Source organism: Cricetulus griseus, chromosome 7 (assembly GCF_003668045.3).
Source record: "Cricetulus griseus strain 17A/GY chromosome 7, alternate assembly CriGri-PICRH-1.0, whole genome shotgun sequence".
In the NCBI taxonomy this organism is placed as follows: domain Eukaryota; kingdom Metazoa; phylum Chordata; class Mammalia; order Rodentia; family Cricetidae; genus Cricetulus; species Cricetulus griseus.
The window spans coordinates 17,227,280-17,299,368 of NC_048600.1; positions in this window are offsets into that span (position 1 = coordinate 17,227,280).

The window sequence follows — 72,089 nt, forward strand, 5'->3', positions numbered from 1 at the left end:
CTAAGTTAAAAGTTAAAGCACAAATTTTAAGAAAATATTTCAAAATATATATCTAACAAAGGTTTACACCCAGGAAACCAAAACATTTCAGGCTTCAGTAGGCAGAAAACAAAATACACAATAAAATTTTGAAAAAAAACCCCACAATTCACTGAAGATGCATGATGGCAAATAAGCCTAAGCTGTGACATTAAAGAGCATGACCTTTAAAGAAAGGGCAAATAAAAACCACAATGAGGTATTTTCTGCATATCCACGGGTGTAATTAATGTAAAGAAATGGTCCAACTAACCCAACTGGCAAGACTGAGTGTGAGAAGGACTTAGCAAATTGGTTCTAATTCAGTTTGATGGGATGCAAGCTCATGAAACCTCTTCACATTTGCCAAAGGCATGTAGTTTATGTTCACAGAAAACCCATAAGTGAATGTCTCTTTTCATCTTCATTTCTAGTGTTCTTGCTCAGGTGTCCTTCAACTGGTGAATAGATAAGTATCCCAGGCTGTAACTGTACAATTGAAGACAGTGAATATGGAGAGCTCCTGACTACAAAACAGTGGAGATGACTGAAGCAGTGGTAAATATTGATGAGGACACCTTTAAGACAGTCTAAAAAACAAAACAAAACAAGATAAAACCAAGAAGACCAAAAAGAATGAGAACCACAGTGATTTGAAAATATAGAAGTCTGAAAAGGAGACTTCTTTTTATGCAAAAGGATGAATTATTCCTTACTTCCCTGGTTTTCCATGTATACTCAGTGCATTCAGTAAAGAAAATTCTCACTACGGTAGGTGAGGGCTCTAAAGTACAGGAAGATTGTACCTGAAGAACAGCCAAAGAAAAAGGATAAAGCAAAAGGGAAAGTAATGAATGTAAATTCCCTTTAGAAAAAAGTCTTCCTGTTAAAAGAGGAATGTTGTCTTATGAGACAACAAAGATGATAGAGAAGTTGGGAAACAGGTGATTTCTATTAAATATATAAATGTATTTTAGGTTTGTGAAGAGAATAAAGAAAGGGAGTCTTGGGGTCTCAATTGCTGTGAAGAAAGGCACCATGGCTATACCAATTTTTATAAAGGAAAATATTTTTAATTTGGGTGGTTTATACTTTCAGAGGTTTAATCCATGTTTATCATGGCAGGAAACATGGTGACATGCTGGCAGGCATGGTACTGGGAAGGAGCTGAAAGTTCTAGATCTTGATCCATAGGCAAAAGAAAGTGAATTGTATTGCTGGGTATAGCTTGAACATAGGAGACCTCAAAGCCCAGCCCTATAGTGACACACTTCCTCCATGAGGCCATACCTACTCCAACAAACCCATACATCCTAATAATGCCGCTCCCTATGGGGATGCATTTTTTTCAAACCACTACAGATAATTTAATATTTGTATTCATAAATTCAGAATGAAATCCCTTATTAGGTAAAGCTTAAAATAAACTTGTAACTTTTAACTTTAGAAGAAAATGGAATGAGGAAGAAAAAGTCAGCAAAAAATAAGAGAAACACTGCACAAAAGTAAATAAGACATACAACTGTGATAAATATAATGTCTATCTGTCTATCTATCTATTTAGAAATAACTTTGAAAATAAAACTAATCATTTGAAATTATGCAAACAAAGTCAATCAGATTTAAAGGAAAACTAAAAATGATATATCAATGATGAAAAATATGACTAAATTATCTCAAGGTTCAAATAATTAAGATATGTGAAAAACATAAGGCCTATTCACAAAATATTAAAAAGTAATATTTAACAATATTAAATTTGTATGATATAATACTTATCCAAGTTATATAATTAGTCATACTGAGTTAAATATATTCCATTTACCATATTAATTTAAAAGCAAAATAAATAAATTTATATGGAAGAATTGAACAGCAAATTTCATTACATTGATCCAATAATAAAATGAACTATATTGAAGCTAGTTTAGTACATGAAATGTGTCTTAGTTGCTGTCTTATTGCTATAAAGAGACACCATGACCAAGGCAACTCTTACAAAGAAACCACTTAATTTTGGGCTCATGGTTGCAGACGATAGTAGAGTCCATGAACTTTGGGTGGAGGAGTTGGGAATAAGGAGACAAGCATGGTGATGGAGCAGTAGCCAAGACCTTAACTTCATGATCATTAGGCAGCAGGCAGATAGACAACAACTGGGCCTGATATGGCTTTTTGAAACCTTAAAGCCACCACCAGTAACACACCTCTTCCAACAAGGCTATATTCTCTCATCCTTCCAAAACATTTCCACTAGCTGGTAACTAGTTGCTCAAATATATGAGCCTATGGCAACAATTTTCATTCAAACTTTCACTCATTGTGTAATAATTCTAACAAATATAAGTTAGGTGATTAATAATATTATTGGACAACTTACATGACCAAGTGAGAGCACATGGACACCAGTCACAAAGTTCAGAAACCAACACTGGACATAGATAACCAAGCCTTCTGAATGAGGGTGTCAGTTGGAGTCCTGGGCAGTCTATGGGACCTCTGACAGTGGAACCAGTATTTACCCCTAGTGCACAAAAGGATTTTTGGGGACCATCCCCGATGGAGGGATACTCTCTTGGCACAGATACAAGGAGGAGAGACTAGGCCCTCCCCCAAATGATGTGACAGACATTGATGATCCCCCATGGACGGCCTCATCCTCACTGGTGAGGGGATAGAGGGTTGGTGGGGAGGGATGGGAGGAGAGGGACTGGGATTGATATGTAAAATAAGATTGTTTCTAAACTAAATAAAAAAGAAATACTCTTATATTCAGAAACTAAAATTTTTATTTTAAGTAGTATATAATTAAAAGTATAACAGCAATTAGACTAAGCTTAAAACTAAAATAATTCATAGGATATATACTGCAATTATAGAAGGTATTGCAAGGATAATATCACTCAATATAACATACCATAATTCTAACAAATATAAGTTAGGTTATTAATAAAAACATTATTAGAAATATTCTTATTTCAAGAAACTGAAACTTTCATTTTATGTAGTATATAATTAAAAGTATCATAGCAGCAATTAGACTAGGCTTAAAACTAAAATAATTCATAGGATACATACTGCAATTACAGAAGGCATTGCAAGAATACTTCAGTATATGTTGGCCTATTTCGATATTAAAGAACAAAGGAAAATCTGAATGTGAATCACCTAAACAATAAATTTAAGATTACTTTATAATCTTAAATGTAAAAGAAGTCATTAAAAATACATCTAAAAGGGGGGGGAATATATAAGTGCATTCTAAGATAGCTACACTTATGTGTTGTTATAAGGACAAATATTTCTAATATCTTTAGTGTTTTATTTCTTTCCTCTGTCTTGCTCACAAGTCCCACACAATGCTTTTCCTTTATTCCTTTCATAGTAGCTATGTCTTACAATTCCATCTCTCTAGAGCATCTTTCACCTACCTCATACCAGGATCCCTTCTACATTCCTGGCTTCTGAGGTTATTCCTAGTTCTATATTTAATCCTAAAGTTTGAGAAGACACTACAAAGATCCACATGGGGTTAAAATGCATAGACTAAATGACAGTGGGGAGCCCATCCCCAACTTATACACCTACAGAAAACACCTACACGTCTGCCTCAAGGATGTCACAGAAGATAGGAAAGAAATATTGAAAGAGCCAGAGGACCAAGATGCCAGACAAAGCTCATACAGCCATGATGCTTCAAAATTATGTTTGTGCAAGGAGACCTTTATCATGACCAAACCAGTTCAAATACTGATATAGATGGGAATTTTTTTAAAAGGTCCCAGCTCCAGAAAAGAGTTACAGACAGCCAACAGCTGCCGAGAGAAGGAGAGCCATTTTTTTTCTGAGTTCAACCCTCAGACAGGATATCTAATCTCAAGTGGTCAGCCTTAAAAAAAATTACATAGCAACACCAATTAACACTAATATTATGGCATATAATATATATGGTGATGAATTTTAGAAGGAATGTGGGCCTAGGAGAGAGGGATAATGGTGAAGAGGGAAGTGTCATGATTTAAATGCAGTTTCCATACGTGATTTTCTTTAAAAATTAAAAAAATATTCTAGGTGATATTATCGATTTGGTGTCATTATTGATCACCACCTGTGTGTCACTATGCATAATGATAAGGATAGTTTCAGTAAAAACTTCAACTGTCTTAATTGGTAAATTTGCAGGTTGATATTGTTCTTTTGGCACTGTTTGGACAAAACTGTCTAGGCCAATAGGTCTAAATAGTATATGTGCCTCCAGAGTCCCCAGAAACCAATTGGCAAGTTGGACAGGTCAAATTATTTCAACGATGTCACTCAACTGTTGAGTAATTTATCCAGCCTCGTTGTTTTCTCACCAGCATGCAGTGGGTGGTATTGTCCTGGAACTACATTGTTTGGGGAATGATGATGAGTAACAACTGGTGCAGAAAAAAATAATAAAAAGACTTGGATGTTCTCACTTAAAAAGATACCTATAAAGATTCAAAATTCAATATTAATAATGAGTAAGAAGACATAACTGCAGGGAGTTGAGAGATTAAAAGGGTAGCAAATACATGTGATCAATTATGCCATATGAGTAAATTTGTAATATTTAGCAATTTTGAACACATTTCTAAGAAGCTCATATTTTATCAAATCTGTCTCAATATAGAATAGAAAGCTGAACAACTCTAAAATTATTTAAAAATATGATCAGTGTTTGTTGAAAATAGGGAAAACATCAGACAGAATGTTTTATGGCAGATTCCATCAAACCCTGAAGGAAAAGTAAATCAAATGCTACAAAATGAATGCAGATATGAAAAGGTGGAAACTCTTTATAACACGGACTTTAAAGTTCACACACCACTGATTCCAAAACCAAATAAAATGAGGTTCAAAACTCTGTTAACCAGTGATACTCATGAAAACTAATGTGAACACACTAAACAAAGTCTGCATAAGAAGGATCTGTAATGAAGAAAGCAGTGCCATATGTGATGACCACATTAGAATTTTCTTGTTAACACAATATCAGAACTTTCCATTTAGACAATGGGATTTTGATTTTTAAAAGATTTATTTCGTTTTTATTTTTGTGTGTTCGAGTACTTGCTTGCATGTATGCCTGTGCACCGTGGGTATATTTGGTGTCTGTAGAGACCAAAAGAGGTTGTTGAGTCCCCTGGAACTGGAAATGCAAATGGATATAAATGGTTCTGTGGGTGCTAGGAACCAAATCCCAATCTTCTTCAAGAACAGAAAATCCTCTTAACAGCTGAACCCTCTCTCCAACACCAATTCTGACTGGGTGTTTGGCCAGTTTTTCTTTTGTTCTATTTTTAAATGTTTTAATTATCCTACATGAATATCAAATGATATTTGGTTCAAATCTATCCACCATTCTATCCCCTTCAATTCTTTCCCTATACCCCTAATTTTCCCTTCTGTTACATCCTCCCTCCCTCCCTGCCCCTCTCCTTCCCTCCCTCTCTCAATTTCTCTCTCTCCTTCCCCCTCCCTCCACCTCCCTCCCTCTCTTTTTCTTCTCCCTCTCTTTTTCTCTCTCCCTGCCACTGAGTTCTTTAAGTGCTGCAACTCTGCTCATGGGTGTGGGGCCATCTATTAATTAGATCATGAATAATCTCTTTATGCCCAGTTGCCTCCCTTTTATATGAAGTCTGTTGAAATAATTCATGATATTAATGTTCACAAACATTGGAATTAACAATGTGGGAAACAGCATTAGATAAAATTAATATCTATTAACGATGAGAAAATATTGGTAAAATTAAAGAGAATTTTAAAAAATCTCCCTCAACATTGTGAATGGTACATTTAAATCCATGCGAAAATAACTCTTAATGGAAAATATTTAAAGCAATTTCACTTGAGAATGCACAAACAGAGCACATATTTGCCACATTTCTAGTTAATGTTGACAAGACTATTCAGGCTTGTAAAAAAATACATCTACATATTAATTCATTAATTGTTAAATTAATGAATTTGAAAAGGCATGCAATGAAATTATCAAATTTGTCTATATTTAACCTAGGTAGCAAAACAAAACCAAGATATAGATACCTAACAGAATGCATAAAATAATTTTAAGCTAGAACACAGAGGGGGTGGGCAAGAGATATGCTTGGAAGCCAACACAATCATGGTTAGTTGTAATTTATCTATAGGAGGACTTATTGTAAATGTATTAAAGAACTCTGAACTAGCCAATGTTAATGAATAAAAAACAAAATATAAAAAATGCATCAGTTCTGTCTCTCAAGTAATTAATAATCTAGTGCAATAACAAACAAAATGCCCAGGAATTATTGCTGAATTGTTAAATTTAAACTAACATTTATGGAAGATCACAGATGAAAATTAGCAGACATTTCTAAAGAAAATAATGAGAGGCCTTGCCATATCACACTTCAAAATTATTATGCCCATGGTAATTGAGATTGCTCTAATAATGAACAGTTTAATACATATGAAACATGAAAATATATTTGAAATAGCAGAAGTGATGAGCTAGTTTTAACTCTAACCAACATCCTTGGCTTCTTGTTTCTTAGAAAGCCTTTTATAACTTATGTAAAAGATTACATGTAAATTCATATGTAGAGAAAATAAGTGCTATCTTTGAAAATACGTAGCTCAATTATTCATCTGAAAACATTAATTAGCAGAATTGTAAGAAATCGAAGAGATTTCCTAAAACTTAAATTTTAATAAATTCATCTTCAGTTTATTAATTTAGGTTTTAATTTAATTCTATGTGACATGTTAGATAACATGTCATGTAATTTTTAGCTGATAATTTACAATTTTCTGATGAGAACATTTTAGGGATTCCTTTTCTGGAAAAAGGAAAGCCACTTTTATTATAAAGTGAGTTTTTATATCTATAGTCCATTAAATGTCTATTTTTGACATAAAAAATGTGGCTAGAGATTAAAAAAGTCATATATTCAAAGTAATCGATGCCTCTCATTTTATTTCCAGTTTTCAGAATTATTTTAGTTATTGGGATTTCTTTTCCCTGTAGATTATATATGTAACTATACAAAGTTTACTGATAAATAATGAGATGTCTCAGTGGGCAAGGACTCCTCCTGCCAACCCTGATGCCATGAGTTCCATCCTGGGACCCTCATAAAAGGAGAGGATTGATTATTCCACAAGTTGCCCTCTGACCTCCACTTTTATGTATTGTCATGTGGTCCCCCTACACACACATAATGCACATTCTCTCTCTCTCTCTCTCTCTCTCTCTCTCTCTCTCTCTCTCTCTCTCTCTCTCTTCCTCTCTCCCTCTTCCTCTCTCCCTCTCTCCCTCTCTCCCTCTCTCTCCTTCTCTCTCTCTCTGTGTTTCTCTCTCTCACACACAATAGATATCTTACTGACAATCATGTACAAATTATATTTAATCTTATCAACTTAGGTTTGCTTATTGCATTCATCTTTCTAATGTGCAAACAAGGCAACACATTTACATTTACTTATTTAAGCATGTTGTTGAAATGATACATGGGATTGTATTTTATTGTTAAAACCCAATGTTTAAAGGAACTCGATATCTTTTTATATTATATATCTGGTGTCCTGAGATTTTGGTAAATGTCTTTACTTTTTTATATTAATTTTTAATTTATTTTATATACTAACCACATTTTCCTCTCCCTCTCCTCCTCCTATTCCCTCCCCCTGCCTTCTTTCTATCAGCCCTTCTATCCACTCCTCAGAAAGGGCAAGTCAACAAAGTCTGCCATGTCAAGTTGAGGCAGGACCAAGCTGAGCAAGGCATCCCATCATAGGGAATGGGCTCTAAAAAGCCAGCTCATGAGCTAGGTCCTACTTCTAGGGGTCCTACAAACAGACCAAGCTACACAACTGTCTCCCATATGCAGAGGGTCTAGGTTGGTCCCATGCAGACTCCCTAGCTGTCAATCTAGAGTCTGTGAGCTCCCATGAGCTCCAGTCAACTGTCTCTGTGGGTTTCCCTGCCATGATCTTGACCCATCTTGTTCATATAATCTTCTTTCCTCTCTTCAATTGAACTCCCATAGCTCAGCCTGGTACTTGGCTATGTATTTCTGCATCTACTTCCATCAGTTACTGGATGAAGGTTCTTTGATGACAATTAGGGTAGTCACCAATATGATTACAGGAGAAGGCCAGTTCAGGCACCCTCTCTACTATTGCTAGGAATCTTAGCTGAGGTCATTTTTGTGAATTCCTGGGAGTTTCTCTGGCACCAGGTTTCCCATAGCCCCATAATGGCCCCCCCTTTCAAGATATTGCTTTCATTACTCTCCCTCTCCTTTCCTACAACTAGACCATCCCAATCAATCGAGTTCCTACCTCCCATCCCCTCCCCTCTACCTCTAATCAACTCTCAATTTACCCAGAGATCTCATCTATTTCCCCTTCCCAGGGAGATCCAGCATCCCTCTTAGAGTTTTGCTTGTTACCTAGCTTCTCTGAAGCTGAGGATTTTATCTTGGTTATTCTTTGCTGCACATCTAATGTCTACTTATGAGTGAATACATATCATGCTTGTCTCAATGGGTCTGGGTTACTTCACTCAGGAAGATTTTTTTTCTAGTTCCATCTATTTGTCTGCAAATTTCATGATGTCATTGTTTTTTCCTGCTGAGTAACACTCCATTATGAAAATGTACCACATTTTCTTTATCCATTCTTCTGTTGAAAGGCATTTAAGTTGTTTCCAGGTTCTAGCTACTATAAATAATGTTGCTACGAACTTAGTTGAGCAAGTATCCTTGTGTTATGATTGAACATCGTGTGGGTACATGCCTAAGAATGGTATTTCTGGTTCTTAAGGTAGATTGAGTCCTAATTTTCTGAAAAACATCCATATTGATTTCCAAAGTGGCTGTATAAAGCTTGCACTCCCACCATCAGTGGAGGAATGTTCTTACTCCACATCCTCTCCACCATAAGCTATCATCAGGTTTTTTTTTTTTTTTTTTTTTTTTTTCCTTAACCATTCTGACAGGGATAAGATGGTATCTTGTACCAAATTAAAAAGTCCCCTCCTTACTTTTTATATCTATCTGGGCTGTTGCACATAGAGAAGTTTATCATTTGAAAATAGAAAACAGTTTTTCTTTCAACCTCCCCCACACCCCCACCGCTTTCCCTGTGTTTCCTAGTCTCATTGCACTGACTAGAGTTAACATTAAGTGGAAGAAAACTTGTGGTAGGATTACCAGCTTTCTTCTTCCTCATTTTGCATACAGACATTTCATTCTTTCACCACCAACTATAACAATAGCTCTAAGGATGATTTTATATAGCTTATGAAACTGAGGAAGTTACTGAGAGATTCCTAAGTCCATAAAATTTCTTTATTATTTTCTCAGCATTTATTAATATCTTAGCTACCTTTCTGTTGTTTTGATAAAAAAAGAACAGCAACAACAAAAAAACACCATGACCTAGAGCAGTTCTGTTTTGGCTTACATTTCCAGAAGGATAGGATGTCATCATGGTGGCATAGCATCAAGAAATAGGCATGATGCTAACAGCAAACAGGAGAGAGATCACAAATTGAACAGTAAGCTAAGCAGGCAGGATGGTTGGATGGGGGATAAGGTTTTAAATTCTCAGGTCTACCCCAAGCATGTACTTCCTCCAGCAATACTTTACCTCCACTCAAGCTCTCTAAACAGTGACACCAATTGTTGATCAAGTATTCAAGTACCTGAGTCTGTGTGGGGATGGGGACATTGTTTATTGAAACCACCACTGTTGTGTCTGTAATGATGTTCCATGTCCATGATTTTTGGCAATTTGCCTTAACTGTATTCCAAAATTTATGGTAAATGTCTACTTGAATTTAATTCAATATACTTTGAGCTGTTCTCAAAACCCTACACCATGGGATTTTAAAGTTACATTATCATTTTGCTTCTTATTTCTTGGTTGATTCCAGTGTTACCAGGGGAGGCACTGAATGATTCTTAATTATTTTCTATTATTGATATTTGATTTGTGGACACAGGTATATTTTCTGTGCATACTTGGAAATAACTTTTGTTATTCTTTGTTGACTGGGACACTGTCCAAATGCAGATTAAATCTTTTGATTGGTAGTGCTGAATATTTCTAGTTATCTTGTCAGTCACTGACAAAAAAGTGTTTTTTTTTAAATTTGTTTATTTGAATTAGAAACAAGATTGTTTTGCATGTCAATCCCAGTTCCCTCTCCCTCCTCTCCTCCCCTACCCCGCCAACTAACAAGCTACCTATCCATACCCTTTCTGCTCCCCAGGGAGGCTGAGATCTTGCATGGGGGGGGGTCCTCAGAGTATGTCATATCATTTGGGATAGGGCCTAGGCCCATCCCGTGTCTAGGTTCAGGGAGTATCCATCTATGTGGGATGGGCTCCCAAAGGGATAAGTACTGATCCACTACAAGGGGCCCCATAGGTTTCCGAGGTCTCCTCACTGACACCCACATTCATGGGGTCTGAATCAGTCCCATACTGGTTTCCCAGCTATCAGTCTAGGGACTAAGAACTCCCTCTTGTTCATGTCAGCTGTTCTGTCTGTAATTTACTAGTTTCAGAAGTCTATTGTATCTGATAGTGATATAGTCAATTAACTGCATTGTGTGTGTGTGTGTGTGTGTGTGTGTGTGTGTGTGTGTGTGTGTGTGTGTCTGTGCACGTTGTTATATTTAGTCTCAGTGTATTTTTGTACTTGTAACAATTTTGCTTGTAGATAGGGTAAAGTTGCATCAGCCACATTGAAAATGTACTTTGCTAACTTTTGTTTTCATTAGTGGATACATAGATAAAACTAGTAATGTGTTAGTGCTCAATCTTGCCTTTCTGTTGTTTGTCTCCCTCTCCTGTCTTCACGTGGGCTACTTGAATTTTTTGAGTATTGAATCCAGGGCTTTATCAATGCCAAATAAATCCTCTATGAAGTGAACTATGTACACAGTGTTTGAACATTATTTTTCAATTACTTTTGCCTTTTCATTTGTCTGTACCATATTTCAGTGTATCTCTAACTGGAGAAGTTTTCAGTAGCCTCTATGATAACATTGTATATACATCACATGCCATTGTCTAATTTTAATTTGTTTCTATTCATGTTTCCAGGCTTTCAGTTTCTTTACTTTCATGCCTAGACTAAGAAAGAAGAGAGCGGGAGGGAGGGAGGGAGGGAAGGAGGGAGGGAGGGAGGGGAAAAAGAGAGAAGTAGAAGAGAAAGATGAAAACTTACTAGTTCCTTCCATCTGATGTTTTCTTTTCTCACTTTTTAGTTAATTTACTTATCTTTTGTTGGTTTTCATTTTTTGTTTGTTGAAACCTAGTTTCCTCGAGTAGCCCTGACCTGTCTCTGCTGCCACCATCCCACTCTCTTGTCATTTTTTTAGACTGCATTTTGTTTGTTGCACCCACAATGCCCAAAGTTCCCAGCAGTACTGAATAGAGGAACAGGGAGAAGGTGGATGTACTCCTCAGCAGTTGAAGTCCAGTGCACTGATCTTAATTTAAGAATACTATCATCAGGAGAAATGCAATGTCCCGAAAAGGGTGCATATATGAAAGTGTCACTCACCTGCAGTATCGGTTTCCGTTGCTGCTGTAGTACATCTGCACAGACTAAGCGGCTTGAAACAATGTGATTTACTATTGCATAGTATTGAAAGAAATGGGGGACACTGGCCCTAAATAAAAGGGCTAACAAGGTTGTCTTCTTTGTGAAGACTCTCAGAAACAAGTTTTTATTTATTTATGTATTTTTAGTTTCTGGAGTCTGTCCACATATTTTGGTGTTGGGACTCTGTCTCTATTTTTAATACCTTCTCTGCTTTAGCATCACTCTGCCTTCTACTGTAAAGTGTTGTAGTGATCATGGAAACCAGAGATTGGGGCATATACTTTCTGGGAAGGTAACAGAAACAAACCTGCTAAATGAGCGCACATCATTTTTATATATAAATATATTATAGTTCAAATTAGGAACAAGCTGGCTTCACATGTCAATCCCTTCTCCCTCCCCTCCCCCAACACCCACCTGTCCCCCACCTCATCATCCCTCCACAGGGAGGGTAGGGCCCTCCACAGGAGGTCCCCAAAGTCCACTACATCATCCTGGGCCAGGCCTAGGCCCTCCCCCATGCCACACATCATCTTTTAGTACCACTGAATGCATGCCATGCCATGGTGCATGTTACACACTGTGATGAGATGCAAGAATCTGAAAAGCACTTCTTCAGAAGGAGAGTTTGATAGAACCAAGGAGCAAAGACAAGACATTGGACTGGCTAAGCTTGATTAGGGAAGAGGGTGGGCAGAGGTACATAGGCTTCTGCAAATTAACCTCAGTTAGCTAAAGGAGAAGTTATGGCCAGGTGTGGTGGTGCATATCTTTAATCTCAACACTTGGGAGGCTGAGACATGCAGATCTCTGTGAGTTCAAGAGTAGCCTAGTCTACAGAGCTAGTTCCAGGACAGCCAAGGCTGTTTATTACACAATGAAACCTGCTAAAAACAAACAAAACCAACCATCCCACCAAACCAAACCAACAAAATACGACAGAGAGAGAGAGAGAGAAATAGAGAGAGAGAGAGAGAGAGAGAGAGAGAGAGAGAGAGAGAGAGAGACAGAGACAGAGACAGAGACAGTGAGACAGAGAGGGAGGGAGCAATTATGAAGAGGGATAAGGGGGGTGCTGGATAAGCTGTGGTTTAGCTAATTCAAGATGAAAAGGAAGAACTTTGCAAAGGAAAATGGTTTAAGCAAAACCAAGTTCTTTCAAAGAGTTAACTTCAGAAATGATATTGGGAAATTTAATTATTTTGGAGTAGAAAATATGAAGTACAAGACTATGTAAATGTTTACCTCTGAATTACTTTTTGGTAATTTTAATTACTTGACCTGTTGTATACAGCACACAGGTTCACTGAAGCTTTTGATTTTTCAAAGTGAAGATGAACAACTTCTTCTCCCTGCATTGCCCCTGCTTCTGCCTCTGTGTTACTCTAGGTTATATGCTGAAACTGAAGCATTCAGAGCAATGATCCAAAAATGGGACAGATCCTGTGATATTTGTCTTTCAGTTCTGAGTTAACTTAATCAGTACAAGGTTGTTCAGTTCCATCCATTTACCAGTACTTCATGATTCCATTTTTTTATGACCAAATAGATGAACTTCTTAATTAAAAATAAATCAGGTGTACTTTAAAAAACATCAGTCATAAAGGACACTCTCCACTTTCCCAATTTACTCAAGATAGATAATATTTATACATTATCTCAGCATAACCATCAGGAGTGCCCTTCATTTCCTGTTGAATGTGTCCTTATTTGACCCCAAATTATAAATATATTGGACCACTCTACTTTCTTCTGAAAATATAAATCAGAGTATACTCAAGCTCTCTTTTTATAATTTTTGCTGAAACTAAAGATTACTCCCCAAATTAGACATAGCCTTCTAGAAAATGGTTTATATGTAAAATGTTGACATGGCAAGATTTTGGCTTATTTAGAACAAAATATTTAGGACAAAATTTTGATTATAAATGATGAATAATGATGGCTGTGTGTTAGTTTTTCAGAGTTGTTTAGTCTACAGCTTTAAATTTAGCCATGAATAATATTAACACTAACACCATCATTTCCTAGAGATTGGGCAACTTAGTCTACTTTCCAAGGCTACAATTCCCTCATCTGCCAAATATCCATAACAATACTCACAGTATTATGTTAATAATTAAATGGTGAGCATGGTAAGGCAATTATAAATGTACATGTCATAAAACAAGCAATTCATAGGTTTCACTGTCATTACTATCTGGTCTGCCTCATTGAATGGAAGGATCTTGATTTTAGTCAGTATTTAATACCCACATGGCTTTAGACCACCTGGAGAATGTAACAACCTACCATGACAAGACTAATAACAAATCTACTATCAACGTTTTTTACTTAGCTTTTTAAATGAACTCTGTGGGAAGCTGTCTTTGCAGGACTGTAATTAGAGCCAACCAACTTGCCTAAGGTTTGTACCTGGGAGTGTGGAGTGTGAAAAACTAGCTAAAGACATTAAGAGAAAAGACAGACACACAGGACAGTGTCAGGAGTGCAAAATCTGGTTCATACTGAATGCCCTTAGGTTATTCTTCAACATTGGACAATGGCAAAAGACTTCTATTATCATGTATATGGGCAAATAGACTTATTTCCCTTAATCCTCTAGGGATTTGGTAGCCATACCTGCCATCTGGCCTTCAGGGCCAAGAGTAAACACAGCTGATCCCTAATCTGTTGTTATTTAGATAAAGACATGGGCTACCAAGGCCCAAACATCCTACAACAGCCAAGCTATAAACTTATAGGTATAAGGACAGTTTTGAACTCTCTGATCTTAAGGTGAGATGAAAAGGACCCCTCTTTATGGACCCTGACAGAACTCTTCATCTGTCATTTCAAAATTTACATCCTTATGGATTCCAATTACTGTACCTCGATGTTAAACAGATGACGAAGGAAGGAAGGAAGGAAGAAAGGAAGGAAGGAAATGAGAGAGAGAGAGAGAGAGAGAGAGAGAGAGAGAGAGAGAGAGAGAAGTATAGAGTGTGAGGGTAAAGGGGAAGTGGGAAGGTTTAGCCAGGGGGAGGGCAGAGTAATGGAAGAAGAGAAGGGAGAGCTAAACTTACCATTTTTTCTTAGTGACAGGATATTATCTATGACCTGATTTCTCCATGTTTTCTGTGGACTAATAATCAAAAGAATTGTGATGTATCAAATCCACTTAAGTGAAATATTTCATGTTAGTGTTGAACATGAGAAGCATTTTAGACTGCCACGGTGCATTTGACATTATCTAGTGACAGTTTTTGCTGTTACAACTGGCAAAATGGCATTGGTACCTAGTGCAGTGGTTTTCAATTTGTGGGTTGTGAGACCTTAGAGTTAGCATATCAAATATTCTGTATATCAGATATGTATAATATGATTCATAATAGTAGCTAAGTTATAGTGATAAAGTAGTAATGAAATAATTTTATGATTGGGGGTCACCACAACATGAGGAACTGTATTAAAGGGTTGCAGTATTAGGAAGGTTGGAAAACACTGATCTTGTGGTTATAAACTAAGGATATTGTGTAGCATCCTACCACATACAAGAAAGAAACCAACAAGAATAACTTGTCCCAAACATATATCATACTATGCTGAACAATCCTGGAAGGCGTATGTATAGGAGACAGATTCTTAACATTGACCACATCTACTGCTACCCTTTGATTTCAGACTGGAGTCAGGCTCCCTTTTACTATATAACATTTCTGTTCATACAGATGTAGTTTCCCAAGGTCCGTAGCTAGACTAGTTCTGTGTTGTATATTCTGGGCAAAGCAGAAGTATGAAAAAAATCAATGGTGTTAGAGCACAACCTTGAATGACATGGGACAGAAAAATGACTCAGCCTCTAGCATTTCAAAAGACCATTTGTCACATATCTTCTGCATTATCCATCCAATGTTTTTTTGTTAGATCAAGCCACATTTGTCCATAGTGCCAACCTTCCTACATCATTGGATTTTCTCCCTGTTCTCTCTTTCTGTTTTTGTGCCATGGCTCTCACTTGGAAATCAACTACCTGTGCCTAAGCTAATCATGGACTATGAAACCTTAGTCATTCCAAATCTAAATTGGATACATTAGAAATTTTAAGTGAATTCGGTTAGTAAATGGACAGAATTTCATGGGTCACTTCCACTGATCACATTCACCTTTCTGAGAGTGACTTGACAAATGAAGGTCCAGGGCCTGCGTACAGACACAGAACCAGAACTCTTCTTGATTTAGAAGTAGTATCTGCCATTCTTATGTATTCCCTGTCCTCCTTTCCATTGCCCTGCGTAGACTGTGAGGGATGGGATCAAGAAAAAGAGCTAGCTATTATTATAATCGGGAAAGAGGAGAGGAGAAAATCGGTATTCATTTACAGTATTACCTCCTGTTCACATGTCATAGGTGCTTTTAAATCACCACACAGATTTATAGACTCTGCCATTCAGTGGAAAGCATTAATGAAACCCTATTGAAGATATTATATTATGAAAAATAATTCAGAGAAGTGAGGTAGTCATATAAGTCCTCCAGATCGAGACAGATTCTACACTTGAAGTCTCATCCTATAAAATTATGCATAATTTTTCTGAGGCTTGACAAGAGTTGCCTTGGCAGATGGAGTTAGCTGGGGACCTGGCAGTATCGCGATCCTGACATCTGAAAGCTTTCAGAGTTCAGCACAATCAGTCATATGAGTGCCTCCATGCAATATTATTCTGCCTGGATTTCTTCATGCATTATATATAGGTTAAAAGAGGTTGCTGTAAATAGTAGGTTCATAGAAAGGACACACTGAACATTTGAACTCTTTGTGAAGGTTAAAGAAAAGTGAGAGAAAGAAAGACCAATTTTCACTTCTTTCTTGGACTTGCTGTCACTCTCCTTCCCCCAATGCAGGAGATAGAGAAAGCAACATTAGTTCAACATTAAAATTCGATAAGCCTTTTTTCTTGACTCTAGGCTGACAGGTGCCCTGCATGACATCGAAGTCATGAAGCTGAATGAGTGGATTTCTAAACAAATTGGGTCAGATATTGCTTTTGCTTGATTTACTTAGATTGATTGGTGACTAAGTGGTTTAAAATTAGTCCTTTCCTTGAGGAGCAAACTTAGTGCCCAGCTTTTCAGGTTTTAGATCTTTAGAATATTGAACAACAACCACTATAACAGACAATGTTAATGAGCAGCAGATATTTCTGAAGAGACTTAAAAAGAGTGAGATGTGGCTTCCTTCATCAAATACTCTCAAATTAGGAGACAAGTACATTCGATGATGGAAAGCAACTGGATAGTCAGAATTAAAGAGAGAAATAAATGATCTTTCTTCTGAGCCACAGGGGACAGGGGAAACATCTATTTCTCCTTGGGGAAACGTCCATTTTCCTTCTTTTGCAAATCAAAGACGGTGATTTATGGATTAAACAGCATATGCAGAACTGGGTGGGCTTTCTCTGGTGGTCTTGATAATGTTTGATAAGTAGCTGTGGGAATCTGAGTGGGGAAAGAAAGACCTGGGAAGAGTCATAAATGGCACACTAAGCTGTGTTAATCAGTAGAGGATAACTCAACATGGCAGAAATGTCACTTGAATAAGTCATGGTTACCAGGCTCCTGCAGAAATGTGAAAATCTGCACATGACTAAATCATACCAAGCACAAGTGAAATTATAAATATTATGAAATATTTGTTGATCTCCATTCCTAACACACAGGTCAGAAAAGCATGCATGTGAGAGGAGGCAGGGCTGTGAGTGCACACCTTCCAGAAACTTGAAGAAAATGAAAGGCACATAAAGAAAAGTAAAAGTGGGAGAGTCATGTTGGGTAGATAGTGGGAGACTGACTGTAAATGGCAATGCAGATCTACAATTTGACAAATGGTGACTGAAGACCAAACAGAAGTTGATAAAGAAAGATATGTCCCAGGTTAATTTTTTAAAGTGTTCAAGATGGATTTAACTAGTGACTTGAGGTCAAGACCACAAGCTATCATTAAGAGGGATCCAGTAACTGAAATACATTAGGAAAGAGGCATTGTCCCAGTAGTAGGGGGTGACCTATAGGAGAGTGCATCATTTTATTCAAAGTGCTCAAAGGAAGGAGATGACCTCTTGTCCAGAGATGTTAGCTGCTTCCAATTATACCAAAAACTATATGTACAATGGCATTTATGGAAAAATAATAGGATTAAAAAGACAAAAAGCTAAATTTAGATAGGTGACAGAAGTTTGGGCTAGGTGCACTTATGTAATGATTACATACTATACAACTCAAAAATATAGAAGAAAACATTTTAAATATGTTTCCATAAAGAAATAAATAATAAAAATATGGTTATCTGCTTTGAACATTACAGAATATATACATGCATTCAAGGATCAAACAATATCTTGTTAATAGGTATAGTTTTTAAAATTTATATTTAAGTAAATAGGTTTAAATTTAAAATATGGGTTAAATGAAAACATTATGATATCTAATTTTGGCAGGGGTGGGAGGAAGAATCCTCCAAAACAATACAGGCTATTGGAATTGCTTTTTGCTGCCTCTGAACTTGAGGGCAAGATTATTGCTGAAGACCTCAGCCACTTTTTTCATAGGACCTGGCAAAATAGAGCTGTTACTGACCTGGAAACCTCCTTCTAAAAGCCAGAGCTCTTACTCAGTACATTCTATGAAAGCCTTCATGGGAGGAAAGTTATCAAAAGCCCTACCTAACAGTAAACTAAAATAATGACTTGGCAAGAAAGGTATGTCCAATGGTAGAATAGTGACATTAATATCTCAGAGATAACCAATAACTTTCTGTTAAATAGGGGGTAGAATTCATGACTAGTACTGTGGACCATTTATTCTTATGAAGAACATATCACTCCCATTTTGGTAGATTAGTGGAGTGTCCAACTGTCTTCTAAAACTTATTCTTGTACCCATAAACAAGTGAACTCCATACAGAGAAGCAGATCTGGTTAAAATGCAGATAAGTGACTATGAATATTCAATCCCAGATGGGGCATCTTTAAAATGACCCCTTCACAGCCAGGAAACATAGTGGATGTGGACAGTGGCAGAAAGATGGTAATAACCAGAGAATCATGAGCACTACTGTAAAATAGTGAGATCTGTACAAGACAAGGATGCCTCATTCATATGCTCACATATCATTGCCTGCAAAAAGGCTTGCACAAGACCATACCAATCAACATACCAAGATGGATGGGGAAAAGGTTCATATGCCTCTATCCTAGATAAAGAGCTACAGACAATCAAGGGATGCTGAGAGGAGAAAAGAGCTAATTTTCTTCAGGGAAAAATCAACTGGATCAGTCACCCAAGCTTAAATGTGTATGAGCAATAACAGGTAGACCCAAGAGGGCTGGTGGACGTGGTGGTGTGTATGTGTGTGTGTGCGTGTGTGCGTGTGTGTGTGGTGACTTTAAAAGAAAAGGACATGAATTTAGAAGGGAACATAGTGAGGAAAAAAGGATTTGTAGAGGAGAGATGGAGTAGAAATGATGTAACTACAGTATACTTGCATGAAATTCTAGAAAACGGGGGTTCATGGATAAAAATGAATATCATGCACTAAGGAGTTTCTATAGCTGGGCCTTATGTATATATCGTCAAAGGACTCCTTAGGACTAGGTATTCCTGCTCCACTACTCCAAAATCACAGCATAGGTTCATGAACCTGTACTTGTCATGATCCAAGGTATGCTTAACTGTGTCACATAGGCACAGTTGATAAATAATGCTTGCCTTGTAACTTTAGGTTCTTGCATGGAAAGCAACCCTATATTATATGTGGCCTTGGAATTAACAAATTAACCAGAGTGTTAAGATTAATCATTTATGGTCATTTTCAAATCTTAAAATAGTTTATGGCTTTAGTGGGCATAGGAGATGGTCCAGTCAAAGTGTTTTTCATGTAAGTAAAGCATCTGAGGTTAGACTCTCAGCCCCTCATGGAAATCTTGGAGTGTGTGTGCACTTTTAATCCTAGTCTTGGGACAGGAGACACCAGGATTACTGGGGATTTCTAGTCAGTCAATCTAATTGAATTAGTTTGTGTTCACTGAGAAACCTTGCCTTAAGTATGGCATCAAAGACTGATCTCCAACATCTACATAAACATGTACATACACTCACATTCATGTGCATACACACACCACACAAGCTTCATTTGGTTTGTTTGTTTGCTTATAAATATTTACAAACACCATTTTCTAGTTGCTAACCCATGATTACTCTTCATTACTGCATGTTTGTTTTTAATGACTTATTTAAATATTTGGAATTAGAAATTGTTTCTCACTGTCCAACTGAAACCATTTCTTTTAGCTTTCAGTGTGCTTAGTAAGCAATACTTTGAGAAAGGGAAAAAAGATGTTCCTGACAATGACTGTCTTGTGTGTGAAACAGAAAGAATCAATCCTGTATGAAGATGCTTCTTTTAATTTAGAGTTCTAGAAAGCAAAATTATTAAATGTCATATCAATAATCTATGATCAGCCATTTTTTCTATCTCTGTGATTTTTAAGCTATACCATCTTGCCTCTTAGTTCCTAGATATGTTTATGTATTTTTGTATCATTCTAATGTACCTATTCAAAATTGCTTATTAGACTTTGTCATTGAAAATTCTGAATATTTCAAAATGTTTGGCTACACAATAGAATTTTAAATGCATATAATACTGCATTGAGTGGACAAATTATAATTTATGGGTGACTTTCCCATTAACTGACTTTTGGAACATTCAGAATTTAGTTGTATAAACCAGATTGCCATGAACAAATTATCTTCTCTTTTAAATAAATGTCTTCACTAAACAGTGATTTAGAAGGTTTGTTGTTAGTGAGAAGTTCATATAGAACTAAAGTGATACCTATTTTCAGGGACCGAAAATTTCATAAAAATCCTACAGCTATCTATTAGTGTCATAATAGAAAAACGTACAGATACAGAAACATGGTGAGGTAGCTTAACCCTGACATGTGAACTGAATATGCTTGAAAAGTAGAAATGATGCTGCATTGGGCCCTGAGGATGCAGACAGATGGGCAGGAGAACAAGGAACATCTTATTTTGAAGACATTTCATAAGATGTATTTTGGAAACTGAAACTTTTTTAAAGACAGGAAAATAAATGTAGAATGCATGGTTTGTATGCTACTAACTTCAGAGTGTTAATGTGGTAGAAACTGAATTTGGAAAAAAGAGACAAGAATTTAATTTTTGTTATGTTTATATTAACACATAAGTAGTAATACTATGGTTTTCCAAATTAGGAATATTATTATAGCTCATGATATGCATTACAAGGAATTTTGTAAAAGGTCATATAGCATTCTGTAATACTAATAGACAGGTACAAGGGGAATGATACTTATTGGTTCATCACCCATTCTACTCTATGATTAAAACTTAGGCCTCTTATAATCTCACTACTTTTGCATGTCTATGTGTGTGTGGTGAACATGTGCATATGTGTGCAGGTACACAGGTATCACAGGTATATGAAGACTTGACAATGAATGACTTTCCTTGAGAGTTGTCTGGCTATTGGAGTGGTGTCTCTCAAACCAAACCCATAGCTTGAAGCTTGACTCTCAGTTTGACCAGAGGATTCCTATCTTTGTCTTTCTAGTGTCAGGATTATAGGTTATAATCATGCTCAGTTGGCTTTGAAGTGGGCTTAGAGAAATGAAAGATCTGTCCTCATGCTTGTGAGCTCTAAGGAAAACAGTGTACCATCTCCCTAACCCCAGAAACTTAGGCCATTAAAGATCTGGTTACTGTCATCTATTTGATTTTTTTATTAGGACATACCATTAAAGGTATAAATTATATGGAGTAAATAATAGTTGTGTAACTATGTATCCAAAATTGAACTTAATAAATAAAAGCCCTCCAGTGGCATAGCAGCCCTCCTATCTTAACATCTTCCCATGGATAATCATATCCCTAAAAGTCACATTATTCTTCAGAGTTTTAATATGTACATAGACATGTAAATAGGGTTGTGTTCTCTTTCTTTTAAGCTTTACATAAAGGGACTCTTACATAATGTGTTTCTATTAGTCAGTTATTTTCATTTAAGATCCTACTCATGGGAACCATGTTGAAACAGGCTATCTACAGCTCACCAATTTTTCATTGCTTGGGAATTCTGTCCTGCATGAGTGGAAACTGAATCACAACTTATTATTTTACTTATTTTCCTCACCTGGTGTTGATGAATTTTGAGTCACCAGGCATTATATAACTGTTTTTGTGTAGGATTCCCAGCTGCAAAAAGCTTTGTAGGGTGTATACATAGGCATAAAAGATCAGTGATATAAGTTCATGTTTTCAGTTTGATTAGGGGATGCCAAGTTCTTTCTCAGGGTAACTAACCAGCTAAATGCCGACCAGTAAATAGGACTGATTCATTGCTCCATCACAAGATACTTTGAATTTGGGCTGTTCGAGTGCATACGGAATGGGTTTTCATTGTGATTTCATTTTAGAGGTCCTTTTGTGTTGTTCTTCTTATTGGGTTATTTTTTTAATCTATTTTTGAGATCGGGACTCTGTGACCTAGAGTGTCCTAGTGTAGGAACAAAGAATCCTGGTCAAATGTATAGAATCTATGGGCTGGCCTTGGGGAAAACCAGTTGGGCTGGTTCATCTGGTTCAGTCTCTCTAGAGGACCACCTCTGGGAAGGGGGGCTTACCTTAAGCAATGCTAAATATATAGGCAGAATGATGACTTATTTAATAAGTATTTTTCCTTCCCAGAATCCTTGCCCTTAATGTGAAAACTACAGACCCACAGTCCTTACAGGGTCCTAAGAAAGTCTGCATCTCTTAATTATTCAGAAAAGCTTAACTTGTCTTTTCTTCTTTCTGTCCTTTCTAAACACACTCTCCTTAATTCCCCTCCCAATATTCTGAGCTTCCTTAGACTTTCTCTAAAGCCCCCTTCCCTGTGTTATGGGACTACTTGTTAAAATGATGCACACAGCTCAGGGATTACCTGATTTGAGAGCCTTGGTTCTTTTTGTTCTGAAGGTAATTCTGATTGATAGTATTAATTCTCTCCTGCTTTCTTCTCCTCTGGGCAGCTGCTGAAGTTCACAGGTTCCTGCCTTGGGGTTTTTCTATTAAACTCTAAGAAAATTGTCTTTGTGCTTCTATTTGTGTCCATATTAAAATTATCTTTTTAAATGAGATTAAGAACACCAAAGGGGACTCCAAATTTCCCCTGTATCATTGAAACTCACTAAGTATGTGTAGCTGCCTCAATCTTATAGTGATCTTCTTGCCTGATCTTCTCTGTGCCTTCATGTATGAGTCACGAGGTCTTACACAAAGCCCTTGTGTTTTGCCAGTAATAAACAGTATTTATTTTCTGATGTTTATTTTACTTTTTCTTCTTCTGGCTTGCCTTTTATTTTAATTATAGATTCATAGGAATTCTGCCATGATGTGTTTATGTATCATATGTTTGTTGGGATATTCAAATACCTCCTTTCAGTTTGTTTCTTATCTTTAATCCTCTGTAGAGTTTTGATGAGAAAATTTCAAATGCTTTATAGATTCATCTTGTATGAGAGAGGAGAGCCTCAATGAGAGTTGAAGCAATGCTTCCAAAACAGTTTCATAAGAAGGATGAACATGCTATTGCTCTGTTTGAACATCAGGTCACCACATGCGTCACTTTCCTTGGTGACTCTAGGAAATACCACAGTTTATTAGAAAAATTTAGGTTAGGTGTCTTTTCACTGTGCCACACATTATTACTCTTAACAGTGATACCAAGAGAATGTTTGGTGTGACTTTTCTCCCTGGACACATGGGGAAGAGCCCAGGATCAGCATAGGAAGACTTGGTGGACTTTGCAGAGCCCCCGTTGAGGGCCCTACCCTGCCTGGGGAGTGGTGGGTGGATGGGGTGGGGGTAGGCTGGGGGTGGGGGAGGAAGTTTGGGGGTGAGGGGAGGGAGAGGGAGAAGGGACTTGAAATAAGCTTGTTCCCTAACTAGAACAAAAAAAAAAAAAAAAAAAAAAAAAAAAAAAAAAAAAACTCTCAAGATTTTTCATGATTTTCCCAAGCATATTTCTTACTTGTCCTAAATATAGGCAACCTCAAATTTGTAGAGCTTTATAAGCGAGAGCCCATACATACTCTGAAGATGTTGCAAGGAATAAATAGAAACAAACATGTTATGTATTTAAATACTGAAGAACATTTATTTTTTTCTCAGGACAATATTCAGATATTAGATGGCTGGTGTGTGGTGACCTACTTAAACACAGTGGGTCCTCAAAAAGTCATTACCTAACTAAAGACAGCATAGGTGGGCCACTCTCACCCCTTAGATCATGGATGAAAGTATTGCTGATCTTGCTGAAGACTTTGTTTCTTCTATTTTTCTTTCCTCCCATTCCCAACATTCTCTGAACTATGTTTTTTTTTTTATTTCTATGAATAGCAACCTTTAATACCTTTCTGAAGATGTTTACAATCACAGCTCCTTGGGAGGCTGAGTCAGGAGGATTAAAATTTTAAGGCCAGCCTAGAAGGAAAGAAGGAAGTAACAAAGTGAATGAATGAAGGGGGAGAAGAAAAAGGAAGAAAGCAAGGGATCATATTTCCCTCTCTCTGATTCTCTTTAGAGCTATACTATACACACAGTGTTTCCAGTTCCTTGCCTGAAAATCCTGCCTCAGGGGTGCATGCAGCTATGTTACCGAACTGAGAGTATCCTCATCAATGGGCATGTTTCTGTCTCTGACTTTCCAGCTTCTTCAAGCTTCCCTTTCATGACAGGTCTCCCATATTCTCTCCTATTTGATAATGTGTACTTGTTATCACTTACATTTGACTTCTTGCACCCCCCTCTTAACTTATTTCTTCTCCTTTATAACCTGTCAATATCAGCGAGAGCTTCAACAAGCAACAGAGGGCTCTTAGTGTATATCTACTTTTATACCAATATGGTTCATTTATCACTGTGACTTTGTCCCACATCAGCTCAGTAATGATTATGAATATCTTACTCTAGCTGAGATATTTCCATTAGACTAAACACACATCCTTCAGGATTATCTATGACATCTCTCTATGAATGCTTCAAAAATCCCATCAAATTCGCAATATACATTGCTTCTCTCATCATTGTTAGACACTCTTCCTTCTTCTATTTTTATCTCTTTTACAAGTATCATTATCTCTTACTGGTCAAAATGCATCTCCTGTCATTAACTATTTCTTTTCCTGAAAATTCAATTCTTCAGCAACTCATCAGTGTTGCAACAAACCATGTCTTAACTCACCCTTAACTTTTAAAAGTTACTTCCATGACCACATACCTTCAGAATTTTTTTTATAGATTCTCAAGGTATCTTTCTCATTTCCCTTACTGTGGCCCAATTTCTTCTCCACAACCAGATAGATATGCTTTCCTATCTAAATAAAAATTCCATTACTTCACATAGTTCCTTTTTTCAAATACCTTCCCAGTCATTTTGAAAAAATCCAAAGCTTCCTTACTTGGCTTCCCTATTCTTGTATGACTTTGCCTGTTTCTGGTGTTGTGACAGTCTCTCCATCTCCTGTGAGGCCTTTATCGCTATAAAGTTATTTTATTTGATATATTTCTTTCTGGACTCAAGAACCATTACATCATATTTTCAGATCCTTACATGGCTGATCTCTTCTATATCATTTGAACCCATAACCACCTGATGTCATGTGACCCAACCTCAGATTTTCATATTACCTTGCATTCCCATTCTGTCATATTATTTTTCCCTTGCTTGGTATCATTTCTATGACTGTCTCTTAGCTTTTGTCTTCTAGAAAACTATGAATACACAGTAAGTATTTGTGGGGAAATAAAGAATGGTAATGGTGTAAAATAGCTGAATGAAAATGAAGTGCAAATGGATCAAAGATCTCTCCATAAACCCAGCCACACTGAATCTTTTAGAAGAGAAAGCGGGAACAACCCTTGAACAAATTGGCACAGGAGAACGATTCCTGAACATCACGCCAGAAGCACAGACACTGAGGTCTGCAATTAATAAATGGGACCTCTTGAAACTGAGAAGCTTCTGTAAGGCAAAGGACACAGTCAGTAAGACAAAACGACCACCCACAGAATGGGAAAAAATCTTCACCAGCCCCACATCTGACAGAGGACTGATTTCCAAAATATACAAGGAGCTCAAGAAGCTAGCCACCAAAACACCATACAATGAAATTAAAAAGTGGGGTGCAGAACTAAACAGAGATTTTTCAACAGAGGAATCTGAAATGGCTGAAAGACACTTAAGAAAGTGCTCAAAATCCTTGGCCATCAGAGAAATGCAACTCAAAACAACTCTGAGATACCACCTCACACCTGTCAGAATGGCTAAAATCAAAAATACCAATGACAACCTATGCTGGAGAGGTTGTGGAGAAGAAGGAACACTCCTCCATTGCTGGTGGGAGTGTGAACTTGTAAGACCACTTTGGAAATCAGTATGGCGGTTGCTCAGAAAAATGGGAATCAATCTACCTCAAGATCCAGCCATTCCTCTCTTGGGTATATACCCAAATACTGCTTGTCCATACAACAAGGACATATGTTCAACCATGTTCATAGCAGCATTGTTTGTAATAGCCAGAACCTGGAAACAACCTAGATGCCCCTCAACTGAAGAATGGAAAGAGAAAATGTGGTACATTTATACAATGGAGTACTACTCAGCAGAAAAAAGCAATGGAATCTTGAAATTCGCAGGCAAATGGATGGAACTAGAAGAAACCATCCTGAGTGAGGTAACCCAATCACAAAAAGACAAACATGAGTCTTCATCCAGTGGCTGATGAGAGCAGAGACAGACATCCACAGAAATACACTGAGCTGAAATCTGGAACTCAGTTGGAGAGAGGGAGGAATGAAGAATGAAGGGGTCTGTACCTGGTTGGAGAAACCCACAGAAACAGTTGGCCTGAAAAAGGGAAAGCATATCGACCCCAGATGCTCTTTGGGAGGACAGTACAGGACTAATCCAGCCCCCTGATCATGGATGCCAATGGGGAGGCCCCTGCACTCCTGGGAGCCTCTGGAGGTGGACTGGCGCTTTGCCCTGGTGGGTGGGAGGGACTTCGAGAGCCCATCCCACTTGAAGGGATTCGCTCTGTCTCTGAACACATGGGGAGGGGCCTAGGCCCAGCACAGGAAGATTTGGTGGACTTGGTGGAGCCCTGGTTGGGGGCCCTACCCTGCCTGGGGAGTGGCGGGTGGATGGGGTGGGGGGTAGGTTGGAGGTGGGGGAGAAGGAATGGGGGTGGGGGGAGGGAGAGGGAGAGGGAAAGTACATGTGAAAATATTAATAATTTAATAAAAAAAACAAAAAAAAAACAAAAAAAAAATAAAAAATAAAAAAAAAAGAAAATGAAATTGGCCCTCAAGTGATTGATATTTGCATATTATCATGAGTTGATTCCCACAGTTGCAACTTTTTTTTCTTGAAAATGTTCACTTTGTCTACATTTAATAATCTGGCAGGATGATCTGAAGATAGCTCTCATTTATTTTATAGGACAATGGACTATTTTGTTTATAGGGTTAAAGTTTGATGAACTAATATGTTGATAGAATAATTGAGATATTATACAAGATACCTTAGTTCAGTATTGTTCTTACAAGGAACTCAACAGGGGAAGTGGAATCAAGAATTAATTATTTGATTATGATCTTTACAACAGTTGTGATCTTGGTGAACCTAGTGTTGCTCTCTGTCTTAGTTTCCTTCTCCCATTGCTTTGGTTAAATGCTTTTTACAAAAGTAGCTTAAACGAGAAAGGGTTCATTTAGCTCCTAATTCTAGGTTATTACCATTGCCAATAAGTTTAGGTGCCAGAAACATGCAACAGCCAGTCATATTACATCCACAGTCAGGAGCAGAGAGCACTGAATTGATGTGTACATGTCACTGCTTAGCTTGCCTTGACTACTCTTGTTCAGCCCAGAGTTCTCTGACTATGGAATGGTACCACCCATAGTGGTTGTTGTTCCATTTTAATAAATCTAATCAAGATAGTCCAGCCTACCAACAAGCTTAGTCTAGACAATCCCTCACTGAGACTTTCTTACCAGGTGAATCTAGATTGTGTCAGTTTGACAATTAAAACTAACCATCACATATTTGCTAGTATTAATATCCTAGGTAGCATTTATTCTTCATGCAAGAGAGCAATAATACAATAAGAAAAAATGTGTCTTCTTATATAGTTCTTTCTCATCATTATTTTCCCTTAGTCTTTTTTGGGACATCCCTCTAGACTCTCACTCTGCTGGCTGCTATCTTCCTGATATATGGCTTTTATTTCAGCCATTTAAATATGTGTACAGTGTTTCAAAGCTTTCTAAACTGTTCTAATTCCTTAAACAACAAAGTGAGGTTCAAAGTGATAAAGCATGATGATTTGGTAAGAGAAAATTCAAGTATTTATGTGCTCTTAGAATTATTTTAGGACTACATATAAAAGGGAAGTCTCAAAATGCATGTAGTTTTAAACAAGGGTAGTTGAAATATATGAAAAAATGTTGCATGTATGGCCAAATTCCATTTAGCTTTTTATCAAGTGCAGTATTTCTCACCTGAGTAATGGTCCTGTCATCCAGGGAATTGGTCGAGTCTTTAGAAGCAAACATCACCTTGGTAAACCACAGTGCAGTTATCATGGGGACATAATACAATGACCATGTGCACTGTGCACTGGAAGGAAGATGGTGTTGATGTGGTCTATGTAAACAATCTCTAAATGGGGCAAATCAGGTATACAAAATTTGAATACTATGACCCATGATATCATGTCTTTTCTGTTCATATAACCCTACCAGTAGACTTTGAGTACCTTAAGACATATGCTGTATTCTTTATATGATGAGTATGTAGCAAATAGGGGGTTGAGGGACATATAACAACAATTTATGAAAACACTAAATTACTTATATAATCATTTTTGCCAACTAATAAAAAGCTGCTTTTGTGTCTTTGGACATGAGTAAGAATGGTCTCTATTTGGACTCTTTATAACAAAGCTATTTGAAATTTTATAACATTTATATTGAAGATATGTTTGCCTCTTATATAACTTTTAGGAACTAATGAAGAAAATACAATAGATTGTGTTTACAAGCACAGTCTGTCTTTAATAAAGACCTGTAGATTTCAGACTAATAATGTAATATAACATTTTTTTTTTTGAGAAAGCATTGCAGTAGAGTTTAAAGTCCTAACTAATCAATACAAATTGGAAGAGCTTTCACTACTGGAAAACACACAGATCATATCACAGATGAGGAGAAAGTCAAACAGACAATACTCAAAGATCCCTACAATCAATGAGTGTGTACGCATTAGATGGGTAGACACAATGAGCCCCCCAAAAAGAGTAAAGCTGTTTCTAAGACTAACCCCAGGACATAAAAAACAGTATGGCCGGTTCTCAAAATACGAGGGAGGCAAATACATTGAAAAGTTAATCAGCATTTGTTGAAGATGCTTTCTTTATTCCATTGTATAACTTTAGCTTCTTTGTCAAAATTCAGGTGTTCCTAAGTGTGTGGGTTAATATCAGGGTTTTCATTTTGATTCCATTTGTTTTCTTGTCTATTTTTGTGCCAATACCAAGCTGTTTTCAGGACTATAGCTCTATAAGAGAGCTTGAAGTCAGGAATGGTGATGCCTCTGAAAGTTCCTTTATTTAAGTACAGGGTTGTTTTGGCTATCCTGGATCTTTTGTTTCTCCATATAAATTCAAGTATTGTTCTTTCAAGGTCTGCAAAGAATTGTACTGGGATTTTGATTGGGATTGCATTGAATCTGTAGATTGCTTTTGGCAAGATTTCCATTTTTACTATGTTGATTCTACCTATCCAAGAGCATGGGAGATCTTTCCATTTTCTGGTATCTTCTTTAATTTGAAAGAAGAAAGACTCAAAGTTTTTGCTATACATGTCTTTCACTTGTTTGGTTAGTGTAACCCCAAGGTATTTTATGATGTTTGTGGCTATTGTAAAGGATGATGTTTCTCTGATTTCTTTGTCCGCCCATTTATCATTTATATATATTAGGACTACTATTTTTTTCAGTTAGTCTTGTATCCTGCCACTTTGCTGAAGGAGTTTATCAGCTGTAGGAGTTCCCTGGTAGAGTTTTGTGTCAATTATGTAAACTATCATACCATCTGCAAATAGTGAAAGTTTGACTTCTTTCTTTCCAATTTGTATCCCCTTGATCTCCTTTTGTTGTCTTATTGCTCTAGCTAGAACTTCAAGTACAGTATTGAAGAGATATGAAGAGAGTGGATAGCTTTGTCTTGTTCCTGTTTTCAGAGGAATCGCTTTTAGTTTCTCTCCATTTAGTTTGATTTTGGCTGTTGGTTTCTGTACATTGTTTTTATTATGTTAAGGTAATTCCTGCTATCTCTGATCTCTCCAGGACCTTTATCATGAAGGGGTGTTGGATTTTGTCAAAGGCTTTTTCAGCATCTAGTGATATGATCATATGGTTTTTCTTCAACAATTGAGGCTGGCATACCTGGATGCTGGCATGTAGAAGACTGCAGATAGATCCATGTCTATCGCCATGCACAAAACTTAAGTCCAAATGGATCAAAGACCTCAACGTAAATCCAGCCAAACTGAACCTATTAGAAGAGAAATTGGGAAGTACCTTTGAACAAATTGGTACAGGAGACCACTTCCTGAACATAACACTAGTAACACAGAAAATGAGATCCACAATTAGTACACGGTATTTTCTGAAACTGAAAAACTTTTGTAAGGCAAAAGATACAGTCAGCAAGACAAAATGGCAGGCCACAGAATGGGAAAAGATTTTCACCAACCTCACATTGACAGAGGGATAATCTCTAAAATTTACAATGAACTCAAGAAGCTATTTTCCAAAATACCAAATAATCCAATTAAAATTGAGGTACAGAACTAAATAGAGAATTCTCAATAGAAAAATCTAAAATGGCTGAAAGACACATAAGAAAGTGCTCAACATCCTTAGCCATCAGGGAAATGCAAATCAAAACAACTCTGAGATACCATCTTGCTCCTGTCAGAATGGCTAAAATCAAAAACACCAATGATGGCTTATTCTGGAGAGGATGTGAAGAAAGCACTCCACTGCTGGTGGGAGTGCCAAATTGTACAACCACTTTGGAAAATTAGTACAGCAATAGAGTGATTCCTTAGGAAAATGGGAATCAGTTTACCACAAGATCCAGCAATTCCACTCTTAGGCATATACCCAAAAGAAGCACATTCATACAACAAGGACATTTGTTCAAATATGTTCATAGCAGCATTATTTGTTTTAGCCAGAAGATGGAAGCAACCTAGATGCCCCTCAACTGAAGAACTGATAGAGAAAATGTGGTTCATTTATACAATGGAGTACTACTCAGCGGAAACAAAAACCAATGGACTCTTGAAATTCACAGGCAAATGGATAGAACTAGAAGAAACCATTCTGAGTGAGGTAACCCAGTCACAAAAAGACAAACATGATATGTACTCACTCATATATGCATTTTAGGAATAGACCAAAAGATTACCAGCCTGCAATTCATAATGCCAGAGAAGCTAAGAAACAAGGAGGATTCTAAGGGAGAAATACATGGTCCCCAGAGAAGGGGAAAGGGACAAGATCTACTGAGCAAAACAGGAATATAGGGGAGGGGAGAGGGAGATCGGAGAATGAGGAGGGGAGAAGAGGATGGGTGAGGAGGACATGAAGGAGCAGGAAGGTTGAGTCTGGGGAAGAATAGAGGAGAGCAAGATAAGTGACACCATCATTGAAGGAGCCATTATAGGTTTACAGAGAAATCAGGCACTAGGGAAATGTCCAGAGATCTACAAGGATGACACCAAGTAACAATCTATGCAACAGAGGAGAGGCTATCTTAAAAGCCCTCCCCTGGTAATGAGATTGATGACTAACCTGTATGCCCTCCTTGAGCCTTTATCTAGCAGCTGATGGAAGTAGAAGCACGCATCCACAGCTAAACATTGAACTGAACTGGAATCCAGTTGCAGAGAAGGAGTAGTGATGAGCAAAGGGGTCAAGACCAGGCTGGTGAAACCCACAGAAACAGCTGACCTGAACAAGGGGAGAGCTGTTGGTCCCCAGACTGATAGCTGGGAAAACAGCATGGGACTGATCCAGATCCCAAGAACGTGGGTGTCAGTGAGGAGCCTTGGAAATCTATTGGGTCTCTTGTAGTAGATCAGTACTTATCCCTAGGATAGGAATGGAATTTGGTAGCCCATTCCACATAGAGGGATAATCCCTGAGCCTAGACACATGGGGGAGGGCCTAGGTCATATCCCAAAGGATATGACAGACTCTGAAGACCCCCAAGGGAGATCTCACCCTCCCTGGGGAGCAGAAACAGGATGGAATAGGTAGGGTGTTAGTGAGGTCCAGGGAAGGAGGGGAGGGGGAGGGAACTAGGATCGGCATGTAAAACAATCTTTTTTTTTTAATTTAAATTAAAAAATGGGAAAAAAAGAAAAGTTAAGCAGCAATTTAAAGACAGCATCCATCCCATTTATGGCATTTCACTTCTTTATAATGAGGCAACATTGTCTCTGTCCATACTTATCACTGAAATGAAGGCAGATTAGGTTCCTGAACTGAAGAAGGGAGTTGAGATAAAGTTGTTACTTAGATTAGGGGGATATAATTTGATTTAAATTATTGAGTAATAGATAATACTAAAATTTACTGGGAGGTACTGCTAGTTACAGCTAGGTGTTTCCACTTGAATGTTTTTTTCTAGATTTTATCAGATAGGCAAATACTGGCTGGAGTTTATTATTATTATTATCATTAAAGAGATATAGGCATGAACAAATTTCTATAATGATGACACTTGGCCTCTCAGGTGTGTTTGATCCTCAGAGACTTAACTGCTTTAAAGCCAGTGCTAATATTTAATATGTCTAAATTTTCTTCGTAGTGTGGCAATCATAATTATACACATGGTCCGATGATGACATCAATTTTAGAAGTCCCCTTTTATTCTAAATGAACATTATAAAGATCTGCCATTATAAATTAGATTGTGACTATTTTGTTTGTATTATTTTAAAAATATAATTTAGTCAACACAAATATTTATAACAATAGATTTTAAGTTGCGACCTATGAAGAGATTGCCATACTTTCTTAAACAGTTGTTGTGTACTTGATTTTATGCTGTATCTTCTGCTAGTAGGATACTGCATGCACATTCTTCTTGATACCAGCCAAGCATGTGTTGTGTTGGCCTCAGAACCTGACTCTTGAGTTTTCAACTAATCTGAAAATCAACACAAGGTTTGGCAGGTTTTGGAATTTGGCTCCTGAAAGAAAACATGTTGAGAAGCATGGATGAAGCACTCCTTCCAACAATAAAGACCTGTCCAGCATCTCTCCAAGGAAACTTCTTCCCTAACCCCAGGCTTCTGCTATTTTACTTTTCCTAGTTGCTCAAGGAAAAAAAAAATACGTTCATTTTTAGTCATCTCTGTGGGCTTCACACCCGATATTCAGCAGAGTCACCAGTCCTTCTCAGTGTTCCCCACTCATCCCTTACAGTGGTGGAGCTTATGTAACTTAGTACACATTTTCCCAAGGAAGTTGCCCAATGCTTAGAGGGCAGGAATTGCAAGTTTCTCTTTTCAGTATATTTCTCTGGTGCAAAGGGAAGTGCTTCTGCTAAAGGAAGCTCTCAGCAAATATTTAAATAAGAGAATATATTAAAAGAAATGGAAGAAAACAACCAAGTACAGCAGGCTGTTTCTACAAATGCTTGCTGTGGCTCGAAAGGAATTAGAAACACAAACACACATACAAAAATCACTTGGTAGGATTTGTGCTACTCCTTTGCTGACTTCATGATCATTTTGCATTCTGAATGATTTGAAGAACATAGGTTCTTGACGAGTATTCTGTTATTGTGACTCAACAACCATCTGAAAGCCCCAAGATGTTAGTACCCATTGGATAAATCTAAATACACCATCATAAAATCTAATGCAACCCCCAAATAAGTGATCACAAGAAATAGCTGAGTTTTAAATACAGCAAGTAAAACATTCTGCTAAGTGCTTTAATTATTTTTTTTCCTCCAAACTGATGATTTTATTATATCTGACACTATTAAGAAAAATGAATTCTTTGGGGGACTAAAATCTGAAAAGCCTACATTTTTTAAGTGCCTTCTCTTTGGGTGAAGATTTATTTTATTTTAATGTGTGACCACTTAGTGAGTGAGAAGGTTGTAAAAGACTTTTGTGTGCACATTAAAATTTTACAAGCTCTATGTTCTTAATATTTTACAATGTATATTATACATTTCCTGAAAGAGTAGAAGACCTCTTCAAATGGAAATAATTATACTTAAGCTTGCCATCTGTGTGTACCTATTAGGTGGCTTGTACTCAAATGCCTTTGCCATGTTTATGACTAGATCATAAGGCTTTGTTAAATAGTATATAGTACCTTTTATGTTGAGTGCTTTTCATCTTAAACAAGGCACTCTACAGTTTGTTTACATCTTCTATTCAATATCTTTTTGAGTCTTCTCATTAAATTTCTTTAAGAGGGTACACTTGTATGCATATGTCTGATCTTTACTCATTCCTGCTTATGACCACACACTTAGACATATATTTGACAATGAGGAGTAACATTTGAAATTGGAGCTACTGTCTGTAGCCATACCCCCTTGTGCATCCCTGATGCCTTCTGAAACAGGAATTACTTAGCATGATTGTGCCATGATGGCTTTTTATGAGTGGGCATTCTGATTTCTGTTTTAAATTTCTTTGATTCTATAATACTATGTTAATTTCCTACTGTTTAATCTTGCTTATTTAAGGCATTGTGGCTATGGTTTCTGTGAGGGATACCTTTGCCTTAGAACACATTCAAGATGTTAAGTCAGAGTTTGTGTTTGTAATAATAGCACCTTATTCTGTTACTAGTTTTGCTAGTAGGTCCAGGGCAAAAGACAGCTGATAGCGGCAATTTGACACATTTCTCATATACCAACTATATTTCCTAATAACTTCTTTTGTGTTCATGATATATGTTATTTTTTCTATATTACTTGAACTAATAAAATTCCAAGAGCACCCTCTCCCAAACATTCCCACAATTCTTTTAAATTTGAAGGCAAGGCACATTTCCCTTATTGTTTTTTTTTTTTTCTTATCCAAAGTAAGTAAGTATTGTCTGTATGGATTCAGGCATTATGCTGGCTTGCCCCTGTCACCTGGCAGAATGCACTCAGGCAGTTACTCTGGTCAGCACAGAGTTCCGTGAGTACTAGTCTGCAAGCAGGTGCAAAGGACCCCTTTAAAAGATAGACCCCGCCCACTTATATTCTCTTGCTCTCTCTTCGTTCTGCTCTCTCTTCTCTCCTTTCTTTGTGCTCCTGTCTCCCTCTTCTCTTCTATCCTCCCTCTGTGTGTCTGTGTCTCTACCTCTTCTCTCTTTCCTTCCCCCTCTCTCCACTTCCTAATAAAACCTCTCACTCAAGCTCTGTCTGCCTGGCGTGCTCCCACCTAGGTCACTCTAGCCGGCTGTGGAAACCGCCATGGTCCCCCATGCAGGAACCCCTTCCACCTTTATCCTAGAACTGAAGCAAAAGAGCACACTGTCAGTAATTATGGAAATAGAGTATGTTTTGGATGAAAACTTTTATTTTAAAAAAGGTGATTGGCGAGGAGCTCCCTGCGCCCCAATCTGCTAGCACCCCATTCTTCCATTCTGCCGCCGACGACTGACCTGGAACTAGGTGAGTGAGTTTCTGCCCGCTCCGACCCCAGGCCAGAAAAACCCGACCACCCCCATCCCCCCACCCCCGCCTGTGCCGGCCGGCTTAGGCCAGACATGCCCAGGCAGGGAGGAGCTCCCTGCGCCCCAAATCTGCTAGCACCCCACTCGAGGAACTAGGAACTAGTGAGGAGACTACCAGGAGCGTCAAGATCATCTAGAGTTGTGGACATTGAATTCCTAGCCCCCACACACCACTGCGCCACAAGAGGAGATAGAGAGAACCCACCTGCACCCACTAAAAGAAGATATGGGGAGAAGACAGAATAAGATTTCACCCAACAACAGAAAGACCAATATGACACCACCAGAATCTAGGGACTCCACTCCAGCAAGAGCTGAAAAGCCTAACACAGAGCATGAAGATGAGATGGACCTCAAAAATTATCTCAGCAAGTTGATAGAGACCTTTAAAGAAGAAACAAGAGAATCCCTTAAAGAAATAGAAGAGAAAGCAAACAAAAAATTAAACGATTTGGAGGAAAAGACAAACCAAAAATTTCAATAAATAAATAAATCCCTTAAAGAATCTAAAGAAAGCCAAGAAAAGACATCCAAGCAAGTGAAGGAAGCTCTTGAAATAGTTCAAAGCATGAAAGCTGAAATACACACAATAAAGAAAACACAGAATGAGACCATGTTGGAAATGGAAAGGTTGGATAAACGATCAGGAACTAAAGATGTAAGTATATCCAACAGGATTCAAGAGATGGAAGAGAGAATCTCAGCTACTGAAGACTCGCTAGAGGATATACATTCATCAACCAAAGAGAACCTCAAGTCCAACAAAACCCTAACACAAAATATCCAGGAAATATGGGACACCGTAAAAAGGCCAAACCTAAGAATAATAGGGGTAGAAGAAGGTGAAGAAACACTGCTCAAAGGTACAGAAAACATATTCAACAAAATCATAGAAGAAAACTTCCCCAACCTACAGAAGGATATGCCTATGAAAGTACAAGAAGCTTACAGGACACCAAACAGACTGGACCACAAAAAGAAGTCGCCCTGACACATAATAATCAAAACACCAAATCTACAGAGTAAAGAGAAAATATTAAGAGCAGCAAAGGAAAAAGGCCAAGTAACATATAAAGGCAAACCAATCAGAATCACACCCGACTTCTCAATGGAAACTTTGAAAGCCAGAAGGTCTTGGGTAGATACCCAAGGGAGCATGGATGTCAACCCAGACTACTGTACCCAGCAAAACTTTCAATCACTATTGATGGAGAAAACAAGATATTCCACGACAAAAACAGATTTAAACAATACATATCAACAAATCCAGCACTACAGAAGGCTCTGGAATAAAAATTCCAACCCAATGAACATAACTACACTCACAAAAACACTGGCAGTAGTTAATCTAATTTCACCAAACACAAAAAGAAACAGGAGGGCAAAATCCACACGCAATGATACCACCAACAATAAATCCAAAACAAAGAAGAACCAATGAACAATGGACATTAATATCCCTAAATGTCAATGGTCTTAACTTACCCATAAAAAGATATAGGCTAACAGAATGGATACGAAGACAGAACCCATCCTTCTGCTGTTTACAAGAAACACACCTCAACTTCAAAGACAGGTGATACCTCAGAGTAAAAGGATGGGAAAAAATTTCCCAATCAAATGGGCTCAAGAAATAAGCTGGGGTAGCAATCCTAATATCTAACAAATTAGACTTTAAACCAAAAGCAATCAAAAGAGATAAAGAAGGGCATTTCATACTCATCACAGGAAAAGTCCATCAAGATGAAGTCTCAATCCTGAACATCTATGCCCCTAATACGAAAGCACCCACATTTGTAAAAGAAACATTACTAAAGCTCAAATCACACATAAAACCACACACACTTATAGTAGGAGACTTCAACACCCCCCTTACACCATTGGACAGAACTACTAGACAGAAACTTAACAAAGAAACAAAGGATCTGAAAGAAGTTATGACACAACTGGGTTTAACAGATATCTATAGAACATTCCATCCAAACACAAAAGAATATACCTTCTTCTCAGCGCCACATGGAACCTTCTCAAAAATTGACCACATAGTTGGCAGCAAAGCAAACCTCCACAGGTACAAAAGTATTGAAATAACCCCCTGTATCTTATCAGACCACCATGCATTAAAGCTAGAATTCAGCAGCAATACGAATTGCAGAAAACCTACATTTGCGTGGAAAATGAATAACACCCAATTGCACCATTCCTGGGTTGAGGAAGAAATAAAAAAAGAAATTAAAGACTTCCTAGAATTTAATGAGAATGTAGACACAACATACCCGAACTTATGGGACACCCTGAAAGCAGTGCTAAGAGGGAAGTTCATAGCACTAAGTGCTCACATGAAGAAACTGGAGGAAAGTCACATTAGAGAATTGACAGAACAACTGAAAGCTTTAGAGCAAAAAGAAGCAAACACACCAAGGAGGAGTAGACGCCAGGAAATAATCAACCTGAGAGCCGAAATCAACAAAGTAGAAACTAGGAAAACAGTACAAAGAATCAATGAAACAAAGAGTTGGTTCTTTGAGAAGATCAATAAGATAGACAAACCTCTAGCCAAACTAACCAAAAGGCAGAGAGAGAGCATGCTAATTAACAAAATCAGAAATGAAAAGGGAGATATAACAACGGACAGTGAGGAAATTCAGAGAATCTTTAGGTCATATTTTGAAAACCTGTATTCCACAACATTGGAAAATCTAAAGGAAATGGACAGCTTCCTGGATAAATATCACTTACCAAAATTAAATCAAGATCAGATAAACAGTTTAAATTGAACTATAACCCCTAATGAGATAGAAGCAGTAATCAAAAGCCTCCCAACCAAAAAAAGCCCAGGGCCAGATGGCTTCACTGCAGAATTCTACCAGAAATTCAAACAAGAGCTAATTCCAGTACTCCTCAAACTGTTCCACACAATAGAAGCAGATGGGATATTGCCAAACTCTTTCTACGAGGCTACAATCACTTTGATACCCAAGCCACACAAAGATATGACTAAGAAAGAGAACTACAGACCGATATCCCTCATGAACATCGATGCTAAAATACTCAATAAAATATTGGCCAACTGAATCCAAGAACATATCAGAAAAATCATCCACCATGATCAAGTAGGCTTCATCCCAGGGATGCAAGGATGGTTCAACATATCGAAAATCCATCAATGTAATCCACCATATAAACAAACTGAAAAAGAAAAACCACATGATCATCTCACTAGATGCTGAAAAAGCCTTTGACAAAATCCAACATCCCTTCATGATAAAGATCTTGGAGAGAACAGGAATAACAGGAACATATCTAAACATGATCAACGCAATATACACCAAACCAATAGCCAACATCAAACTAAATGGAGAGAAACTCGAAGCGTTTCCTCTAAAATCAGGAACAAGACAAGGCTGTCCATTCTCTCCATACCTCTTCAATATTGTACTTGAAGTTCTGGCTATAGCAATAAGACAAGAAAAGGGGATCAAAGGGATATAAATTGGAAAGGATGAAGTAAAAGTTTCACTATTTGCAGACGACATGATAGTCTACATTAGTGACCCGAAAAACTCTACCAGGGAACTCCTACGGCTGATAAACACCTTCAGCAAGGTAGCAGGATACAAAATTAACTCAAAAAAATCAGTAGCCCTACTATATACAGATGATAAATCCAATGAGAAAGAAATCAGGGAAACATCACCTTTCACAATATCCACAAGCAACATAAAATATCTTGGGGTAACACTAACCAAAAAAGCGAAAGATGTGTACAATAAGAACTTTGAGACTTTAAAGAAAGAAATTAAAAAAGATACCAGAAAATGGAAAGATCTCCCATGATCTTGGATAGGTAGAAATAACATAGTAAAAATGGCAATCCTGCCAAAAGCAATCTACAGATTCAATGCAATCCCCATCAAAATCCCAACACAGTTTTTCACAGACATTAAAAGAACAATACTCAACTTTATATGGAAAAATTAAAAGCCCAGGATAGCCAAAACAACTCTTTACAATAAAGGATCTTCTGGAGGCATCACCATCCCCGACTTCAAGCTCTACTATAGAGCCATAGTTCTGAAAACAGCTTGGTATTGGCACAAAAATAGACTGATAGACCAATGGAATCGAATTGAAAACCCTGATATCGACCCACGCACCTATGGATACCTTATTTTTGACAAAGGTGCTAAATCTATACAATGGAAAAAAGATAGCATCTTCAACAAATGGTGCTGGTACAATTGGATTCGGACATGCAGAAAATTGCAGATAGATCCATACCTGTCACCATGCACAAAACTTAAGTGCAAATGGATCAAACATCTCAGCATAAATCCAGCCACACTGAATCTTCTAGAAGAGAAAGTGGGAACTAACCTTGAACAAATTGGCACAGGAGACCACTTCCTGAACATCACACCAGAAGCACAGACACTGAGGTCTGCAATTAATAAATGGGACCTCCTGAAACTGAGAAGCTTCTGCAAGGCAAAGGAAACAGTCAGTAGGATAAAACGACCACCCACAGAATGGGAAAAGATCTTCACCGATCCCACATCTGACAGAGGACTGATTTCCAAAATATATAAGGAGCTCAAGAAGCTAGCCACCAAAACACCAAACAATGAAATTAAAAAGTGGGGTGCAGAACTAAATAGGGAATTCTCAACAGAGGAATCTGAAATGGCTGAAAGACACTTAACAAAGTGCTCAAAATCATTGGCCATCAGAGAAATGCAACTCAAAACAACTCTGAGATACCATCTCATGCCTGTCAGAATGGCTAAAATAAAAAATACCAATGACAATCTATGCTGGAGAGGATGTGGAGAAAAAGGAACACTCCTCCATTGTTGGTATGGCAGTTGCTCAGAAAAATGGGAATCAGTCTACCTCAAGATCCAGCCATTCCCCTCTTGGGTATATACCCAAATAGGTCATGTACTTACAACAAGGACATATGTTCAACCATGTTCATAGCAGCATTGTTTGTAATAGCCAGAACCTGAAAGCAACCTAGATGCCCCTCTACTTAAGAATGGATTGAGAAAATGTGGCACATCTATACAATGGAGTACTACTCAGCAGAAAAAAGCAATGGAATCTTGAAATTCGCAGGCAAATGGATGGAACTAGAGGAAACCATCCTGAGTGAGAGCCCTCATCTAGTGGCTGATGGAAACAGAGACAGACATCCACAAATATACAATGAGCCACAAGCGGGAATTTAATTGAAGAGAGGGAGGAAAGAAGAACGAAGGGGTCTGTACCAGGTTGGAGAAACCCACAGGAACAGTTGACCTGAACAAGGGAGAGCACATCGACCCCAGATGCTGTCCGGGAGGCCAGTACAAGACTGATCCAGACCCCTGAACATGGATGTCAATAAGGAGGCCTCTGCACTCCAGGGAGCCTCTGGTGGTCGGTTAGTATTTTCCCCTGGTGCAAGAAGGGACTTTGAGAGCCCATCCCATATGAAGGGTTACACTCTGGTCCTAGATACATGGGGAAGGGCCCAGGACCAGCATAGGAAGACTTGGTGGACTTTGCAGAGCCCCTGTTGAGGGCCCTACCCTGCCTGGGGAGTGGTGGGTGGATGGGGTGGGGGGTAGACTGGGGGTGGGGGAGGAGGGCTGGGGGTGAGGAGAGGGAGAGGGAGAAGGGACTTGAAATAAGCTTGTTCCCTAAGTAGAACTAATAAAAAAAAAGGTGATTGGCTTAAAACACTATGTAATGAAATGCATGAATATTATTAACAACATATTGTAGTAGAATATTAAACTCTGAGAAAAGGAAAAATCTACAGATACTGTTTTTGGAGTAAAAGCTTGGTTCATATACTGTTTTGACAGTGACAGCTGGATGACCAAATTAGTTCTAATTCTTTGAAACTAAATATTCTGATTGTGTTATGTGTGAAATAAATCTACCTCAAAACATGTTATATATGTAAAGATGATTAAAGGGTTCGTTTTTAACTAAAATCAGCACACATGTGCTGGCTTGAGTGTGGCCCTACTATCTGAAGCCATCACAAATGGCGATTCTTGTTAACAGTTGCTCTGGGAGAGACTCGATCAACATTTAGTCAAACACTCATGTTAAAGTTTTCAGAGTGTTATATTTTATTAAATAGAGTATCTCAGGAATCAGCTGCAAAGAGGGTGGTGTATTTCCCACAGGTGTTACCATAAACACACTGCCAAGTTCTTCCAGTGTCATTCTGTGTGTGTGTGTGTGTGTGTGTGTGTGTGTGTGTGTGTGTGTGTGTAGGTGCCTGTGTAGTGTGGATGTGTTTCTTTGAGAGGGTACATGTATATGCACACATCTGATCTTATAAAAGCCCGCTGAGCGTGCTTGAAGGCCCAATTCACTTGAAAGTCTGAATAGGCTAGTGAAGATGCAGCGGACTGGGGCCTTCAGAAAACAAATATGGCAACCGTGTCTTTCCAGGAGCTGGGTCATACCTTTCTCATGCCGATTACAGAACCCCAATCTTTGCAAACTTTGGATTGTGATGCTTACACTAGTAGCACCTGAGGTTTCTGGGCCTTTAGCATACAATCCAACATACAATCATTTGATTTAACCAGCTTTTTCGTGAATATAAAGCTATAGCACCTGCTTCTCTCATTCTGAAACTAGCAGAGTTAAAGCAAACCCCCCCACCAGTACTGTTTGTTGCCAGACAAGTCTTTGGACTTGTCTATCTTTGTGGTGGTTGTCTCATGAGTCTTTTATCCTAATGAATCCTTTATGACCTATCTCTACTTAAGCTATTGGTTCTATCTCTCAGGAGAACTGTAACTGAGGCAAGCCCTATACACTTCAAAGACTTTGTACAAAACCATTACGTAAACTATCACATTAATAGTTATGTGTACACACTGCAATGGCAGTATTTGGGGATACATCAGATTCCATGGAAAAGAGATTTCTTTTGTTGTTGTTGTTTTTTAAATTAGAAAAAAAGCTTCTTTTACATGTCAATCTCAGTCGTCGTCCGTCCGTAACCCCCACCCCCTCCTGGCCGAATCCCTATCCCAACCCCTTTCTGCTCCCCAGGGAGGGTGAGGTCTTCCATGGGGGATCTTCAAAGTCTGTCATATCATTTGGAGCAGGGCCTAGACCCTCCCCAGTTTGGTAAGAGGATATTTCTTAGTAGAGTGAATTTAGGCCAAACTTCTCCCTTTTCTCCCAGTGGTTAGTTTCTTTTTCGCAATGTCATGGCCAGCATGAACACTGCACCAGTAACTTACCTTGAATTTCCCAGCATGTAGAACAAGTGGTTCTCAATCTGTGGGTAATAACTCCTTTGGGGGTCAATCAACCATTTCATAGGTGTTGCATATCATATTTATAGTATGATTTGTAACAGTAGAAAAATTGCTGTTGTTAAGTAGCAATGAAAATAATTTTATGCTTGGGGGTCACCACAATATGAGGAACTGTATTAAAACTTCATAGCATTAGGAAGGTTGAGAACCATTGCTCTAGAAAAAAATAAGATGAATAAGTTATTGTTGTTCATAATTTATTTGTGTATACCACCCAATAGTGTGCTGTTCTATTCTCTCAAAGTCAACAGAATATGGAACAAATACATTCATTAAAATCAGAGAATTCAGTTGATTTACTCAAGAAATGTGTTGCTTTTAGTGTTTTGTGTGCATGTGTGTGTATGTGTGTGTGTGTTTTTCCTTTGGTTTTTCGAGACAGGGTTTCTCTGTATAGCTTTGGAGCCTATCCTGGCACTCGCTCTGGAGACCAGGCTGGCCTCGAACTCACTGAGATCCGCCTGCCTCTGCCTCCCGAGTGCTGGGATTAAAGGTGTGCGCCACCAATGCCCGGCTTTGCATGTGTATTTTAAAGACCTTCATTTCATAGTGCATTTGTGAAATCGATTAAAGAAAATTTATAATATTTAGAAGTATTATGTAGATAATATAGTCATCCATTCATCATTTTGGTTGTGTTCATTGTTAATGCCAAAATCTCAGGTTCTGTGGTCCCCAAATGAAATAACCACATTTTGTAGGAGGCAACAAATTATCCTGAAAACATACAATATGACTGCAATGCGTGAAGCTTTAGGAAATGAAGTTTAAAACTAGGGAGGTGGGGGGGGTGACTGTGTATACAATAGGCTCACAAGCAAGTGTAAGGGCCTAAGGCAGGATCAGCAAAACCCAGGTGCAATTTTTTGCATGTGGAATTCTATTCTTTTTCAGTGGGATGGGATGTTGAGATAGGAGAATCCCTAGAAGCCAGAAGGCCAGCTACCCTGTCTTATGATGAATCAAAAAACAATATAACTCTACGTCAAATATGATTGTTTCAAACAAGATGGAAGGGGAAGATCAACAGCCATGATTGTCCCCTGAGTTCTATACGTGTATGATATGTACACCCACACTCACTGGAATCCCACTCACTGACATGCAGATACTCTGTCTGTGCCTCTGTGTCTTCTCTCTGTTTCTGTCTTTCTGCCCCCATCTCTCAATCTGTCTATCTCTGTTCCCATCTCTGTCTCTCTGTCTCTGTCTCTGTCTCTGTCTCTGTCTCTGTCTCTGTCTCTGTCTCTCTCTCTCTCTCTCTCTCTCTCTCTCACACACACACAGTCACACAAACAATAAAAATGTCAGTGTGAAATCGCCTTGTAAGGTGTTTGTATGTGAATTCTACAGGAAGAATGATAAATGTTTTTATTTAATTTAGCAATTAATTATATTATTCAGTTATAGAAATTTGAATCCTTGCCTTTTGATCTTTTTTCTTTTGTTCCCTTGAAAATTACAATCATACCCTATTTACACGTTGTTTCAGATTATTTTATTTATGTTTTATCTTGAGGAGAAAAAAAATCACAAGTAGAGTTTCAGCATCCTGAGCCAACAGTATATTTTAATGATGCTGAAAACTGAATTATATCATCCTCAAATTCCTGGTGGCAGCTTGAGTCCTGTAACTATTTTCAATAGGGTCTTTTGGCTACTAGTTCAGATTAATTGACCTTATATCATAATCTGATAGAACTGGTTATCTGATATGACACACCTGAGATCTCTAACTACATCCCTTTCTCGGAACTCAAACTAATTCTATTTGAATGGAAAAAAATGCTAGGAACAGGAGGAGGGAAGGGGGTGGGGGCTCTTTTACTAAACAAGGAAGAAAATTTTACCTGAAACAGTGCTGTTGTGGTGACTACTATTGATTGTCCCCAGACAAAGTCTAGACACACCAAAGAGAGGCTTCTGGGCAGACCTCTGAGGAATTATCTACATTAGTTCAGCCCTTGGGCTTTCCTGTGACGAACTGAATAGATAAGGTCAATGAGTGTAAAGGTCCACCTTAACAATAGGAGGCAGGATTCTAAGAGCTGGAGTCCTGGAATGAACAATAGAAATAAAAAGCTGAATACTGGTATTTATGGCTTTTTGCTTCCTGACTGCAGATGCAAGGTGATTCATTTTCCTACTTCAGGCACATCTTCTCTGCCTACTGCCTTGGGCTTCTTTATCAGGATTAACTGTAACCATGAACTATGAAACAAATTAACCCCTTTCCTCAAGTTGTTTTGGTCAAGGCACTTTTGGTACAGCAACAGGGGGTAATTAACACTCCCACCCAATTCTAGTCTTGGACCTCTAGCCTTCTAGACTTCCCTAGAGTAGGGAAGAAGCCATTGAGAACCTGAGCCTTACCTGGCAGTCTCAATATGATTATGCCCAAATGTTGGACAGTGCATAACAAAAATATAGCTCAAAATCAGGGGAAATCATGAGCTAAAGAATGTTACTGATGTTTGGCAGAGAACTGGTGATATTTCAGAGCCCTGTTTTTATATACATCATGATGATAACCATGGACTTGAGTTTGAAGAAGCAGCTGAGTTCTGTTAACCAAGCACTGGTTATATCTAGGGGATAGGATCAGAAAGAAGATCTGTGTTGAGCATCAACGGACTCTATTCTATGGAAGCACAGAGTCGTGAAAGATGGTACACTGCCGAAGAACTATAGTTTACATCACCAAAATGACTGAAAAGCAGAGATGGTTGTGGTAGTTTGTCTCTCCAGGGAGGACTGTTGGATGATTTGAAAGAGTGCATGCACTACCTTCTAACACCTTGATTAACTTCTCTTTAGAAGAGAGTACCAAGCTTCTAACTGTATCAAATACATATTGATATTTGAAACAAAATATATGTTGATAAAGAGAAGTACCCTAATGTCCAGTGGGAAAATTTAGGTCATTCGGGTCAAAAACGTTTCCATATTTGGAAGGAAGATTGGAAGGGAGACTAAAGAAAGTCTGTTTTCATGTTCCTCTTCTATGCAGAGACAGGGGGTTATTCCACATCCTGACTTTCCTTCTCATGGAGAGGATGAGGAACCACATCTGCCCTATTTCTCTAGCAGGTACACTTACTTCCTGCTGGGGTTTGCCTTCCATCTCAGTATCCCACACATGCAGTCAATTGTGAAAGTAGTGTATCCACCTCATAGTCTTTTAAGACTCTGAGGTCTAAAAAATTATTTCCATAAGAACGACATGAGAATAAGTGAAGTTTTTCCTCTTCGGACCCAGTTTTATTTGTGGTTGTAGTTATTAGCTTTCCCAAACTTCCTTTCTTAAGAGAAAAGTTGACAGCAATTCCAGGTAATGAATATTCTATGAGATGGCCATTTGAGATGAACTCCACGCATCAGTTTCTAAAATAAAAATAATAATAATTGCTTTTGCTTGTTGCCATAAATTTAAATAATGTTTCAGCATCATTTTCTTACTCAAGGTGACATTAGTGATAAACCTGGGTTGGATGCTCTGTAAATATTAATAACATATCAAATTGTGTGATTTGTCAGTCAATATTGCTGCAAAATTGGCCTGAAAAATAGAATACCTAAATAAACTCAATACGTGCCCAGATTGATTAAAAGAATGAAGAAAATTATTAATATACAATTGCTTTTTAAATGGCTTTGCATTATGTGGTTGAATGACCATTGCTGGTATTATAGCATCGCATTTTAATGTCATTAACAGTGCCTTATTTTCAAGGAGAGATTTTAAGAAAATGCAACCCAGTCATGTTTTAATTTGTATAACTAACACACATTACATTTATAATCAAGAGACGATACATGTTAAAATAATAATGGCACTGGAAGGTTTGCTTTTAAGTGGAAAAAATGAAAAATTATAAAACAGAATTTTATATGCACTAAATGTTAACACTCCATTCCAAGCACATAGATGTGCTAGACAAAATATACTTAGAATAAGTAAATATCTATGTGAGGCAAACTTTCTGAGCAACAGAGAGAAGATGCAAATTGAAGTATCTATAGGGAGTCAAGATGGCATGTAGATGATCTGGTCCAATCTGTAAGGATGACTGAGTTCTTCCCATGCTATATTGGCAGCAGGAGACCTGTTTCTTAGTGTAGAGAAGATCTAGAACCACATTCCTTTTCAGTGAACTGTGACTATTAGAATGCTCTACACCCAAGGCACTGACTCTAGGCAGACTGTCATTTCCATGAAGGCGACTATGTAAATGACAGTAGAACTCTTGGCAGAAATAACACAATAGCATATAAGAAAAGGACAAGCCATATTAAAGGGCTAAGAGAAACACATGTCTACAATTATAAAAATTGGTGCTTGTGAATGACATTCCTATTATTAGAAAAAAACGAATGCTCTGTGCTATAATGTGTAGAGACAAAATAGGGAAATATAAAAGTGATTTCTGAATTAATGAGTGAAATGAAAAATGAAATGTTTTCAGGGAAACTGATAAATTATATTATTTATTAACAAAATAGACATTCCTGTGATACTACTAGGATTAATTTTATCAAATTATAAAATTATGTATGGAGGTTTTTTACCTGCGTGTTTGCATGTAGGCGATGATACATTATATGTATGTATGTCTGCATGCTTGTAGAGGCCTCATGCTGATGTCAGGTCTCTGCCTCAATTGCTTTTTACATTAAAGACAGGGTCTCTTGAACCCAGAACTCAATGACACTGCCTAATCTTTCTAGCCATCTTTTCCTGGGAACTCCACTCCTTGTATGTGCCCCCCCAAATGCTGAGGTTAGAGAAGCTCCCTGTGTTGTCTCTGTTTTTAATTGGAATCTGAGTTTTGAAACTCCATCCCCACAGTTCCTTCTGAAGCATGGTATCCTGTGAACCACATCTCTGGACCCTTCTATATTGTAAGATAGGAGAATGTTTTGTGAAATTAATGAATAGGTGATGAAGAAGAAGATCCTTAAAATGGAATGGAGTGAAAGCTCTCTGTTCTTTAGTTTGAGAGGAAGAGATGATACTAATCACATGTATTACCACACTTGTACACTGTAAAACATACGAGGCAATGAGAAGGCAGGCACTTTGTGAATCAATGAAGAAGGGAGTTTACCCTTGAAAAATGTTAAAATGTCACGAATAGACAAATCAAAGAAGAAACATGGATTATCTATTACAATTGGATATTTTTAAAAGCAAAGATGTGAGTACATGATAAAATAAACAGAAACCATAGTTCCAAAATGATAAAGACAAAATCAACTAGTACTGAAACCAATCTTAGTGGTTCATTCAGTTGGTTACCATTGGTTACCTTTGGTTACCATTGAACAACCATGCTGATCCTGTTTTTTTTTTTTTTTTTTGTATCGAATTTTATGTGTAAAAGATAGGCAATGAGGTTCATCTGATCCCTTGAGGTCTTGGGTTTCTTTGTGATAGATGTTTAGCTTATACTTAATTAATATGAAATTTCAATAATAGAAGTCAGGTCATGTCAAAAAGAAGTATGCTAAGTGATTTTGGCTACATTCACAGATAGCAAATCACAGGGCTCAGAAGACAAACTAAAGAGCTGGTAGTGCATTAAGACAGAGATCTCCTTTCAATCAGAGAACCAAAACCAACAGATATCTATGTAATTAACCAATTAAGAATTGGGTCACATATAATGGGGACAGTACTGACAAGACAGATAGAAACTCTTAATGTATCCATGATATCTACTGTCTTAGGGTCACTATTGCTATGATTAAACAACATGACCAAAGCAACTTGAGGAGGAAATGGTTTATTTGGCTCACACTTCCACATCACTACTTATTATCAAAGGAAGTTAGGACAGGAACTCAAACAGAGTATGAACTTGGAGCCAGGAACTGATACAGAAGCCACAGAGGGGTGCTACTTACTCACTTGCTCTCTATGGCTTGCTCAGCCTGCTTTCTTATAGGACCCAGGAGCACCAGCCCAGGGGTGCTGGTTGGGCCCTCCCACATCAATTACTAATTAAGAAAATATCCTAAATTCTAGTCTACAGCCCAATCTTATGGAAGAATTTTTCTCAATTGAGGTTTCCTCCTCTCAGATAACTTTAGCTTGTGTCAAATTGATACAAAACTAGCTAGAACACCTACTTTCTTCTAAAATCTAGACTTTTGTAGCAGAATCTTTGTCTCATTTGGGTCATCATTGCTTTGTGATATGTCATTATGCCAGTTATTCTGCCTCCCAGTAACACACATTACAAATACAGCCTGCAATGTTTAATATCAAGTTAAGAGTGTGCAGAATATAAAACCAAAAATTAAGGGCAAGGGCTCATTGGCACAGAGTTAGCGTATATGTGAGACTCTTAGTTTGATACCTAGCACAGGAAAAGAACAGAAAGAGGAAGAAGAAATAAATATGACTCACAACTCTGTTAAGGCAAATACAAATATTATGAATAGTTCAGCAAAATAAGAAAAACTTATAGCATTCACTTTGTATATTAATTACAGTGATAAAATAACCTGACAAGAAAATTTTAATAAGGCAAGGAATATCATGACTTACAGTTTTAGAAGGAAATAGTCAATCATGGTGGGATGATATGGTAGCACACTGGAAAGGCGTGGAAGGAGGAACAGAGACTGAATAATCATACTGGAATCCACAGTCAGGAAGTAGGGTGAAGGTAGGCTACAATGCCACAAGGTCTGCCCCCACCCCAGTTACCTTCTTTCTCCACAAGACACCTCCTCCTAATAGCTCCAAACCTTACAAGACAGTGCCACCAGCTGGAGTCTGATAGTTCAAACATATGCCCCTATGGGGGACATTTCACATTCAAAACATAATTCTCCTTAATAACAGGAATTATAAATGAATACAGAAGTGATAATATTTTCATGGTCCCATTTAATCCACACATGTTGAACAAAACCAAGATTTTGGAACACAAACTGATCATTACATGTACTGAATTTAGAGTTTTAAATAGTTTCCTCTATTTTGGAGAGCAATTTTACATTATCTAGAAACATTTCAAATATACAAATTTCATGCTGCAATAAGTTAGACATTTAGATAAGTGTACTCCTTATTGCATGGCTTATAAACTTATGACATGAAATAGGAATATAGTTTAAATGCACTTTAGACATGAATGTATACATATAATCCAGGGTATATTGTATGTAATAGAATAAATTGTGCATATGCACTTATAAACAAATAAACATAGTAAGAAACCATGATATTAAAAGGTAACAACAAGCTCAGATGGAAAAAAATAAGTGAAGTACTTATGGTAAATGGTTGAACACAGACACAAACTACATGTGTTGTCAAGGCTACAAAGATTATTATAATCCTACACATCTATTTTCTAAAGGGAAAAAAGGAATAGCTGTGACTGTGAGAGAGAAGCAGGTATTATGTCCATTATGTTTTTATGCTTAAAAACAAGGTATGATGAAATGTAAACAGCCACCAGTACAGGGTGTTGGAAAACATGAGTGTTGGTTATGATATTATTTCCAAATATTTTAACTGCTTATTTCAAATTACAATAGTGAACACTTTGGTAAATATTTTGAGGACCATCATTAGAGACACTAACATTTTATTAAGGAAATATAAATACTAACATGATTAACAAAATTTGAGGAAGTAAAGTCCTATGATACTTGCATATATTTGTGTGCATAGAATTTTCTTTTGAGTAAACAGAATTCTAAATATCCGTGGAATGGCTTTTGCCTTCATGCCCACAGGAGACCTAGCTTTTAACTTATGAATAAGTACAGCTTGCATGTCCTTCCTTCCTTCCTTCCTTCCTTCCTTCCTTCCTTCCTTCCTTCCTTCCTTCCTTCCTTTCTCCCTCTCTCCTTCCTTTCTTCCTTCCTTCTTTCCTCCTTCCCTCCCACATTTCCTCTTTCTCTCCCTTCCTTCCTTTTTTCTGATTTCAAAATAATTTTCATATTCTTTACTATTCCCCACTGCAAACTCTATTGTTAATTTCAAATTTTGATTCCTTCCTAGAAGCGTAATTGCAGTTTAATTCCAAAATATCACAAGATATAGCAATTTACTGAAATGGTTTTGGACATAAGAATTCTCAGGGTATGACCTTACACAAGTAATTTCTAAGTGTTGACTGGCCCAATTGCATGCTTTTGAAGGTGCAACTGTAAGGCAGTAAGTACATGTGGGGACTGCGTAAGGTTTTCACACATAGGATGCACAAGTATCCCTTGAGAAGACAAAGCAGAAGCCACAGGAGTGATGAGGGCAGAACCCATGTTGCACTGAAAGTTAAAGTGATACATGCTTGGTGAGATGAGGCTCACAGACTCCAAGAAGATTAGAGAGTGAAAGATACAATGGGAGGGACTCCTTAAAGGGGAGCTCATCATTTATTACTTTGAGAAGGCTTCTTGGAGAAGTCAAGCAAATGGCAGAGACAAAGAAGATGGGAAGAAGTAGAGTGAGGCTTGTGTCCTATCAGGTAAATCACACAATGTGAAAGCTAGAATATACCTGGTCAGTGGAGGCCCTAGAGCTCAGGTTGGGAATGAAAAGAACTCTCTCTAGCGGGGCGTTGGTGGCACATGCCTTTAATCCCAGCACTCGGGAGGCAAAAGCAGGCGATCTCTGTGAGTTGGAGACCACCCTGGTCTACAAGAGCTAGTTCCAGGACAGCCTCCAAAGTCACAGAGAAACCCTATCTTGGAAAAAAAAAGAACCCTGTCTACAACCTCTATTGGTTATTTTCTATGGATTGGTCCTAGTTACAGCCAGCAACTTTGTGTTGAAATGCAAAGTTGGGGTATTGCAATTATCACAGGGGAACATGGGGAGATATAATTCTACAATCAGTCTCCTCCGTTTCAGAATGTGTTTTGTTTGTTTGTTTGTTTGGTTGGTTGATTGGCTTTTCTCCCCTGACTATCGTCCTGGGTGATGAAAAAAAGTGTTGCAGTTGCAGACCTTCGGCTATGTGTGCAATTGAGCTTATTCTTTACATCTACACAATGAGCATGCTCACAGACATCCAGCTAAAGGCTCAGGTGCAGAGAATTAAAGTGATGATTTTCTAAAGATCTCACACTGGTCACATCCAGGTGCTGAAGTATGGGTTTAAATTCAGATTTGAAGGTCTTTGAGTTTAGTGTTGCTTTGCTGTGCACTACCTGCCAAACAGCCCGAGTGTCCCTGTCCCCAGTAGTTCCAAGCATTCTGATAAAAACAATAAGATAGCAGCAACAAATTCTGTCTTCCAGTTCGTCATGGTAGCCACTAAAGAGCTGAGAGCCTCATCTACTCTTTTGGAAAATGAAGTCTTAGGATGGTAACTTGAAAAATGATGGAATAGGTTCTATAGGAGGAAAGGAAAAAAAAAGTCAAAGAAGAAAGGATGGAGGAGAGAGGGAGGAAGGAGGGAGAAAAAGTGGAAGGGACAATGTGACCAACAAAAACCTGGCTGTATCCAGCCATGGAAGCTGTGCTTCACTCCTTTCACTTCTATGTGGCTGTCCCCTGCGACACACAGGAGATTATCACACAAAGAACTTAGATTATTCGTAAGTGCCAAGTACAGATATGTAGTGGGTATCTCTCTGAGTTGCCGAGGCAAGAGATAAGCTTGAGGCTCATTCAGTTGTGAAATTGGTAAAGAGAAGAAAACAAATTCCACCCCTTATCCCATATTCATAAACACATTCAACACCAGTTTTCTCAGTGGAATAAGTGATTTGCTTAATAGGACATTAACACTTTTTCACTGGTGCATGTTTCAGTGTTTTAGGCATGTTAAATAACTTTTGGGGGGGGCCCTGTCAAAATATCTTTAAAGCTGAAGTTTACTGTAAAACCAAACTATGTAAGGGAAAATTAAAAAAAAATTATTACTAAGACTCTACAGTCTGTACTTTAGTGAATGATTATGAACCAGTATATATTTTAAGATTTGACAATTGTGCCATGGCTTAGATATGAATATTGAAAAATTATTGAAGTCATTTAGAGCCTAGATGTAAGCATAGCAGCCTTCTGGAGACAGAAATAGTCCAGATTTAAGACTCCAGGAACTTACATTTTACCTGAGGTCTAAAGCTAGGCTAAACTTCACACACTAGTTCACAAAAAGTTTCAACGTTCTTAACACGGGAGCTTCTGTATAGAAAGCTGCTTAGCAAAGAGAGTGCAGAGCATCCAGTTTCAAGCTAATATGGGTCAAGTGCTGTCTTCATGTCTCAGGGCTCTGTCATTATACTCAGTGTACTGAAGATACTAATTTGAAGGGGAAAGTTTACATATATACACATATTGCTATATTATGAATACATACATACACATACATAACATATATATATATATATATATATATATATATATGTGTGTGTGTGTGTGTGTGTGTGTGTGTACTAAGGGAATTCATTTTCATGAGAAATTTATATACATATGTGCATATCTATATATCTCTTATATGCATGCACAAACAAACCCACATACACACTAAGGACATGAATTTTTAGGGGGAAATTGCACATACCCACATCCATACATATATACATGCTTGCTAAGGACATTAATTTTCAGGGGGAAATCACACACACACACACACACACACACACACACACACACACACAAACACACACACACCATTTATCTGAAAATGCTCTTAAGCTCTTTTGAATAATTTTACCATTAACAACTGTTTATATTTTCTGCAATACTTCCAAAGATGACTTTCTCAAACATAGCCGTTTACTTGCCTAGCATCATGCCGTCAAGAAGACAACCAGTTACCATTTTGAAGGCTGCTCTGAATGTCCACGAGAGTGAGGGAAGTCACTGCTGAATGGCTTTTTTAAAATGTGTGTAGACATCTTGCTTTCCTGCAACAACTGGTGTTAGAAAGAAAACTCTGTACCTGAATTTACCTGAAAGATTTCCAATGGATCTTGCTTGTCTCTGATGCCCCTTTGCCTGGAAAGGAGGCCCACTCATACCATGTAATTGCAAACAAATATCACTTCTCCATTTTGCACAAAGGAGAGGGATCCAGCTTGACAGAGATTCCTATGAAGCCACCTAGACATCCCAGAGTCAATGTCAGTTCCTAAAGTCTTCCCTGTGGTGGATTTCATATGGATGAGGGGTGATGACAAACATCTAGACATCAGCTTTTAGGTGGACATGTTGTGAAAACCTAAGTAGGAGCTGCTTATCTTGGCTTGAAGAACATTCAGCCAAAACCTCAAGAAGACTGGTCCCCAAAGCCTCAAGCTGCTCTGGGCACAATTTGTGCCATCATAGAAGCCTCGGAATTGGAAAAACATGCCAAATGCTACCTTGTATGAGGCACTTATAAATAATTTTAATACTATCATTTATGTTAAACGTACAAAAGGCTTTAACACTCGGGTGTCCAGGGAATCCGCTATTCATAATCATAAATTAATTGGGAATTGCTTCCTCTAAAGCAGCTGTGTTTGCAGATCCAGGACCCCTCCTCCCCTCTGTTCTCTTCTGCTGCGAGTGATGTGAGCTGTAGAACATAATGTGCCGTAAGTGTTCACAGACACAAAGCAAGGCAGTCCTGGGGCTGGACGGGCTCCAGTTCTTGTGAGCTATCCACAGCAAAGCTGCGGCATTAAATATGACAAAGCTCTGCCATCCACAGCAGCCACGATCGCAGAGGGCCCTTTGCAGCTGACCTTCGCATGAACTTAATTACAATCAGCAAGAGAAAAATGCTGGGCCTTTCATATAACATAATGGAGTTCCTCTAATTTGTTTACCAGCAGTGCCCAGCAAGGACCTTCTCCCCAAAGAAGGCTTCCGTGTGCAGAAATGAATCCAGGCAACCACATACAGAGAATATGGCAGAACAGAATGCAAGTTGTGCATAATACAAAGGGGCAAGGGCGCAGGGAGATAATTCCTCCTGCATTCTGCTGTCATATTGGGGGCGACTGCCTAACTAAGTATTATTCATTCATTCCATACTACGGATGAAACCTTCTAATTAGTGATGGCAATAGGCAACAGAAGTTCATGACTGTTTGGGTCTTGAAGGGACTTTGAGTGATTGATGAATAATTTTAATAGAAAATCAGCACTTTTAATATTAAAATTTGTAAGATTTTTTAAGCTCAAGGAAAAGGATAATATTATTTTTTTCCTTTAATATCTCCTGATCTAAAGCCAAGTTCAACATACAACCACAAAGAAGCTAGTAATTGGACATTACAATATTCAAAGACTATCCTTAAATGCCTCCAGGGTCAGTTACTAACCAGACAGACACAATGCCCGGCAGACTGGGCAGCTCTCTGGCAGCCAATCCCAAATGAACCTGGTTGAGATCTATGTGGTTTTGTTTTCCTTTTTCAAGTCAGCTGTACAAAAGAGTCACATTGCCCTGGTAAGGTCTGTAGGCATTATGATGAAGAGACACAACACAGAGATAAACACTTTCTCAGATAGTAAAAGGCAAGCAAAATCATTATACCTGGGCCCTTTGAACTGGTCCAGGGCTCTATCTATAGATAATCTGCCCCCTGTAACATAGGGTATTACTACTTTGAACTACTCCCTGGATCATTAAGAATTTTTTTTAAAATTTCATTTCTTAATGTATTGATACAATAAAAAAAATTGCAAGGAGATGATTACTAAACATGGCAACTAAAAAAAAATAAAATGAAAAATTAAGGTTGAGTATTTTAATAATTTCTAGATTTACACCATCAAAATTCCTATTTTAAATAGTTATAGACAGTTTTCAAGAGCATATATTCAATTTCTGTGCTTTTCTTTTATCTGAAACTGACATCTTTCCCCAGACCATGCTCTCAAATAGAACTGCCCTGAGTCTAAGGCAGTCATTTAATATCTTCATCTTTTCCCCATCCTTTAAACCAATGATTGGCCAGCTCTTTCCTGTGAGATCCAGATAGCAAATATGCTTGGCTTGCAGGGCATATGGTCTGTTAGATCTGTGGCCAGAAAGTATCCATAAGCAATATGCCAATGAGTGACCTGGCTGTGTAACAATAAAACTTTATTTACAAAGGCCAGCTGCAGGTCATGCTTGGCTGCTGCATAGTACCTCACTGCCCTGGTTTTGATGATTGCAGCAGGATTTCCAAAATATCCTGAACATCTCATTATAGATATCACAATTTATTTTCCAAAGAGAATATTTAAAAGTGTTTTATATATCCATTATATATTCTGATTGTTAACATGAAGTTTTGTAGAATGTATACACTGTGGAATGGTTTAAACTATATAACATGCATAATTATAACTGTTGTAGAAAGAACATATAGTATCCACTCTATAATTTTCAATATATTTTAATAAGCTTTAATACACATTTTGTTTCATTTTCTCACTCTTTGGAAATTTATTTTATAAAATATTATCAATAATATTTTAACTATAAAAATTGGAGGAAAATTCCACCATGACAAAATCACAAAAAAGAACCCTAATATCCCACCAGAATCTCTAAATATCAACTTTATTTTTCTGAGGAAGTAGGAAAGTTTTGTATGCTGGAGATCCCAGAGCTCAAATGCCACAACTTCTTTGATTTGGCAATGTTTTTCAGGGTGCTTCTAAGTAGAGCCTTCTGTGTGGGAGGGATCGTGCCAGTCTGTCAGGCCTTCCATTTTTTCCCTCAGAAAGTGTTAGCCATGCCTCATCCATGATCCCTGACCACTCATCAAATCATGTTTGTCAGTTTACCCTTTGTCTTCACAGACTGTGTGCTCCAGAGACTGACCTAGATCTCTTCTGGGCTCCTTGTTATTCCCAATGCCAAACAAAGAACTCTGTGTATGTGTGTACACCTTTTTGTCTCGTATTATACAATGTAAAGAGAGTGTCCCAAGTCAAACCACCTACCCCCAGATAGTTAACCAAATATAACTGAGACTATACAGAGATGTTTGTAATTTACGTATAAATAATTATGCAAATCAGATATTAGTATGCGTGCAAGAAAATACTTGTGTATGAAATTAAAAACAAACATAAAAAGAAGTGCACTGGACAAACTCAGTGTTAATGGTGGGAATGTTAAGGAGGCCACAGTAGAGAGCTAAACTACCTACCAGTCACCTTAATAAGTTCTGGTTGATGAATCAGAGACTGAATGGGCACCACTGTGATTTGAGGCAGTTCAACAGAGGACATAGGCACTGACTCGCCTGTATACACGAGAGGACAGACTCTAATGCCTGCTTCTGAACAGGTGCCCCATATTGGTGAAGATTCCTTTTTCCTGGTTTAATGTTCTATTTGCAACACCTCGCAGCCTGCCCAATTCTCAGTGCATACATTTTTGATGGATTAATCAATGAATAAAACATGAAAACATGCTCCATGCTATCTGCAAGGGTTCAATAAGTATTGATTGAGTGACTGTGCACATGTATCATTGGAACAGGCTTCCATGTGGTAGTTCAGCTCTGAAATAATTTCCTTTTCATCTGGCCACTTTTGTATTTCTTTCCAAAGGAGAATTTTTCATGTGTGCTTTACTGCTCTAGTACCTCTGATAGCTCTTTCTTCTATATTTCATCAACTTTAGGCAATAGTTTGATTTTCAAGTCTATTTTTAATGTTTACTCCATGCCTCCCTCTAATGTCCTGGTTTCAAACATCTTTAATAATCTCTCAGAATCTTCCCAGAATTTCCATATATTTCATACTTTTATGGTTTTATTTTTAAAAATTTCACGTGATATATTTTGGTCTATTCTTTCCCCTCTGATGACTCCTATCAGACCCCTCTGTTGAGTGACCCAACTTTGTGATTTTCTCCCTTTAAAAACCCAAAACAAACAAAAATGAAAGCAGTAAAATACAGAGTCCATTTATGTTGGCCTCTACTCCTGAGCATGGGGTTAGGCCAGGGGTGTGGTTGATATACCCAATGCCATTCCATTGAAGAAAATTGAGTTTTGCTTTCCTAGAAATTATTACTTACACTGGGCATTGGTGGCGCATGCCTTTAATCCCAGCACTCGGGAGGCAGAGGCAGGTGGACCTCTGTGAGTTCGAGGCCAGCCTGGTCTCCAGAGCAAGTGCCAGAATAGGCTCCAAAGCAGCACAGAGAAACCCTGTCTTGAAAAAAACAAAGAAAAAAAAAGAAATTATTAATTACTACTAGGCTCTGGATTACTGCTGGGACTTTGAGTTTATGTCCTTTTCTCTCTGCTGGGACTTTTATCTTCTGGTTTAAGCCTGTGAGGCCTTGCACATATTGTCATAGTCTCTGAGCTCACATATGAATTAGCCCTGTTTTATTTTGAAACTACTGTTTCTTTGAAGTTGTCCACCACTTCTTGTTCTTCACAATCATGCAACTTCCTCTTCCACATAGATTTTCGAGATTTGGGAGGAGGGGTATGACAGAGATATTCCACTGTGACTTTATGTTCTAGCCTTTCACTCTCTGTATATTGTCTAGTTGTAGATCTCTAGCATCTACTGTCTACTACAAGAAGATATGATGATCTATGGATGCAGTAATATGTCTTTAGTAATCATTTTATTGCTGTTTATTGAATAGAATAACATTAGTGTTTTTTTTTCTCCTAGAGTTTTATGATCTTGGCCTCATTAACAGTGTCAGGTAGGGGTTCCATCTCACGTAGTGGGTCTTAAATGCAATTAAAAGTGTTTGGTTATTCTCATAACAGTCACACCACTATTGCACAAGTGGGTATATCTTACAGGCATGTTGATATTAGAGGTCACAAGGTTCTCATCTGGGTAAAATAGATGGATGCTTTTATTATTAAGTAGTATGTACATCACCTTCCAGTACTGTAACTGCTAATTAATAGGAGTTGAGTACTATCTAAATTTTCCACATTCTATGACATAAGTAGGTGGTATTTTCAGCAACAGGGTCTTACCATCAGGTTGTGGAAGGTAACTAATGGATTTGGTAATAGTCTTGTAATGTTTGAGCCATCTATGGGATGCTTTTGTCCAATGACTCAAACTATATAACCTATTCTCGGTACCACATAATTTATTTGATAGCATATGATATCTAGCTGGGTAGTGTCTCCTCCATGTCTAACAGCTTCCTTTAAATATCATATGTACTTTATGAATATTATAAAATAGTAGGTTTCCATATGTATTTTAAAATGTTTTAAGTGTAAGTTATCTCTCCACACTTCTTTACATTTCTCCCAACCCCATAAATTCATTAAATTTCCTCCTCTATTTTTCCTTTTATCTCTTTAAAACACCTTTCATGGAAGAACACTTTCTTCTTCCCAGGTCCCTACTAGCTACCTGAATTCTGGATATTATAAATGAAATACACATATCTTTATCTTAAAAGCTAACATCCACTTATAAGAGGAAACACAAAATGTCTGTCCTTCTGGGTTGTGTTATCTCACTTAGGATGGTTATTTCTAGCTCCATCCATTGATCTTTATGTTTTCTGATTTCAATTTTAACAGATGAATAATAGTCCATTTGTAAAGGTACCATATTTTAATTACCTACCCATCAGTTGATGGGCATCTAGATTGTTTCCAGTTTCCAGATCTTATGAATAGAGCAACATTGAATGTGGGTGAGCAGGTATCTCTGTAGTAAGATGCACTTTGGGTGTCTGCCCAAGGACAGTAGAGCTGGGTCTTTGGTAGATCTATTTTCATCTTTTTGAAGAAAGCTGATGTTGATAGTCATTGTACCAGTTTGCTTTCCCACAATCAATGAATAAGTGTTCTTCTTTCCTGGCATCCTCTTTAGCATCTGCTGTCATTTTTTTTAATATGTTTGGCCATTCTTACTGAAATAAGATGAAATATCAAAGAAGTAGTTTTAATTACCATTGGATGCACTGATGACTAAGGATTTTAAAGAGTTTTAACTGTTGCCCTACCATTTGTGTTTCATCTTTCAAGACCTGTGTGTTTATTTTTACATTTTCAAAATTGTGTTATTTGTCTATTGATGGTTAGCCTTTTTAGTTCTTCGTCTATAATAATTACTAACCCTCTGTCAGACATATAGTTCATAAAGATTTTTTCCCCTTCTGTAGGCCATTTCTTCATGTAAGTGAAGGTATCTTTTGTTGTATGGAAAATTTTAATTTCATGCAGTACTATTTATTAATACCTGGTCTTAGTGTCTGTGCTATCTGTGTCCTGTTCAGAAAGTCCTTTTCTGTGCTATGAAGTAAAGTGTAATCTTTACCAGTCTCCTAAGTAAAAAAAGAAAAATGTCTTAGATATTCAACCTACCATGGCCTTAGATACATATTTGGTACAGTGTCACCTGTGCCTCAAGTTTTTCAAAAGCACCCTTCTGTGAGACTTCTCTGAGCCTTACCATTGAGAATTTTTTCACATGTGTTCTGAAGCTTGTCTCTCAAAGACTGTGCCTTGATTTTTGTAACCATTGATTCTTCATAGGTGAACATAATATCTGGCTATGAGCATCAGCCAGCATCTAGGCCTTACTTTTCCTACTTATTTCACAGTATCAACAAGTCAATGGATGCTTCTTAGATGACAAAAGAGGAGACTGTTGAACTTTTAGTTGGATTTCACACAAAAGTAAAGCCTTTCCTACTTCTCTCATCTCTTTATGTAATCTAGATGATCTGCTGTTATGAATGTCTGCACTTGGAAAAGATCACTCCACCAGCCTAAATAGTTCCCAGTAGATTCTCCAAAATTGACCAGAAAAATGTGGCTTACAAACCTGTGAGAGAATTTGAAGACATAAGAATAGTTTTATGTGTGTCTTTGAAAATCCCAATTTAACCCTTGGTGAACATATACTTACCTGTGATTCTACCTCATATTTGTGTACTAGTAAATACAAACAGTTAAAGACTAAAAGTGAGTCTTTGGAGACAGACTCATCTCTATAGAGCACATCCCATTTCTAGGAAAAGACCAGCTGATGTCCTCTAGCTAAGCTTTTACCCTGGCATTTTCTCCCCTAGAAGGTGCATGTGTCAATAAGCATATCATGCCAACTGTATTATAGACAGTGTTAATGAATACAGCTATTACTTGCCAGTTCTGAAGAGACTCAAGCCATTTGGAATGGTTGTCCCTCTTTCTCAGTCTTTCAAACTGTGTTAGCTCAAGTCATTGCACACAAGTATGATGGACTGAAATTTATGCTTTCTCAAACTGTCATCTCTGGGAGCTAGGCTGGCTCATCTCACATATGCTACCTCAACATCCATTCTCTGGGATTTTATTGAGAACACAAAAGTAAAAGAGGATGCTGAGAAAACAAAACAGGAAGATCCATAAAACAATCTTTAGATTTATTAAGGTATTTTCTTAAAATTGTCTAAAAATATCTTGAAAAGTTCTTTGAAAGCAAAAGTACATCCATAAAAATGCCATTTTTACCTAATTTTACACTCTACAATAGACTAGTTTGAATGCTTAAATATTGCTTATAGGTATATATTTATTGTTACTAATTTAATTATCATATTAATATTTAACTGGGTATATCACTAAGAAAAGTTGAGAATTTTGCATTTAGAAAGTGAATTTTGTGAGCTGGGCTGCAGCTCAGTGGTATGATGTGACCAGTTGCCAAATGTGTGCTTTGGTTCCTGGGTTTAATTTACAGAAATACAAAAAACAAAACCAAACAACCCCCCACACACAAAATAAACAAGCAAACAACCATTTTTCCACCACCTCACCACTTCCACCACCCTCAAGACTAAAAATACTGAGAGGGCTGAGTTGAGCAGAAGTACCTGGTAATGATTCCGTTCTTCTGGAAAGTGTGATGTCTATAAGAAAAGAAAGATCAAGGGTGGGCTGAATCTAAGAGAGCAGATGGTCCATGGTGATGCCTGCCAGAGATATGGGCAGGAAGAAATGCAAAACTCTTCCTGCTCTCTTTTTCCTCTAAACAGAGAACATGTACACAAGAGCTTAGTGTGGGTTGGACAGATGGGATGCTTAGAGAAGGAGCTTGGCAGTTCCTTCCTCAGAAGAGGCTAGCCAGTGAGCTCTGTTTCTTCTGACCAGAATCTGGCCTCTACTCTGCATCTAGGTGGGCAGACAAGTAAACTCATCCTGAGGGAGCTACAGTAAGTCTGGAAGCATCACTCAATGGCTCATCCTTTCCTCCAAGTATTACTTCTGATCTGTAAGATGTAGTTGTTGAATACCTTGTTTACAGGTAAAGCTTTCAAATTCATGGATGTTGCAATGATATGACATAACTCTAAAGTTGTCCCCCAAACAAACATTGTAGTTAACAGGTATATAAAGTTTTAGAAACTATATGATCGACCAAGTCAAACATTGTGGGTGGGATGCTGTAATCTGTGTTTTAATAAGAACTCTAAGTGACTGTAATTGAGACTGAATATTATTAAGTACCTTATCTGGATTTAGAAGTAGGGACTCTGAGTTAAATTATTGATTACTCATTTAGTATTGTTAGGCCTTGGTCAGATTGCTCACACTGAGAAATGAATCATGGTTCACATTATTGATGTGATCAAATAAAATAATATACTTACAAATGTTAAAACAACAGAGTGCAAAAATATTCTAAGTGGACAGCTCTGTATGGGAGAGAGAAAGAGATAAAGAAAGTAAAAGAAGAGGAGGAGGAGGACAGACAGAGAGAGAGAGAGGCAACCATACCAAATTCTTCATATGAGAAACACAATGTTCCATCTGTTACTCTATATTCTCCAAACACCCTTGCACATTAGTTGATTCTTAATGAATACTTCCAGCAGATGACTGTGAGTACAAGTGACAAGGGTCTCTCTTAGCCATCTTAAACAAAAAAAGGACAATGTAGAACCTCCATGTACTTTGGATACCCCGCCATAAAGCCTACTTCCTCCATTTCCAGACTCTCTGTGAGCCAGAAATAAATAGCCACTGTGATTAGTTGTAATTAGTTGCTGATATCATAGAAGTACTGTGTTATAGAAACTGGGATACAATATCTGGACTAGGAATATAGATAGGAAAGGAATGAAAAAAGAGAGAAGAGCATAAGATTTGCATTCAGAAAAAGAAGCTGACTTCAAGCTGAAAGGAAACAAAGCTTGGATTTTGCCCTTATCTCTGTGAGTCCTTAGGAGATGAGAGGACACTGGTCCTGAAATGGTGTAAACTCAGAGGAACAATAGGTATTTTCTGGATGTAATTATCTAATCCGTGCCTGGGCCCAACTAGGTGCTCTTATTCTACTATGAGTTGACTTTAAGAGAGTGAACAGATTCTGTTAAAGTCCATTCTCCATCAAGACTCCTCATGGGTCCATACCTACCCATGTGTTCCTTCTCTATAATGCTGTGCTTTCCCTTTCAGAAAATAAATAAGGAGCATGATGTGGTATCCTTTAATTTCTCTTCAATTTATTTTTAAAGTGTTTTGCCATCCCCCCTTCCAAATTTCATCCATATAGAGTATTTCTGTGAACATAGCTTATCTTTCTTACACTTGTATATATATATATATATATATATATATATATATATATATATCCTCTTGGGTAGCTAAATTTCCACTCCTTTGTCAGTCTTGCTCTTTAGTGGTTATTAGATTATGAAATTACCAATTTCTGGAAATGTTTTCTGAGATGCTAATGCAAGTTGAGATGTTCCTTTTATGCAACCAGTCAAGGAGGATGTGTAAAGAGCTCCATTGTGTAGAATAAGTGGAATCCTAGCTTTCTCTGAATCTAAGAATGGAGAGTTAGGGACAGTTAAACATATCTATATTCAAAGTGTTTCTAGGAATACTCTGTCTATCAATGTATTAGTATGTGTATTTGCATCTAATAACTTATGTATTTGAAGCTGGCCATGAACTCTCAGTCTTCCTTCTTTAACCTCTCAAGAACTATCAGAGTAATCCTGTGTTGTTACAGCTAGGCCTTGATGGACATTTTTTTACAACATTGAAGTGTGTAGGTAATTGTTATCTTGAACATTGGAAGCCAAAATACTCTCATAACAAACCAAAACCCTCTAAACTTTTTCTCGGGTTGATATGTCCAAACTAGAGCAACCATATCTATCAAGGAGAGACAGTGGATTTATCTTTAAGCTCTGTATCAAATGGAGGTGGACTAAAATATGTAAGAATTTGAAGGAACTCCAGAGAAGAAAGGGTCTGATACCCCACTCCTGTTTTCGATGATTTAGGATGAGATGAACTGAGTTAGGAAGACCTAGCTGGCTTTGATCAGCTCCAGGTTATAAAGAATCAGGCCACTAAATAATTAATGTTAAGAAAGAAAATGCTCAGGCCAATTCTTCAAGCCCAACACAAAGGTCTCCATTTGGTATGAAGGGTTTTATGGTGTTAATTCTTGAACTGTGGAATTGTAAGAATAAGTGAAGAATAATTTAGGAATTCACATGTGTAGCATTTTTTAATGTAAATAACTGAATGCTTGGAATTTTGCTGCTTCATTAACAGACCTCTGCATCCTCCACTGAACTGCCCCAATCCTTTGCATCCCCAGAAGCTCTGTGCAGGTTTCCCATGAACTGTGTTGTTTTGGTTGTCAAGGGCAACACCTTGTAGAGTAAGAAGCAATGTCCATAATACATTCATCTCTTGATTAATCACTTGCTTTTCAGTACAGTAGTGGTAGTAATTTGGAATAAATAAGCACTCAAAGGGAAACTACATATTCTACAAACAAAACACCTGGCTCATAACAGAACTTTGGATAGGTGAAATAAACAACCCATGAACACATGCTTACATTCATATTTATATAAACATTTAAATACGACATGTATACATATATATGAGAGTTTGTGGTCAGCTTATACTAGTTGCTCTTATTAAATTATTTATTATTATCAACTGAAGTGTTTTTGCTTTGGTTCTTTTACATTTCTGTTTTTTTTTTTTTTTTTTTTTGAGGAGGGAACTGAGACAAGGTCACTCTATGTTGGGCTGGTTAGCATAGAACTCACTCTGTAGCCCATTTTTTTAAAACCTGGAGCTTGTTTGATGTTACTGCCTCCACTTGAGATTATAGCCATGTGCCATGACACCTGGCCTGGATAAATCTTTTAAAATTGAGGTTTTTATTACAAAGAGAGCTATTTTCTTAACTCAACACACATGACAATCTACCTTAATATAATTCTATTCTACCATTACCATTTTAATGCATAGTTATGTACATGGTTATATATTTGAAGACATGAATATTAATATATTAATATCTGCTATAGTATTCAGGGTGCATATGTATTGAATAGATATATTTAATATGTTGGTGTTCAATACTGTTTTATTGTTGTTGTTTTGGTTTTTTTGAGATGGGTTTCTCTGTATAACTCTGGCTGCCCTGGAAATAGCTCTGTAGACCAGGCTGGCCTGGGGCTCATAGAGATCTGCATGCTTCTTCCTCCAAGTGCTGGGATTAAAGGCATTCACCAAAGCCCAGTTCAATTCTATCTTCTAAAGTAATAACTATGTTGGTTTTTATGTATGTAAACATGAATGAAGGTTTTAACTTCTTTTCTTTATCAAAACCTAGAATTTTGAAAACACGAATGTAAGGATAATGTTATAGTTCATATCTATATTTCTACTTTTCTTACTTTTTAAAGATAGTATTGGGTATTGCACCTAGGACCCTTCATACCAGCAATATCTCTTCCCCTGATCCTCACAGCTGTTTCCCTCTCCAGCTTTTGATATCTTAACAATATATGCTATTATCATTTATAGTCCCCTGTCATAAATTAGAATTCATTATGTAGTCTTTGACTACTATTTCTATGGTTGCCTTAGAGATGAAATATTCAGTTCTGATTTATTGCAGTCTAATATGCATTAGTACTGTCACTACTTCCACAATACTAAGACTTAACACATGTTAATTCACTTAAAATTCTATGTATGTTTAAATGCCTATAATATGTTTTGTTTTTGTTGTTGTTGTTCATTTTTAAAATAAGTCCCCTGAGGCTGGAGTCATGGCTTAGTAAAAAACTCATTGGCTTCTCTTCTTGAAGACTGGAGTTCAATTGCCATCACCCATATGTCAGCTCATGACAATCTCTAATGACAATTCTAGGGGATCTGATACTCTTTGCTGGCCATCATGGTCACTGTACAGAAGCAGTACACAAGCATTCCTGCAGGAAAAACACTCATACACATAAAATTGAATAAAATGCAAAATACAAACTGCTGCTCATTGGTGGCACATGCCTTTAATCCAGCACTTGGGAGGCAGTGGCAGGTTGACCTCTGCAAGTTTGAGGCTAGTCTGGTCCATAGAGTAATTTCCAGAAGATTCTTGGAAACACAGTGAAACACTCTATCAACAAACAAAAACCCACAATAAATAAATAAGTAAAACAATTTGAAGTCTCCTATATTTCCATGTCCCTTCAGTTCTGTTTCTATCTAGAATCACATTATTATTGTTTAAAATAGTTTTAAGGGATATATTTTACAAGGTGCCTTAAACTATTTGCTTTCTCTATAACTAAACACCATAAATTGGAAAAAATTTCAATAATACACATTTACTTAATTCATTGTGGTAAATGCATGCTAATCATAGGTTGAAGGATCTAAATTGCCTGCTTGCTCCTAAGTAACCTCTGGTTAGTCTCAAGGCTACTCAGTGCATCACTTAATGAGAGGGATGCTTACAAAGGACAGTTACAAAGAGATTCTTACATTAGACTCAAGACAGCAATAATCTATCCATGAATGAATCGATTCATTCTTGGTGGCAGAGACCTAGTAACTCTTAAAATGTTCTATCTAGAAACAATTCTCCATGATGTAACTTATTATATTTCATCATCAGTTTGGGTGAGGACATTCAAATTATAATAGTGAGTACACTTAGCGCGTGCACGCACGCGCGCACGCACACACACAGACACACACACACACACACAATCACTGATTTGTTTCTCTTTATCAATTATTTTTATTAAACTCACATTCAGACATTTCTATTAGCAGCAATCCTCAAAGCCATTAATTAGTAAATCAGATATTTTTTGTCTTGTACCTCCACTATCAAACTGTGACTCCTAAGAGAAGTCACAGTTCTAGTAGCATAGTAGAAGTTGTTAACATCATTTGGATTGTAAATGATTTTTACATTTGAGATTACATGATTCTTATTCTCTGTGTAGTTGTTGTTTATTTGTTTTAAATGGATCCAATTCTGTTATTTGAGCAGAATGTCTTTGTCATTTTTCATTTTGCACTTACCTCTCCTCTCTGAGATTTTGCTTCCCTAACTATTATTTTTCATAAGCCTGTGATATTTGTGGTTGATTGATCACATCCTTGGATACAATATTGCCTTCATAAGTAGCTTCCAGAACAAAATAACTTCATAGAATCTATGATAATTTTAGTGTTCAAATAGAGAATAGTGATTTTTAATTCAGACTCCATTTTCCAGTCACACTGTCCAAAATTATAGAGATTAAAAGGATGGCCCATGTAAATAAAAGCAAATCAGGAATTTTCTATGTCTAAGAGAAATTAAATAAAATTAAATTTCCTTCTCACCTGAAACAGCCATATGTGGATAAAACACAGGGAATGTTGTTTTTTAAGGTGATGGACATCTAGGAAGTACAAAGATTAATTTCAAATGTTCCATCTATGCCTTCAAGGAAATATTCAGGCCACATTACAGGAGACAGAATCCTCATAAAGCCTGTGTTTTTCAAAAGTTGAAAAGACACTAAAAGGAGTATGGCTACAGAGGCACAGAAAGGGAGACAGTTACTTAGGTAATAAAGCTCTTTGAGATGTTGACAGTTTGGTAGTGGCAGCATACATGTCAGAACACTAACCAACACAAGAAAACATTGAAATATACAACAAATAGATGGATTAATTTCATACAGAGTTGGGAACACTATTTCCTTGAGGAATTCCAGAAAATGTATGGGAATGGGTAGACAAAGGGGAGGGATCATGAATGGGAAATAGTGAATGAACTAGGTGGGTTTGTAATCTCAACGGCAAGACCCACAATGATAAAACCATTTTGAAGAACTTAAGTCTGTTCTAAAACAACCTCCAAACATCTACAGAAATAGAAAAATACCTAGCATCAAAAAATTTAATGCAACAATGCCTGCTCCCAAATCAACTATTAGAAAATATACATATGATAAAATGTTAGCCCACAAAGAGACGAAAGCCAACAAAAAAGCAAACATAGTCAAAGCACAATGGGGCTGAGGTGTAGTCAGCTAGTAGAGCACATAGCCAACATGTCAATACTTTAGGGCCAGTTTCCTTTCACATGGTGTCTATAATAAAAATCATAATCTTGTAGATGACAAAGTACCATGTTTGTGATGAAAAGTACAGACATGTGGGATATATAATAGAATATACATTGTAGGTAGAAGATGGATAAGATGGAATATATAGTGATATAAATTTCTTGAAGAGAAATAGTAATTTAAAAACTTAGTTATCAATAAGCCACTGGGCAGCTTAAAGTGACTACATATGTATACTATGTCCATGTATACATAGTCTTTGAAAAAGGGCAATCAAGTAAGTTATATTTGAGGCACTGTATTTAACCTGTTAGAGTTGGAAGAAATTATAACTCCATAGGTCCTGGAAGGTCAATGAAGTCCAAGTACATTTTTCTACAACTGCATATAAAACACCCTGATAAAATTACGCAAACAAGAGTGGCACAGACTAAATTTCAAAGGCACACAAGAAGACAGAAGAGATAGTACATTATATTGAGGAGAATAAAGCTTGGGATAAGAGCATATTTCATATCATAGACAATGAAATGAAAGAATGGAGAAAAATTTCTAATGTGTCTGATGAGAAAAAAATAAACTTGTATACTCTAGTTATTACATCTGGTAAAATATTTGTCTTCAGTACTGAACTTGAAATAGAGAGTTTATCAAAACTATTAAGAATAAAATCATGATCTAAAATAATATATACCCACAAAATATTAAAAGAAGTTTCTAATATAAAGGAAAAGGATGCTAGATGGAAATGTGAATTTTCCTTAAGAGAGAAAGACAAGTAGATATAAGAAGAATGAGTGTGTGTGTGTGTGTGTGTGTGTGTGTGTGTGTGTGTGTGTGTGTGTATGTGTAGCTTTTTAAAAACCTTGGTTCTTTGGACAAAAATAGCAGCAATATTTTGTGAAGTTATGGTTATCAATGAGTGATTAAAATATATTAATGCTAAAGGTATAAGAAGAATATGGAGTTAAAATGATAGGGCAACTAGAAAACAAGCTAATAGCATGAATTACCACATTACATTTATGTAATCTAATGTCCAAAGGAAAGGCAAACTGCTAAATTCATTTCTTAAAGTATGACTCATACTCTTCATATTAACAAAATATTTTAAATGTATACTCATAAAAGGGTAGAAAGGGAATATTTTGCTCACTTTGCTCAAGAGAAAGCTAAGTAGTTATAATATATCAATAAAAATGATTAAGTTTAAGACATCCCTTCTCCCAATAGCATGGTGAACAATATGGAAGAAAGCAAAGAAATACTGAAAGAGGCAGAGGCTGGAAAAGACTCTAGAAATGTGTCTGAACATGAGAGGGCCACTGAACTCATGAATTCACAGAAGACATAATAGTTACTGGCACTCGAAGAAGTCTGCCAATAGTCCAGCTCTGATCAGAGAGGGGTTTATGAGGCCTTATGCCCAGCAGAGGCACTATTGGCTGTTGATGGGAACAGAAGAAGAGAAGTTGGTTTATCTCAGGAGTGTGTCCTAAACGATCGTGGGTGCTCCAACACCCATAAGTATCTGGGTAGCGCTAATTATATCTAGGTGGTTATAACACAAAATTTTATAAAAGGCCATGAAATAGAGAACATGACATGGTAAAGGGATGTAGAAGGATGGCCTAAGAGGATTTGGAATAAGGGTGAATAGGATAAAAATGCACTGTGTATATGTGTGAATTTCTCAAAGACTAAAACAAAAGTATATTTAAACTATTTTCTAATATGAAGGTCATTTTATGTTGATTAAAGGTATAAACTTATACAACACAGTATCCCTAAATGATTTCATACCTAATAACCAATATACAAAAATCCATGAAACAAAAGCTGACACAAGTGTAAGGAGAGCTAGACAAACCAAAACTATAGCTTGATATTCCATCCAATATCCCTCTTGCTATTATTGTTAGACATGCAGAAACAAAATCACTAGGGTGTACTTTGCTTGGACAACACCATGAACAAATATCATTGACATTTCCAGAATACTCCAAGCAACAATAGAAAACACATGCTTTTCAAGGGCATATGAAATATTTACCAAAATAAACTGTATTCTAGATCATAAAAATGCCTCAATAAATTTGAGAGGATTCAAGTCACAAAAAAGTATGTTCTCCTTCACCCAGTAGAACTGAATTAGAAATCAATAAGAGAAAGTTCTCTGGTAAATCCACAGGTATTTCAAAACTATATAAAATACTTATAAATAATCCAGGGACCAAAGAAGAAAAAGAGAAAGTAGAGCATGTTTTGAACTTAGTGGGAAATGAAAACACAGCATATCAAAACCTGGAGATGTTACAAGAGTAGTAATTTAGTAGAAACCTTTTAGCACAAAAGACTAAAAGAGGAAGCATGCCTTCAAATCAGTGACCTCAGCTTCTCCCAGTGACCTTGGCAAATGAGAGAAAATTAAACCCAAAGCAGAAGAAAGGAAATTATAAAGACCAGAGGGGAATTCATTGAAATAAATGAAGGGAGTAAGACAGAGAAAACCAATTAAAGTAGCAGTTGATTCTTGAAAGTCAATAAAGTTGACAAAACTCTTGACAAGCAATAGAACATTAAAAAGATGGTATAAATTACCAATGTCTGGAGGAACTGAGTTGGTGTCATTGCATAGTCTGCAGACACAAAGAAGATAATATGGGAATAAAAATATGGGAATATGTGAACAGACACATATGAATTAATTTGAATACTTAGATCTCATGAACATATCTTAGTGACAAAAACCATTGAAGTTCATTGGAAGAAAAAACCAGTAACCTTTACAAGTTTTTTTTTATGTGTATATATGTGTGCCTGTGTGTGTGTGTGTGTGTGTGTGTGTGTGTGTGTGTGTGTGTGTGTAAACATGTGTGTGCTGGTCAGAGACTCCTACAGAAACCAGAAGGTGACCAATTCCCCAAAACCTAGAGTTTGGACAGTTGTGAACTGCCCAATGTGGATGCTGGGAACTGAAGGAAGTGTGAGCCTCTGGGAGAGCTACCAAGCTCCTGAATTTATCTTTAAACACTTCAATGAAATGAAAATTATGAACATAGATGAATTCAATTGTAAGTTCTTTCAACCAAGTAAAGAAAAAGTAAATACTAAATAGCAATTATTGACTAAGTTTTTAATACATAAGGAGCAGTAAGAAACATCCACTACATATTAAGATAAATCCCAAAATAATTTACTCATCATATCAAAGTGCACCAGCCTGGAAATAGTGAAAACTGATAAAATAAAAGTCATTTGAAGGCTGATGAAATAGCTCAGTATTAGAGCTACATGCCTACTTAGCATCTGAAAAGTCCTGGGTTTGTTCCCCAACACCACAAAAAAAAAAAAAGAAAGAAAAAGAAAAGAAAAAGAAAAGGTAGTTGGAGAAGAAGGAATTAGTCTTCTCCATTAATAAAGAAAAACAACACTTATGCAAAAATTGTGATTAAATATAAAACAATTCTAGAATTTGCTAAATTTGAGTTATCAAATTTATAAGCTTCATGCTAATAATGAAAAAATATTTTCCATATAATAGTATCAAATTATTGAAAGTAAAGTAGGTATTTTATTACCATCAAAATTAAATATATAAAAATAAAATTTACAAACTATGTATTAAGAACTTCACATGAAGCTATAAAAGGTATGAAGAGACATTGAATAAATAAATAAGCAGAAAGACAGAAAGTTCAAGGGTAGAAAGATTCAGAAGTGGTAAAATGTTAATCCCCCAATTTGATTTATAAATTCAACGAGCTATAACATAATCCTCACACACTTTTTAGATAATGATAAGCCGATTATAGAATTCATATGGAAATGTGCAAAACTTAGGCTATCCAAACAACTTTGAAAGAGGACAAAGTCAGAATTCAAGACTTATGATGAAAATAATCAGAATAG